Source organism: Aethalodelphis obliquidens, unplaced genomic scaffold (genome assembly GCF_003676395.1).
Source record: "Aethalodelphis obliquidens isolate GAN/ISIS:26980383/991018 unplaced genomic scaffold, ASM367639v1 scaffold20, whole genome shotgun sequence".
In the NCBI taxonomy this organism is placed as follows: domain Eukaryota; kingdom Metazoa; phylum Chordata; class Mammalia; order Artiodactyla; family Delphinidae; genus Aethalodelphis; species Aethalodelphis obliquidens.
Genome location: NW_020837964.1, coordinates 1713345 through 1764660, shown reverse-complemented (window position 1 = coordinate 1764660; position 51316 = coordinate 1713345). Strand labels below are relative to the sequence as shown.

General features: G+C 60.7%; 1 protein-coding gene across 2 annotated transcripts; it reads right to left on the bottom strand.

Annotated features, from left to right (window-relative positions):
- Nucleotides 1–6257: 6257 nt before the first annotated feature.
- SLC7A5 (solute carrier family 7 member 5) lies at nucleotides 6258–39254 on the bottom strand. 2 transcript variants are annotated; one of them, XM_027119019.1, is made up of 10 exons: nucleotides 38637–39254; nucleotides 24692–24817; nucleotides 15048–15153; nucleotides 14544–14588; nucleotides 14032–14155; nucleotides 13499–13602; nucleotides 12976–13072; nucleotides 12225–12374; nucleotides 10464–10641; nucleotides 6258–9372 (listed from the first exon to the last, which is right to left on the bottom strand). In XM_027119019.1, the coding sequence occupies exons 1-10, from the start codon at nucleotides 39166–39168 to the stop codon at nucleotides 9317–9319; spliced, it is 1518 nt and encodes a 505-aa protein (XP_026974820.1). In that variant the 5' UTR covers nucleotides 39169–39254; the 3' UTR covers nucleotides 6258–9316. The 2 variants fall into 2 exon arrangements, with proteins under 2 accessions (XP_026974820.1, XP_026974821.1); XM_027119020.1 differs by lacking the exon at nucleotides 24692–24817.
- Between the last annotated feature and the right edge of the window lie 12062 nt (nucleotides 39255–51316).

Here is a 51316-nt window from a genome sequence, read left to right as displayed (position 1 = left end):
CAGGCAGTTGCCAGATTGGGCTGTGGTGACTGGAGCATTCTGAGCCTGGCCCTGGGCCTTGCACGCACCTTGAAAGTGTGTGCTGGGTGCACACCCAGAAGCGAATTAGTGAGTCATGGATTCTAGTGAAAGCTGCCTTACCGTTTCCAAAAGGGTTGAATTCACTTACACCCGCTCCCAGGGAGATTTATCTGAATGGAATTTGTGCCGCTTGCAGAGTCCTGAAAAATGTGTACAGAGCTGGACTAAACTGGTCCAAATCATTGAGATCAAGACGTTTAGTTCCTTTTGGCAGAATTAATGATTCCCCGCTGCGCCCTGGCCTGCGGGCCTCCGGTGCTCTCTGTCAGGACAGCGGCAGAAACACGCTGTCGCGGGCCAGGTCTCCAGTGGGGTCCCCAGCACCTCACGTTTGACGAGAGATGCAGATTTCCCTTTGGAAGGAGCCAAAGAAAGAAGCAGGCATGGACAGGCGAGCAGAGGCTACTCTTCGTTGCGGGCTTCTCATTGCCGGGGCTTCTCTTGTTGCGGAGCTCCAGAAATGGGCAGAGTCACGGGACACCGTGACTCTCGGGCAGAGACGGGCCGTGACCCGGGGTACCAGCCCCCGCGTCCCCTAGGTTTCCTCCAGTGCACGACGGCACGGGGAGGAACGTACAGGTGGAAGAGACCCCTCCCCCGCCCGGCTCGGCCCCTCTTGGGTGGCCTCCCAGGAGCACCTCTGAGGCAGGCCTACTGGGGTGTTCCGTGTCCCGCTGAGCTGCACGGGGTCATGGCCGAGGCCCCAGCCGACCCCACGGGAGCTCAGGGGCGGGGAGGCCCCGGGCTTGTCCTGAAACCGAGTGGCCCTGAGGGAATCCGGGCATGGAGGCCCTTTTGGCCCCGTTTCTTGTAGGCAAGACTCCAGCCTCCACGACCTTCCCTGAGTTCCAAAGGGCAGATTTGAACAGTTGGCTAATCAAGGGAGGAGAAGCCACGAAACCACCTGAGGCGAGATTACAGGGACCAGAGAAGCCCATCAAGGTGAGACCGACCACCTGAGGGCCTGCGCACCCCTCACCTTGTCGGCACCCCACTCTGAACGCTTCTTAGAAACCTCATCACATCCTCCCAGGTTGGGACGCATAGTTTTCCGAGGCAGGAGCCTGCCGCGTCCCCCTTTGCCTGGCAAAGCGATAAAGCCACCCCCTTCGACTTCACCCAGAGCTCTGCCCCTGAGATTTGGCACCCGTGCACAGGACGCTGAGCTGTCGCTTACAGTCCCAAAGCGGGGACACCCGGGGACGTGTCCAGTCGTCACTGGATGCTGGCCACCCGCAGAGACAGGGTTAGCTCTGGGGGAGGAGGGCCCCTCCGGCCAAGGGCAACTCGGGGAGGCCCAGCTGAGAGTGGTCAGCGGCCACCCTGGCAGGGTGGGCCCCATGCCCACAGCGTCCATCCCAGCTGCCCGACCCAGGCAGGCAGGCAGGCATCTGCCGTCGGGGGCCTCCAGCTGGGCAAGCCGTGAGGAGCGCCATCTGGGGGAGGGGTGCCTCCGGCAGCCTCTCCCCCACTCCTCGGCCTCTTTCTCAGGCCCCGGCCAGAGAAGCAGAGGCTCCAGGCCTCACGCTGCGCTCAGCCACGACCCGAGGAAGAAAACTGCCTCTTCCCGACACTTTCCCCAGAAGGCCCAGCACGTTTCCCTCAGGCCTCGGGCCTCTCTGAGCCACTGGCTGCTCCTGGAACACGTGCTGGACGGGCGTGTGTTTGCCCATAGGCCCACCTGTCCCTGGAGCGGTGGTGGGCTCAGGGTCCCCGGAAGGGAAGGAGGGTCCTGCGCAGACATGGGTGTGCCTTGGGGGCGGGAAGAGTGAGGCCACTTCCCTTAACTCTCCCCACCTCTTACACCCACCTCACAGGTGGGAAAACGGAGGCTTCGGCGGGGGAGGAGTTTGCTCAAACTCTCATAGCTGGAGAGCGTTGGGCCGGGACTCTTCACGGAACACGGCACACTCACATCCGGGAGGACTGAGGGCAGCTCGTCCCCCTTCTCTGGCTTCCATCTGAGTGTCTCTGGGAGTCCCCAGCAGCCCATGTGTTCTCAGAGGTGAGCGAGGGAAAAGCCAAAAGGCAACTCACGACGTTCCAATAAACCTCCCGGGATCTGACAGAGGTCCCAGGATCCCAGTGCCCAGAGAGGGAGGGGGGTGAGGGGCCAAGAGAAGTCAGCAGGTGAGCTGCTCCACGAGGAAGCAGCACAAGCAAAGGCCCTGGGAGTGTCCCAGCCGTTGGGAGGCGGCCCATCACAGTGGGGTGCAGAGGGAGGGCGCGGGTGGGTCAACAAGGGTTGGAAGAGCAGCCGGCGGCAGACGTGCGAGGTCCTATGGAGGTGGGTCTTTGTCTCAAATGCAGCAGGTGTTGCATTATGTCTGTCAGATGGGTGGGGTCCTGGGGTCTGCTGGGCACATCAAAAATGCACAGCAAGATCCAGACAGCCAAGCGTCCAGCGCACATTTAAAAACACGTGTAGAAAAGCGTGTGACGCTTTCATGCGCAGCAGGATCAATTTCCACCCGACTAGATCTAAGTACAGAACAGCGCCAGCATCCCAGAGAGCCCCCTGATTTTTTTAAAAGCTAATTTAAAAGTAATGTTTCTAAAAAAAATAAATAAATACAATTTTTAAAAAAATAAATATATTAAAAAATTAAAGTATTGTTTCTGTGAATGTGTAAATCACCCATGGGATTCAAAATTCAAGAAGTATAAAGGGTGCAAGATGAAAACATGTTTCCTGCCCCTTCGCTGGGTACTCCAATTCCCACCCTGGGGACGGCTGGGGTTACCGACTTCTGCAGAACCCTTCCAGAGACCTTCCATACTCAGAAAAATACACTTGTATATTCTGTTTTCCCCTTTTTTGAAAAAATCGTAGCGTACCACGTCCACCATTCCATACCCTGCTTAGTGGTACACGCTGTTTATGAGGCGAGTCGTCCGTCTTTGTCTTCCTTTTTTGGGGTAACGGCTTTATGGAGACGTAATTCACATACTGAACAATTCACCCGTGTAGAGCGTACCATCCAGTGGGTTATAGTACATCCGCCAGCATCGCACAGCCAGCGCCACAGAACCTTCTCATCACCTCGTCGGTCTTCACGGCTGCCTTGGACTCCAGTGTGGGCTTGAGCCAGTTTCTTTAGCAGCTTCCTATTGTTCTGCTCCTAAGGGATCAGGCGGCTTCAATGCCTGTTTCCTGCTTCCCTGCGGTGGGCACGTCTGACTTCGACCCTGCACACCCATCGCCCTGGGAACCTGCATGCACCGGGCTTATCGGGTGAGGTTCTGTCTCCCCGACGGGACAGGCAGCTCCCATAACCCGGGGGCTCGTGGGGAGCAGAGGAGGGCAAGGCCAGGCTCTCCTGTCCACAGCCCGTGAAGGGTTCGGGCAGCAGCAGGCAGCGGGAGGTGGCCGGGGTGGGGGGCGGCATGCCAGGTACAACAGGAGAAAACATCCCCGACTTCATGTAGACGGGGCTGAACTTCACCGAGCCGCCAGCCTGGAGAAGAGCCCAGCCCAGCGCCCCTGCCCCGAAGACCAGAGGACACTGCCTGGCTCCACAGCCCCTCCTGGAACAGGCCGCCTGGGGGATCTTCTCTCCCCACGCCCCTCCCGGCCACCCTCACCCCACCCCCACCCCGGCCCTTTCCAGCCCCTTCCCCTCCCCCAGCTCCCCCGAGACGACTGCCCGTCCTGTGGTCAGGGCCCATCTGCAGTGACCTTTCCAACATCCCTCCTTACTCAGGCCAGATCTGGCTTCCATGTGACACTTGTTCCCTGGGGGATTCGCAGCCCGAGTCAAGGGACGGAGCCCAGAGATAAAACAGGAGTGGCTTTACTGGAAGAACTGGGGACTCAGCCCCCCGCCCCCGTGGCTTCTTGAGAACCAGGCAGGGCCGTCCCACGAGATCACCTTCAGAGCCTGGAAGACGTCATGGTAGCCAGAGGGACGGGCGGGAAGCGCAGTCATGTCCAGGGGCACCCTCCCACTCCCATGGCCGCCCGGGACACAGCGGCCCTTGGCAGTGGGAAAATGTTCGCTCCCCAGAGGAACCAGCCTCGCTGGCTCTGCAGGAGGGACGATGAGGTGGAACCCTGTCGAGACGAAGAACGGCCCAGCCTGCAGCCTCTGGGGCGGGGAGACCCAGTCGGCCCTGAGGGCTCCTTACCCTGGACTTGCTGCATTCCCAAGTTCAGGGGCCTGGCTGGCCCAGAGAGCGCAGGTGGCCACTACCTGCCCGGGCTTGGAAAGGTTGGGACCACGAGGTGGGCCGGGCCAGACCCACGCCGACTTTGGGCCCCAGAGCCCTCCTTTGGGGAGGGGGCGAGGGTAAGAGCCCGTCTGGGGGCCACATGCCATCCTTCGACCAGCCTGCACAGAGATCAATGAGGGAGAGCGGCTTCTGGAACCTTCTATGCCCCTCTTTGACCCAGAGAGGATGTGTTGTCCGGTGAAACGGGTAGAGACAGGTTCTGTGAAGATTTGATCACCCAGGGTGTTGGTGTGATCTAGGCGTTTAAGTTTAATCACCGTTGAGTTCCTACTTGCAGAATTAAGTCACCCTGTGGCTGGAGAACAAAGATCTGGGTCTTGCCAGACTCTGGGCCCCAAGAAGTAACGCGTGCAGCTCGGGGCCTGTGTGGCGTGGCCGGGCACACGAAGAAATTGAGGAGCAGTGCTGGCAGGAGGGTGAAGGGTCCTGGGGCCGCCCCACGAGTGCAGAGGGCGCCTTTGGGGGTGAGGATGTGCTGCTCTCCTGGTTCTCAGGCCACCCCCTTCACCATCTTGGAGGCCAGGGAAGGGTCACACGTTTACGACGCACGGAAGGGTCCTGTCCAGAGGCAGGAGCGCCAGGGGGTGCTGCTTCCTCTCCAGGGTCCTCGTAACGTCGTGGGGTGTCTGAGCTCTCCCACTGGGCCCGGATGTCACCCCCGCCCCGTCCCACTCTGCCTGGAATCCGGTTCCGCTTGCCTGGGCCCCATCCCCAGTCTGCAGAGATCCCACGCCCCCACGGTGGTTCTGGCTAACCCCACGGGCAGGGCTGGCTCAGCGATGTCAGAGGTCCATGCCTCGCTGCCGAAAGCCTGACCCCGCCGGCTGCTTCCCCAGGCAATTTCCCAAGAATTCGGGGACTACGAGAAGAGGCCTCCCCCAGCAGCCAGCATCCCACCACCTTCTTCCCCACCTTCTCCAAACAGGCTGCTCTCTCCGTGCACAGGGTTGGGCCAAAGTGCCCTGGTCCCCCACCCGGAGACGTTTCTCTTCTCTTGCCCCCTCCTGCCTCAGAGGACCCCGACCAGCTCCGCTCAGACCACACGCGTGGGGCAGTTCATTCAGGTTGGTGTGAGACCTGTCCTTTCGTGTCCAGACCCTTTTCTGTCAGTGACCGTGAAAGGCACTCTCGTTGAGGGCCAAGGAACGATCAGGATGCCAGTGCCCTTTCGTGTGTCCCACCTGCTCCCCTGGAGATGGAAGCAGGACTTTCAACACACTAGTGGATGCATCACGGTCTGTGCATCTCACGGGGCTGCCCCTGGGATTTCGTTCAGCTGGTCTCCCTGGAGTAATAGGTTTTCTCCAGCAAAAAGCGAAGCTACGTGGTGCTCAGGGACCCTGGGCACCCACCCCGCTGGGGGCAGCACCAGGACCTGGCCCGTGGCTGGTACTCCCTTGCCCCAAGCCCAGGGGCTGGAGTGGAAGCCTCCCCCGGGGCACCCAAGGCCCCTGGTCCCAGCAGCCGTGGCTCTCACGGCAGCCGCCGTGGACGAGCCTCCTGCCCTCGCTAAGGTTCAGGCGGCCTCCCCGCCCCGCCACGCACGGCCCCGCGAGGAGTGGAGCTTGCCGGCATCGAGTGAGGGCTGGCAGGGCCCCGAGGCTGTGATGCCTACCCTCAGGGCTGCTGTGGAAGCCTGTCCCTTCCCTCCGACCCGGCGCTGGTCCTGGCCTGGCCGTCGTCCCAAGGCCAGGCCTGTGCTCCTCGGCCCCAACTTCAAGGTCCCTCCTGAGAGCTGGACCCAAACTCCCCCCCCTCATCCCCTCGCCTCCTCCCTGGCCCTGAGCACCCACCTGTGGCCTCGAGGAGGCTGTTGGCAAATGAATGAATGAACGAACCGGGCAAGGAGGTGTATGATCACCCCCACCCCCACCCCGGGGAGGCACCTCCAGGAACCTCCCTACAGCCAGAACCTGGCACTGAATACAAGACAGAAAACCATCAGCAGTGCTTATAATTCTTCTTTAGAAACAAACAACCCCCCACAAAACACAGAACTGCCCATCCCGAACCAGCCAAGCATGTAACAGGGTAGCGGTTGGCAGAAGAGAGAGGCGTGAAGTCACACACGTCACCGCGCGACATCGTGGTGGGCGGCTGGCGTGGCTGGGACCCGTGGAGCAGCTGGGCTGTGTGCCACTCCCGCGGTGAATAAACACGGTGCCAACAGCATCCCTCACACTAGTGAGACGTGAGGACGAAACAAAGCAGAACGGCTGCACGCTTGTTACACCAAAACGTGGCTTAAAAAAAAAAGTGACCCACGAAGGTGAACGCTCAGGACACTTGTCAGTAGTGTGGTCGGGAGTGGAGTCTCTGCCCCAGAACAGACACGCCTGCCTTCTAAGGGGCGGGCGGGGGCCCTGGGCTGCACGGGACCCCACAGCCCCAAGAATCACAGCCTGGGCCCACAACCTGCCTTCCCACATGCTGTGGAGAGCCACGCTTCAGAACGACCTCTGACCTTTCAGTGCACAAAGGGGCCCCGTCACTCCTGCAGGGCTGGCGCCACCCCACTTCCCCAAGATGCACGTGGTGGGAAGGCCACTGCAGTCTGGACAGGGACACCTGGCTCCCTGCACTCTGCCAGGTCACGTCCAGAGCCAGTGGTCTGACCATGATGCGTCCTAAGTGTCGCCCCGACACCCTGGAGGCAAAGAGGCCAAAATCTGCTCAGCGGTTGCTGGACCCCCGCGGAAAGGCAGTGGGCAGTGCACCCCAGGCAGCACCCTGCCCGCCCCCTGTGCGAAGGGCTGTGGTGGGAAAGGCAGTGGGCCGTGCACCCCAGGCAGCACCCTGCCCGCCACCTGTGCAAGGGGCTGCGGTGGCTACGATGGCCAGTCTCCTCCTGAAGGGGCACAATCCCACCAGGCAGGTAGTACAGCAGCTGCGGGCCCCATTTACAGGTGAGAAAACTGAGGCCCCAATACAGAAAGTCTAAAACCAGGTCTCTGACCTCCTGGATGACATTCTGCCTTCAGACGCTGAGCTGAGCCCCTAGATGCGTGGCTTACAGCCCCGGGACAACTGAGTTGGTGAGGAGACTTCCGTGGACGTCAGTCCTCCTCACACGTCAGGAGCTACAGGCGGGCAGGGGTCTCCTGACCAGCACGAACAGGGAGGGGTGGACACGTGGCCACCTCTGTTTCAGCCTCAATGCCCAGCCTGGCCCCCCGCAACAAGCTGCTTGTCAGGTCTCTCTGGGCCCATCGGACCATGCGGGGCCCCGGAGCCCAGGTGGGTGGCAGTGGATGGACTGGCCACTCGGAGCTCACATGGCCCCGGGGAAATGGCTACAGCTGAGCAGTGAGGCTCGATGCCCAAGGGCTAGTCTCATCCTTCCCCTGGTGGGAAGGTCAGGGGTCAGAGACCAAGGCAGAGCCGCCAGCGCCTAAGAGGGGCCTGGAGGGAGCCGATCTGACCTTTGGTGACGCTGCTCCCCAAGCTGGCTCTGTGGACAGTGACAGCACAGGAAAGCCAGCCGGTGGCCAGGCCAGAGGAGCTTCTGGGCCTCGGCTGCCTCCCCTGGGGAAAATGCTATGGGAACCACAAACACGAAAGCCTGCAAGCACAGCCTCTCCGGAGGGGAGGGCGGGTGTTCCATGCTGGTCTCAGCGGGAGCCAGACCCCGAGTCAGGTGGCCTTCAGAGCAGGTGCAGAGTGCCGAGGCCTGGACTCGAGCTCCCCGAGTCTGGGACAGGTGATGGGGGCGGGGACAGCAGCGCCTTGGCCAGGAGCTGAGAGCCAGCCCCCAATAGCTGGCAGGGCTGCCATCCAGCCCTCGAGGCCCGGGAGAGCTGCCTTGCGGGAACACAGAGGAGAAGCCCACGAGGGGTCACGGCGTCTGCTTCCAGATTTCAAGCGTGAAGCTTTCAAAGGACTAGAGCTTGGCTCCAAAACCGATGCAGACCTGACCTGCAACAGCACTGCCCACTCGCCCACCATAGGAGCTGCTGGAAGCTTCTGGCCTTTGCTCAGGCTGGTGTCCAGGGAGAGACTGTACAGTCAGGAGCCCACAGGTGTCCTGAGTGACAGGGTCTAGCCCCCAAGCTGGCCCCGATCCGCACGTCCCGGTGGGAGGTCCGGGGTCTCCCAGCTGCCCCTGACTTCCGCTCGGATGCCCCTGCCCGCGGCAGGCACCAGGGCACCACTGTCGATCAGCCCAAGGCCTTTCCTTCTACAAGCCTTTCATTCAGATGTTCTTTCTTTTCTGGGGTGGGGAAGGGAGCTAGCGCAGGTCTTTAAGGCAACGAGACACAAGCACGTGGGTTAGTTTCACGCAAGTCACTACATCTACGGTAACAGAAACGGCAAAGCCCAAGCGCATGTGTCCAGGCCCCCGTCCAGAGGGTGAGGCCGAGCCCGGAACACTGCCAGGGGTTCTCAGAACCCCTCCGTTCTCGAGACGTGCCGGAATCTGGCGACAGGGTCTGGTCCCTCTGAGGCACATCGTGCTACGGGTGGCATTAGGGGAGAAAAGATGCCCGCCCCCCGCCAACACACGTTTCTTTAAAAAATAATCATCTTGGTGGCGTCGACGCGACCTAAGATTAAGTTAAAACAAAAATGATAAAGGGACTTCCCTGGCGGTCCAGTGGTTAAGACTCGGTGCTCCCAATGGAGGGGGCACAGGTTCGATCCCTGCTCGGGGAACTAAGATCCTACGTGCCGCACGGTGCGGCCGAAAAAAATAAAATAAAGTTAAAAAAAAGTACAAATACACAAAGGTGAGAAGGGAGAAGGCCTGATTCGGCAGGAAGCCCCGCGGCCTCCTCGGTCCAACATTCCCGCCTCCACGCTCGAGAGGTATCCACGGACATCCGTCTTCCGGGACTAAATTCGTACCAGGGTTCACAGTGGCCCGGCCGCCACCCCGGGGGAGGGACGGTGGGGGCCCCCAGCTGAGCTGCCTGGATGATGGAACCGGAGTCGCTTTCTAAGGGGTGGGTGGTTTAAAACAATCTCTGCGTTTTCTTTCCGGCAGCTTCTCAGATCTTGTCGCTTACGTCTCCTGGGGAACCACATGCATGAGCTTCTGGCAAAGGACCGTTGTGGAAACTGCCAGGAGAAGAGCGGAGTTACTTGGGGACCCTCTGGTCCCGGGCCTGGGGGGTCAGGGCAGCGAGGGATGTGGGCTCACCCCGCCCCGTCCTGATGCATCCTGAGGTTGCAGGAGAAGCCAGAAAGCCAGAAATTTATGTGGAACCTCCCAATTTGCGTGTGTGCGCGCACGTGCGCACATCGGGCCTGCAGGCCTCCTGAGGCTTACGTTACTCGGGGAGGTGTGGCCAAGGATCCCGGCAACAGGCGGGTGCTGGCTCCACCCCTCATCCCGGTTCAGACCCCAGGACCATCGAGAGATGTAACTAGGTGGTGGCCCCCCTGCTGGAGGCCTGTGACACCACACCTGGGCCACCGCCTGGCAGACCTCCAGGACCGGCAGCCAGCACGCCCACCGCGGTCCTCAGAGGGGCTGGAACAGGCGGGTGTGCTGGCGCCCAGGTGAACCCATCACCCACAGAGCCTCCACGAGCATCACTCGGGGGAGATTTCAGAACGGAGGAGCCCTGCTCTAGGCCCTTGGTGTGTCCTGACAGCTCTTCAACAGGGACTACAGCCCAGCTGGAGGCAAAGCTCCAGCAACATGATGGGCAGCGTCCTGGGCCCCGGGCAGGTGCCCATGAGAATTCTGGGACAGCTACCCTGGGGATTTTGAAGCCCACGCAGGAGCCGGTCACACTAACAGTGGTCTCGGCACAGGGTCCTGAACCAGGCTTGTAAATGAGCCCTGTGGCCACAGTGCAGACCCTGTTTTCTCCTCCTCAGCCGGCTGGGTTTAAGCTGGCGGCAGACGGGGATTTCGTTACTTGGCAAGAGCGGCCTGGTTTTCTGGAATCCCTTGTTCTGAGATTAGCTGGTGCGCAGCTGAGCGCCTTACCCTGAAACACGTAGGCCAGGTCGCCACCAGACACGCCCAGCTCGGTCTGCGCGGCCAGGGCCTCACGCGTCCTGACCCCGACCCCCCGCGGCCCCCCGGCCCCCCGCGGACCCCCAGCCGTGGGCACTGCCTGCCGCGTCACTCCCGGCCAGGCGGGCGGGGCAGACCGCAGGGCGGGTGGAGGAGGCCCGGCCGGGGGGGAGGTACTCACAGATGCTCTGCAGCAGCCACTTGGGCTTGTTTTTCCACCAGACCCCGAGGAAGTAGATGGGCAGGCCGCTGAGGATGATGGCGAAGCCGATGCCGCACTCCACGGGCGTCTTCCAGAAGGAGACGGCGATCAGGAACAAGCAGGCCAGGATGAAGGACGCCGGGAGAGCCAGGTGGACCTGCGGAGGGGACGCAGCTGACACGGGGAGCGGGGCCTCCCCGCCCGTCCTGCCCAGCCCCGGGAGCACGGCGCCCTCCCTGTGCCCCCGCCAGAGCCGGCCTCGCCCCTGGGCCCCTCCAGCCCCTCCCATGGACCCCCCCCGGACAGCCCTGCGCCCAGCTGATCCTTCCGGATCCAAAAGGGCCCGACCTCCCGGGCTGCCACACTCGCCGTGCAGCGTCTCTAGGGTTTACTAGGGCCTGAGGTTCCCCTGGGTCGTGCTGGCCTCTTGAGAACCTTGTTCTCCGTGTACCCACCTCAGCACCCAGCGCTGGGCAGTAATTACCCAAAGCCCAGCTGGTGCTGGTGGGTGAGCTGGACCAACCAGGCTTCCCAGGTGGGGGAAGGTGGGCCCCCCTGGTTCCCACATCGCAGGGCGGGACCCCGGCCCCGCCCCTCACCACTGTCCCATGGTATTGGGGCAATGCCTCTGGGAAGGCCGTGGCCACCCGCTAATAGGCAAGGGGCGCCCACCTTCTCAGAGAGTCCTTGCGGATGGACTGGACCACAGGCTGCGTGGCTGCCTGGCAGACAGCCCCGCCCACACAGGGCCCGGAAGAGGAGCCACAGAGGCACCCACAGCACAGCCAGGGCCCCAGGGACACTCGTCCCCTGTCTGCACCCACCGTGCCTCCTGCCAGGCGGCCTGTCCACACCCGGAACCCGCCCTCTGTCTACACCTTGGCAAGAGACCCTGGGGTGAGCGAGGGTCCCATCAGGTCGGCCCTCATGCCTGCTCCACCCCCAGCTCCACAAGGACAGGCCTGCTCCCCACAAGCAGGGAGCAAGGTGGTCCAGGGCACTGAGGTCGCCGGGTCCCCTGGCGGAACCTGTCCAAGACAGGAAGTCTGGTCCTGGCTGGCATTGCAGGACTGCTCTGTGGGCGAGGGGCCCTTGGACAGGCGCCAGCTGCTGGCCACACGCCACCAGGACCGGATGAAGGGCAGGAGCTGCCGGTCGGCAGCCGCCACGCCACGGGCTCTGCCCTCTCACTCCGCCATGACTGTCGAGGGCATAGCTGACATGCTCACCAGGCCTCCCCAGCAGGGGTGTGACCCCCTTTTTGGAGAAACAAGGTCACCCTTGGGCAGCTGTGCCCAGTACTGAGTTTATGAGGACACAGAGAGCCGACCTCAGGCTGGGGGCACGGTGGGCAGCCTGGTCCCGAAAAGCCTCCATTCACTCAGGGGCAAAGTCAGAGGACGCGCCCCTCCCCAGACAAGGTGGGGCCCGTCCCCTCCGCCCACGTGCAGTCTGCTCACGGCCACCCCGGCCGCCCGGGGCCGCAAGCTGCTTACTCCTGCTCCTCTCCTTTCGCTAGAAGATAAGCTCTAGGAGGATTAGGTGCTGGGGGTGGGGCGTGACTATCGTGTCCTTTGACGAACCCCAGCACCTAGAATCAAAGAGTCATCAGTAGAACTCAAGGCTTCTCACCAGGGCCCTTGGAGAAGGGTGCCCTGAGCTCCGGCGTGCAGAGGGGACGGAGGCCCGCAGAGCGACGCTGGCTGCCCGGGCACACGTGGGGACCACGCGGACCCTCACCTTGATGGGCCGCTCCAGATCTGGCTTCTGGTAGCGGAGCCAGATCATCCCGATGATGGCCAGGGCCACACAGAGCCAGTTGAAGAAGCTGAAGAAGTTGATGACGGAGAAGATGTCTTTGGAGAAGGCGTACAGCAGGGTCATGACGCACTGCAAGCACGGGGACGGGCCGTGAGCCGCCGCCGCCGCCGGGACACACCTGGCGGGCGGGCTGACCGCACGCACCCACTCCCGTCTTAAAGGAAGATGTGGTCTGTGGGACACGCAGGCCCTCACGGCAGAGGAAAGCGCTGACGGGGAAGGGGCCGAGGCGCCTGGATTTCAAGCGCTGACGGGGAAGGGGCCGAGGCGCCTGGATTTCAAGGAGGGGTCACAGGCCACGCGCTGCCCCGCGGGGGGTGTTTGGCTTCACACGCCTCCAGGTTGTTTCTGCTTCTTGTTTCTCTCTCTCTCTTTTTTAATAACCACCATGTATTAATTTTGGAATGAGAAACAAAAAGCCATCCAGCGCCCTGTGGAGTTCGGGGGAGCGTGTGGCGAAGAGCCTGACGTGGAGACACACTTCGCGCTACAGCCCGTCTCACCTGCACCTTGGCCTCCGGCCCGCAGCCCAGTGACACTAGGCGGAGCCGGGACGGCGTGGCCGCTCCCCAGACTCCCTCTGCAGAGCCCCCAACAATCCCCGAGGGACACACCCACCCTCCACCTCGCCCCGCCAGTGACCCCCGCCCCATGGAGGGCGGGGACTCACCGTGAACACGAGCGAGGGCACGGGCGTCAGCAGCTGTGGGTGGATCATGGAGAGGACGGAGGGCAGGTGGCCCTCCCTGGCTCCCACGAAGAACAGCCTGAGGACAGAGGGGAAGGCGGTCAGCCTCGGCCGAGGGACCCAGGCAGGTGGGGAGCGGAGGGGGCCTGTGCTGAGGACCGGGCTCCCTGCCGTGGGCCTTGGTGTCCCCCACGGAGCCAGCTGGCAAGGGGCCCTGTCACCTCCAGCCCCCCGCAGGGTTCACGTGAACCCACGAGAGAGCCTGGACGGACATAGCAGTTGTGTCACCTCTGGGCAGGAACGTGCGTTATTTCTGTGTCACTTGAATGTTTTGACAGCTATGTTATTACTCAAAGTAACAAAAAACAGAGCTCTCCGAGAGCACGCGAGATAGCCACACGTAGCAGCTCCACACGTAGCAGCTCCCCACGCGCAGCCCCGCCCGCTCCACCGCTCTGCCGCCAGAGCCTGCGTGACCGAGGGCGGCGGCCCTGGCGGGGCTCACCTGGAAGACGTGAAGAGGGACCCGTTGACGGAGCCAAAGCAGGACAGACCCACGAAGACGGGGATGATCCAGGACATGACGCCCAGGTGGTAGTTCCCAAAGTCCTAGACGGACGCTGAGCGTGAGCCCTGCCCCGCGACGCCCCGACTGCCCCACCTGGCCGTCCGCAGGCGCCTCACCGCCCCCCACCCCCGGGCTGGCCCACACACAATCCCCTCCCCGAGGGCTCAGTATTCATTCGGAAGGTGGGACAGGCCTCTGAGGTGGGGCTGGAGGCTCTAAGAGCGACCATCACTGGAACCACCACAGACGTGCCAACTTAAAACTGTCCAGGGTGGTCTGGGCACCAGCGCTGCTGAAACTCCCTGGGGTCCCCACGTACAGCCAGCGCCCTGCACCCGCTGGCAGGCTTGGTAAAGCACCAGCTCAACCCCTCTGAGTAGGAGCACACTTTGCAGACGAGGGGCCCGGCCTGCTTCTCATCGTGGGCTCGGAGGGCCGCGGCCGGCTCTTAGCGGCAGGTGGCATCTTACCACGGCCACAGCCTCCGACGTGAGCATCTGCTCAGGGGACAGCGTGGTGAAGTAGGCCAGGTTCGTCAGCACGTACACCAGGGTGACGATGGGGAGGGAGATGATGATGGCCAGGGGCAGGTTTCTGCAAGGACCGGGCGGGCACATCACCAAAATGAAGCCCACGACGGGGCCGGGCCCGTCCCTCGCTGCAGGGGAAGCGGCACGTGACCAGCAAGTGGCTGGAAGGTGGCGCTTGGGGCAGGGCAGCTGTGCAAACCTGGGCCAGCGACTCAACCCTGCCGGCCTCCACGCCCCCATCTGTGAAATGGGCTTCCTGCCCATTCTGAGGACAAACCTTCTTCTAGATCACACGGCCCCCATGATCCTGACCCCAGGGGCCCTCCCGGAAGGCCATGCACTGCTTTTGTCGGGGGCTGGGCTGAGCCCAAGGATGGGCTCTTGGACAGAACCAGGCTTCTTCCTTCTCTCAGGTGAAAATGATAAAAACACGCGTCTGTTCGCATACATACCTGTAGGGATTAATCATCTCCTCTGTGACAAAATTCAAGTAATTCCTAGAATTTAGAGAGCAGACTTTTATTATACGTTCCTCCCTCAGCCATCGGGAAGAAAGAATGCAGGTTCCACGGGGAGTCCGACCTGGCTGCCCTGGGCCGGTGGAGAGGGGACGCCCACACCCCCAGGGACGCTCCCTCCCTCCTGGTGAGCAGCTGGGGCCATGCGGGCGCCTCCTGAGACGGCGATGGTCCTGCCCCTCCCCAGCGCCATCCACCCTGGGAAGCAGCACCGTCCCTGAGGTGTCAGCAGAGGTTTATCTCGGGGCCCCGTCCTCGGGGGCAGGACACGAGCCGGGAACAGCACTGCTATGAGGGCCCCTCTGTGCTTCCTCGGGAAGCATGGGGTTTCCTGCCCCTGCCCCGTAGAACTGCCCGTGGATGGCCGAGAGGTGTGGATTTCTGGACACTCTGGGGTCTGGCACGTGTGCCCCAGGGCCCGGATGTTCTAGAACCTACCATCCCCCGTAGGCAAAGAGGCCGCTGTACAGCGCCAGCACGATGTTCCCCACGTCCACTTTGGTGCCTTCAAACGAGGACTTGGGGTCCAGATTGGACATGTTACCTGGCAGGGGCCAAACAGACAGATAGGGATTCTGCGTTAGAAATCGTGGCACGGAGGCCAAGCCACAAGTTCCGAAATGTTCCTGGATCAAAATACAGTAATAGACAAAAATGCAACAGATTAAATGCACCTGTGAGCCCCCAGACTCCCAGGGGCCGGGGCAGGCAGGCAGGGTGAACGCGGTTCTGCTAGGTCTGAGGCCCCTGTCCCCGCCCACTCGAGATGGGGAGGGCAGCTCTGCAGACCCCCGGCCGGGCGGACACCCAGCGCCCATCTGTGCTTGTGGGACAGGATGCCTGGGACGGGCGGGCACCGGGGTGGGTCTGCCTTGCCTGGGCTGCAGGGCGCTGGGTGCCTCAGAGGACGCTCCCTGCAGATCTCAAGATGCGGCCCAGTCAGGGCACCTGGGCTGCGTCTCCACTCTCCCCCTCAGTGTTGGGAGCCCAGAGCTGCTAAGCGTAAGCCAGGCTTCTCGTCTGGGCACACGAGCTCCCGAAGACGACCTGGACCCGCCCTGGGACGTGGCTGTACCCGAGGGGCTGCAGCTGGTGAGGGACGGTGGGCTCAGCTCTGTTCCCTAACCCAGATGGATGTACTGGGCTCTTGGACACAGGGGTCGGCTTCTCTGCTGACCATTTCCACCCTGAATGGCCCCAGGCGTCCTGGGCTTGTGGCCGTATCGCTCCAACCTCTGCCCCGCCTTCACCGGCACCTCTGCTGTGGCCCCTCTTGTGACCCGAAAGGACACCTGTCATTGGGCTTAGGGCCCCCCTCACCCAGGACGATCTCAGCTCCATCCTTTCCTCAATTACACCGATAGAGACCCTTTTCCTGAATAAGGCCACATCCACCGATTCCGTTGGACATGTTTTGGGGGCCACCACTCAACCCAGTATGGTAGACGTGAAACGTGGGGGCCTTAGAAGGGTCCCTGGCTACTAGGACAGTGTCTGGCCCTTTCTGAGGCTGTTACACCATCTGTGAAATGGCCCCATAACACCCAGGCCCAGAAAGACTCGCTCCATAAGGAGGGACCAGCCTGCCAGCCAGGTGCCGACAGACACGGGCAGGGGCTCGGCCAGACTCCACGGGGTTTTCGTTCCTGGCTCCCCGGCTCTGGGTGCGGCCGTGACACAGGCCCCATGGCTCTGGATAAGAGGGTCTGTGCCCCGTGCTGCTGAGAAGCACATGGTCCAGGACCCGAGGGACCAGGCTGAGACGTGACCCTGGGGCTGCTACATGGGTCACTGCCGCCCGTGGCTGGAGGATCTGCAGGTCCCTCGGGGGACGGGGGGATGGAGGACGCCATGCCTTCCACAAGGGCGATGGCCTTGGTCACCCCAGGAACACAACACGGTGACGGTATGAGGAGGTCGAAAAGTGGACCCGTGGCAGGGAGGCTCCCATAAAACGCCGTCATTCTACCCAGTCAAAGCCTGCACTTCAAGGCAGCACTCATTTCCTCTGGCAAACGCCGCGGGGGGAGGGGAGGGACCCCAAGTTCCTTTCTGGGTCCAGATGCCCTGGATGCCTGGACTCTGCCCTGCAGGTGTGCTCAGGCGTGAGCTGGGAGAAGGACTCAGGACGCAGGAGGTCCCTTCCGCTCCCCAGATGAGGCCACGGTCTCGTGATGAGAAAAGGCTCCCGGGAGGCTGGCAGCTCACCCAGCCCGCCACCCACATGTGACCTGTGTTACAGGCCCGGGTCCTGAGACCGCCTGGTCACAGGGGGGTCAGCAGGCGGGTGGGCAGGGGCAGTGCACAGAGCCGGCTCAGGACAGGGCACCCCAGCACAGCACCCAGGGCCCGGCTGCTCCCCATGGCATGTTCTGGAATGTGCCTTCCTTTACATCTGTGAGGAGGGGGAGGGGCATCTGTCCCACAAGTTGGGGAAGCTGAGGCTCAGGCCACCTGCCCACGGACCTGGGTCTGGCACCCTGAGCAGGCAGCCGCTCCCAGACGCTGCAGCTGCTCCCGCGACCCCAGGTCTCCAGAAGACCCTGCACCCCTACAGGGTGCTGCTGCCGGTCAGGGTCTTACAACTACTTCTGGAACATTGAAGGCCTTTCACAGCAAGGGCTCCTTACAAGTAAGGCACTTGAGATTTTCTCCTCAATCTGCACCATTTCCCCATCAGGACATACTTCGATCTCCTGCTTGTGCTTCAAGGGGAACTGCTTTTCGCACACGCTGGAAGATAGATCTTGGTGCAGCCATTAAAACTGGCTCCCAGGACTTCCCTGGTGGTGCAGTGGTTAAGAATCTGCCTGCCAGTGCAGGGGACACGGGTTCGAGCCCTGGTTCGGGAAGATCCCAGAAGCCGCGGAGCAACTAAGCCCGTGCACCACAGCTACTGAAGCCTGCACGCCTAGAGCCCATGCTCCACAACAAGAGAAGCCACCGCGATGAGAAACCTGTGCACCTCAACAAAGAGTAGCCCCCCGCTTGCCACAACTAAAAGAAAGCCCGCGTGCAACAACTAGGACCCAATGCAGCCAAAGATAAATAAATAAATAAATTTATTAAAAAAACCTGGCTCCCACCTCGAGCACGATCCTGAATTAGTGACACTGTACACACGTGTGTGCATGTGCATGCACCCCGGATACACGCACGTGCACGTGTGGGCTAGAGACACGGCTATGCAGGAGGACGGCCTGTGCTCTTGCTGAGAATAAAATTCAAGGCTTGAAATACAGGCTGGGGTTACAGAACCGTTTTCAGCCCCGAGGCCTGGGAAGCCTCTGTTTTCATCAAGGGGCGCTGTGCTAACAGCCTGCAGTCCTGACGTAAACGCATCATCGCCCTGAGACGGTGGATGGAATTCCCGCTGCAGAACGGTTATCTCCTGGATTTAGAGTGACTTTGCAGCCTCTGAAACCCCAAGAAAATACTAGCTGCTCTGGCCCAAACGCAGACTGAAGACTCTCACGGGCTCCACTGGGGGCCCCGGTAGGACAGGTGTGGCCGGGCCGTCCTGCTGGGAGCTCTCTTGGTTATCCGGGGCCTCATTCCCTGTCTACAGAGCACCCGAATGCCCTGGAGGAAAGTGGGCATCCAGGTGCACAGAGGCCAGCACACCCCCTGCTTCTCTCCTGGCACGGTGGTGCAGGGGGCAGGGGGTTGAGGGGGAGCTCCGCCAGGAATGTGGCTGCTTTGGGCTCCCATCTGCCACTGCAAGTCCCTCTGTGCTGCCCCCTCCCTGTCACCTCCCTCCTGCCGACAGCCAGCGCCCGATTGGGTGCACACGTGGGCCCCCTCGGCAGAACTCCTGGGTCTGTCCAGCCTCCGTCTGAGCTGGAGGGCCGCCTGGATCAGACCCGCAGCCGGGCTGGGCACCCGACCAAACACTGGCCGAGCTCTGCCCTCCTCTCCACGGGCGCCTTGGAATGGGCGCCGGGCCTGCTGGCTCTGCAAGGCACTTGGCCCCGGGACCCCCAGGACAGCACGGCTCGGGGGCGCCCGCCCGGGGACAGTGGCTCCGCCTGCCCGCGCCGCCCGGGCATCCTGCTGGGGCTGGAGCCCTCACAGCAGGTGGGCTTGCAGAGGTCTGGAGAGCTGGGGGGGCGTGCGCGGCACCTGCCTGGTAGTCTCCAGAGCAGTAAAAGAAGCAAGGGAGGCAGCCACACCCCAGGGAATGATGTGTGTCCGCAGCCGCTCGGTGCCTGGCGGCCACCGCAGGGGACACACGAGAAAACCCCCTGGGAGGGCAGATCAGGGCAGATCCCAGACCCCGCACGGTGGTCTCAGCCACCCACCGGCCCCAGCAACCAGGGGACACGGTGATGGGAGACGCTTGGGATTGTCACGGCTGGGGGCGTCATCCAGCGGGTGGAGTCTGGGTGATGCGAATACCCGGCAACACACGAGACGGCCAACACAGCAGACAGTGCCGGGCGGGATCCCGCTATCGACAGTGCTGGCAGGTGCACGGCTCATGTGCTCGGCCGGCCCCCCCACGGACCCCAAACCGGGATGCCATCCTTGTTAAAAACACAAGAGCTCCAGATGCCAGCCAGACACGGGATGGATGACCTCGTTAACACCCCACCCCCGCCCATGACCGCCGAGCTCCCCACTCCAGCTCTGTCCTCATGGGGCCCCCAGGCCCACAGAAGGCAGGCAGGCAGAAAAGTCATCACGATGGACAGATGGGGGAGCGCAGGCCCTCCCGCAGGGGCTGGGGGTGTGGGTCCCCTGGGCCACCCCGTCTCTGGGGCTTCCCGGCAGGCCTCAAAGCCGCCTCTAACTTGCTCACCCAGAAGGTGATGCCACCTGGGGTGGGTCCCGCCCCCAGGCTCACCCGCGGTGCGGGCAAGCCCCGAGGCCGCTTCGTGGGGTCTGCCCATCTCGGAGGGTCGCGGGAAGGTGGAAGCTAGCGCAGAGCCGCATCCTGGCTTCTCTGGCAGCCTCGGGAACCAGGGTGGCTGGGGTGTGGGTGTTCACAAGGCCCCAGGAGCCGATGTCAGGGAAAGCAGCCCAGGCCCCTGCGTCATGCAGGCAGAGCCATGGCAACCCTCGACCCGGGGGCGCAGGGCACCCCACTCTCAGGAGCTGTGTGCGTGGGGACGGGACCAGGAGCCCCGGGGGGTGTGCCAGCCCCTCTGAATCAGAGGACAAGGGCTCCTCATGGAGTCTGCGTCCCCCCAAGGTCCTGCCGGGCTTACGTCACACTCACCAAGGCTTGGCCTGGGCCCAGGCATGGGAACCCACAGTCTCTCAATGCCCAGCCTGGAGATGGCAGCTGGGGGCAAGCTGGAAAAATGTCAGAGCCTCAGGGTGACCAGGTCGCGCCCTGCCCAGTGCTCTCCCTCCTGCCTCTGCCCACGGGCACTCCTCCCAGGACGCTGATGCTGACTGTGAGAAAGTCATTCCCCGAACCAGGGTGGGCAGGTGTCCACTGTGCAGGAACCTTCCACCTGGTCCCTCCTGAACCCTCTGGGGTTCCACATAATGGTCGTGTATGTGGTGGAACGCACTGCACAGGGTACCCCCAAAGTTCATGTCCACCTGGAACCTCAGAAGGTGACCTGCTCGAAAAGGATCTTTGCAGATGTAATCAACGCAAGGATCTCAAGGTTGAGACCGCGGACGAGGGTGGGCCCTAATTCCCCGAGAGCGTCCTTATTATAAGACACAGAAACACGGGGGCCACGTGAGGACAGAGGCAGAGTGATGCAGCCACGAGCCCGGGAACCACTGGAGCTGGAAGAGGCAAGGACGCTCCTCCCTCCAGGTTCCAGAGGGAGCGCGGCCTGTTTTGGACTGCCAGCCCCAAGACTGTGAGGGGGTAATTGCTGTCGTTTTAAGGCCCTGGTCTGTGTCCTGTGCTGCGGCCGCCCCACAACACTCCCTGTTTCCACTGTGCCTTCACAGGCATGGTCAGGACATGCCACAGCCGTGGCCTTGGATCCCGCCTCACCATCATGGGCCAAGCGAGCAGGTGCTTGGCTGTGGGACTGAGCCCCATCTGAGAGTCAGCTCTGTAGGACCCCTGCCCTTAGTGGGTCTCCTGCTCCACCCAGAGACCAGGCACCCTTGGGAGGCTGCATCCCACAGCTGGCTTGCCGCGGGTCCCTCTTTCCCATCTCCACACCCTGGGCTGAGCGCACGGTGTCTGGTGCCTATTCGCCGCTCTGCCTCGGGGGTGGTGGTGACGGTGCCCATTCACCGTGGCCAGCGTCTGTCTCCGGTGTCATCCGTCTTTTAAACTCCTGGAGGAGCTGCCCCGGGGCCTCAAGATCAGCTTCAAGCCTCAAAGGACCCTCTCTGCACTGCACAGGCTGCAGAGACCCCTGGGCACAAAGTGTGCCCAGCACAGGGCTGTGTGGCTGCCGCCCCCGTCCTGCTGCGGCCCCGTCCGAGCAGCTGACCACCCAGGGCACGGGTGAGCAAGGTCGGCAGGGAGAGAGCCAACTTCCAGGCCTTTGGTCTCATCCCCGAGGGCAGCACAAGCAAAGCATGTGACTTCCCACCTGTGAGGACTCTGGACTCGGAAGCACAGAGCCACGCAGGCGACGGAAAGGCCTCAACTAAGAACAATCAGAGCACCCGGGGCTGCCCTGGCGGCGCAGCGGTGGACAGTCCGCCTGCCGATGCAGGGGACGCGGGTTCCCCGGTCCGGGAAGACCCCACATGCCGCGGAGCGGCCGGGCCCGTGAGCCATGGCCGCTGAGCCTGCGCGTCCAGAGCCTGTGCTCCGCAACGGGAGAGGCCACAACAGTGAGAGGCCCGCGTACCGCGAAAAAAAAAAAAACAAAAAGAGCACCCAGAGGAAAGAGACACCCGCATCCAAGCCCCCCCGCGGTGGCCGAGGGGTGCCCATGTCTGCCGCGCGACCTGCTGCTCTGGGCACTGGGTGAGGAGCAGACTGGCCCGCCCTCCCCCTTGGCCCCGCCCCTGTCTCCTGGGGCACAGGTGACCGTGGGGAGAACTGAACCCCAGCCAAGGCCTGGGGCCGCTGTGGCCACTTCACACATGAGGACACCAAGGCTCTAGCAAGCGAAGGGCCCTGCTGAGACCCAGACCCTCCCAGGACAAGGGTCTCCTCCCTGCCCCCCAGTGCTCTGGCCACCTGGCTGGGCTGCCCAGGGCCTTCCCCACCAGCTCCGGACACCACACCCTGGGACAGGACGCAGGGCGGACCGTGCCTCGAGGGAGCTCTCGTCCCCGCACACAGTGCCCATCGTCACAGGCCTTGTGGGGTCATGACTGGACCCCGACCCTGCTACAAGCCGGGCAGGGTTGCGCCACCACTGCTCTGTGCCCTGGGGGCCCACTAACCTAAGAACTAAAACACACACTGTCAAGTGACTCCCAGCCTCATCCCAGCCCTGGGGGCACGCTGGCCTTCACAGCTCCACCGGGGCCTCCCCACTGCCAGGATCCCCTTCGGCCCAGGTGGACTCCTGCCACGCCTGCCCTAGGTCACTCCATGGCAGTGCCCAGACACACATGATCAGCACAGGGGCCAGGAGCCTCCACGCCCAGGTCTCCCGGACACGGGGGCCTACGTCTCAGCGCCAGGTGACCTCACAGTAACTGCCATGGAGGCCAGGGCCCGGGGCCGGGCCTGTCGGTTCCCCCTCCCGTGAGCTCCCCCAGGGGGCACCCTTAACCTGCAGGGTGACACCAGCTGCTCCAATTGCTCCAGGAGACGCCGGGGGCCCGCCCACCGGAGGACACAGCCGAGCAAAACCACAACGGTCCCACTGTGTGTCCTCCAGGAGGGGCCGGGGCTCAAGGGACGAGCCTTCCCCACTCCCACTCTCCAGTCTCGGAATGGCCTGGCCTCGGGCCGTGGGCCTGCTGGGTGTTGTAGGTAAAGGGCCGACAGAGAGAAGTCAAAGCGGGCACGAAGTGCCCCTCTGCCCACCGCTGTCACTCAGCCCTGGTCCTCGGGGCACCCCCCCCCATACCACGCGCCGGGCCTGCTTCTCTCTGTGGCCGCCCCTGGCCAAGCCTCCGCCACCCACACTTCATGGCCACTGGGCTCTGAAACGCCGGCCTGATTTCAGTGCCCCCTGCTGAGAAGGCTTGGGGGGGGGGGGATCCAGAGCCCTCGCGTGGTGCCAGGCCCCGCATGCGTGCCTCCCCCGGCCTCCGGGCCACCTGAGCCCCTCCTGGGCCCTGCAGAGCCAGCCCCAGTCACACCAACTCTGAGCCTTCATCCAGCCGTCCCTCTGGCCCTCAGAAGGGCCTTCCTGATCGGGGCCGAGCCCTGCCTGCCCGTCTGCGAGTCTCCTGTGCACATGTCTGATGTCCGCACACCAGACACAGCGCGAGCCCTGGACGGCAGGGCCGAGTCCTCAACTGGGTCTCAGCACAGAGCCACACCCGGGGCCTCAGAAAGTTCTGGTGAAGGAGGACAGGAAGGCGGGCAGGACTGCCCACGAGTCTCACTGGCGACGAGGACGAGGCCTGGAACAGAGGCCTGGAACCTGGACCTGCCGGGCTCCACGCCCCAGCCCCTTCTGCAGCCCCCAGGCCCCTCTGGGCACCAGGCAGGCCAGGCGGGGCCAGGCACTGGTAAAGGGCAGAGACGGCGCGTGGGCAGGTCTGTGAGATGGGGGTCATGTCCTCCAGATGCACCGTGGCTCGCGGCCAATCTGGGCACCATTGCGCTGAGCCCCTGCCCGAGGGGTCCTGGCCCTTCCGCCAACATTCAGCATGGGATCCTTGGGGCAGCCGCCCAAGGGGTAAGTCAGGCGACTCTCGTGGGGAAAGGGTTGTTTTCACAAAGTGTCCTCTGCAAGGGAGGGCATCCATCTGGGAGGGAAACCAGCGGACAGGAATTTTGCAGACACTGCACTGCCTCCCAGGTTCAGAAAGGAATGGCTTCGGGGGGGGACGTTTTCGATGGCAGTGGGATTAGAAACACGTTATGTATTCAAGCTGAACAAAGGCGCTTTGCTCTCCCTGCTGAAATTTGTTTTTACAAGACTCCGGCCCCCCTACATTCTTCATCAGCCTGTATCTAATCACACCAGCCAAGCAAAACCTGCACCAGCAAGTCCTCTTCCAATGACATTGACGTGCTCCCCAGCTAGACCGTCTGGTGGGCGCAGGATGGATTTTTCCTCCTACCCACTGGTTTCCACCCATAAGCTCTCAGTGGCAGGGAGTCCCTCAGCTCCCTTAGTGCTCCCGTCAGCACTCCTGGTACCTGGAACCCAGCCCGGCCGGGGTCCTCCAGACAAAGTCTTGTCTTTAGGAAGATGCTGGCACCTGAGCTCCCAGGAAGCCAGGGGACACAGAGGCTGGTCTCCCCGCTCCCCGACACACGGGGCCACGGGGGTGGGGGTGGTGCTGCTCTGTGTCGTCACGGTGACCACAGATCTGTGGCAGCCACGCACAAGGCTAGCGTGGGCCTGCCATCCAGCCATCCTGGAGAAGCCAGTACCTCCGTTCACCAAGAGACACCCTCGAGAATGTTCCCGACAGCATCCCTCTCAGTAGCCAGAAACGGGGAGACTCCACCTGCCCACAGCATAAACTTTGCGGCACATTCACGAGAACGCGGCCCAGCGGGAAGACACACTGCCACCAAACGCCACTGCATCGGCGCCCATCATGGAGGGGTCGGCATGGCGGGCAGCCATCCACAGGGCACGGGGACCCTGCTGGGGGCTGGGGGCACGTTCCCGTGTGGAAGATCCAGCGGCACCGGCAACAGCACCTCTCGGCCATGCTGCTAATGCAGGAGGCGCGTCGCCAAGCTCTCCCCACGAACCACCGCCCACCCCGGTCACCACCAGGCCCACCCTGTGTGGGCAGGACAGCAGCCTCTGCATGGCAGACCTGTTTCTCCTGCTGCTCTGGGACGGACGACCCGCCAGGTGACGTGCAGCCCGCCTAACTCAGTGTCAGTGCTTCTCCCGGGACCGCGTGACGCGCCGACTCCAGTGACACCCGTTAGCTAAGGCGGTGGATTTGGGGCCGGGCGCTCAGAGACGGGGACCCCTCCCCCTCCCCCCACACGCCCCCAGGCTCAGCAGGGCCTCCCGGGACAGCTGGGAGAGCCCAGGGGCTGCACTCACCCTTCCCGATCTGGATGAAGCCGAGTAGGATGATCAAGGCCAGCGCCAGGAGTTTGGCCGCGGCGAAGGCGTCCTGGACGCGGGTGGCGGCCTTCACGCTGTAACAGTTGACGGCCGTGAGCAGTACTGTGGAGACAGGGGCAGCGAGTGAGTCCCGTGGAAACACGGGCAGAGGGGCCGGCGGGGAGAACCCCAGCCCTGAGGTCACAGGCTGAGAGACAGCTGTGAGCCCAGGTGCCCCCCAGGCTGCCAAAAAGGCCTTTTTGTCCTAATGAATGAATTTCAACACGTCACCGCCACCTGAGTCCCTCCTGCAGGAGCCCTCGAGGAGAGCGCTGGGCTCAGAGCAGGCTGAACGCCCACACTGCCATCTCGGGGGCGGGGGGTGCTCAGTCACCTTTCTGCTCCCACCTGACACTTCAGCACAAGTGTCAGGCTCTCCCACAGGCACCCAAACTTCTCAAGGTGGGAACCCTCTCTTCAGAGGGTCCTCGTAGGATCCCACAGGGGCACAAGGGGTGCGGCATCAGCCTGACAAGTCCGGGGGGGGGGGGTCCACGGGGGCTGAAGGAGATGCACAGCCCAGGCTCCCAGTGGTGAGAATAGCAAACGAGCACGAACTCTGCGGCTGGTGTCACAGGAGATACTAAAGACCCAAACTCCATGCCAGTCACCACCACGGGGAGGGAGAGGACACACGGGGGGGCGGGCAGCTAAGCCAGGCTCCCCAAATGCTCCGACACACGCAGGCCCCGCCTGGGACCCCAGGGAGACCCTCCAAGTCCTGAGCAGAGGTGGAGGCAGCGCTCAGTGTTCAGGGACCTCGCCAGCAGCCCCTCTGCAAACTCACCACAAAACAAAATGAGATTAAAACAAAGGCAACAAACCAACACTCAACACCCGTGCCTTCCTACTCGGTGGTTCCTACCTCTCGGCCGAGTCGCACGTGGAAACACGCACGCCGCGAGGCCAGCGCTCCAGTGCCCACGCCACTGCTGACGCCAGCTACCCAGGGAGATGGCCGGGGCGCAAATGGGGCCTTTTATTCTCGGCAGGCTGGCGGTCGAACATTAACCAGCACAGCCTGGACCCAAGGGAAGGGCGTCTGTCCACCATGCCCCGCACACACCGGCTTTTCCCAAGGGCTGCGGTGGGTGAGAAAGTCTGGACCGGGCTTCTGCTCCAGACAGAACCAACCCCGGGCTGGCAGATGCCACGTGGCTTCCTCCCCCAGCTAAATCAATTATGCGTACTTTTACGATGTGAGGGAAAGGCCACAACGAAATAAATCCATGCTGTTTAACTAGATGAGACCTGACAGTTCAGGTGTGAGAAAAACAGGACATGGCCCCCTGAGCTCTGGTTAGGGCCGGGGGCCCACACTGCACCCTGCCCACGCTTAGCTCTTCCAGAAATTAACTGATACCCAAATACCGCCCCCGCCCCATCACTTTCTCTCTGCTGCCCTAAGCCTGGCCGACGCGGCGGCTGACCACGACTGTTCGCTACGCCCTCAGAAAGCTCAGGCTGAAAACTTTCAAAACCAGTTGCTTTTGGCTGCTACCCCTAAACTGAAACCCTCAGATGTTCCCAGACCAGATACGAAGGCTAAGAGCCACCTGGAGGGGCCCTCACTCGTGGGGACCCGGGCCGAGGCTGCACCTGTCAGAGGCTCGCGGCAAAATGAGCTGCCTCAGGGTAGCGGCGCTTACACGAGGCTGTGAGAACGGGGGGACAGGGTATCCACGGCACAGCACTGAAGCCACCTCCGGCAGCAGGAGCTGAGCCCAGGCTCAGATGAGGGGCCGACGTGTGCAAGGGACAAACAGGACCAGTGGCCTCCGCCGTGTGGCTCTGGGGTGGACACACTCTCAGTTCGGGGCCTCGGGACCAATGCAGAGACAGCTGTCCCGTATTAAGTACATCAGCACTGCCATTCCCAGCACAGAAGAGGAAACAGAGGCTCAGAGAGGACCCCTGTAACACGGTGCTAGGGGCAGACCCAGATCTCTGAGACCCGTCTGATCTCCCACCGCCAGGTCGGGGGCGGGGGAGGAGGTTGAACAGCAGAATTACCTTCTCCTGGGCATCCAGGCTGGTGCGACCTGCCACGTGGCTGGGACCCAGGGTGAGGGGGCCTTGGAGGGCAGCCCAGGTTCCTTCCCATCACTGGCCCCAGGGAGCCTGGGCACAGTAAGGCGGGGAGGGGGCTTTTCCAGGACAGTCGCACATTATGGGGAATGTGACAGCCCTGAGGCCTTCCCTTCCGGATGCGCCAACAGGCTGACAGATTGCATCACACTCCTCCATTCATGCCAGGCAGGAAGTGGGGAGAGCCGTGGCCAAGCCACACACGGGGAGGTGGCTCTTCCCGCCGACAGCCCTGCCCAGCTGCCCTCACTGTTACTGCTGCACCACTCACCTGGTTTGACTCACCCCATTTGGGGTGTGCACCCCAAGGGGAGCAGGGGCACCTCTCCCCACCTCACAGACAAGGACCTGGAGGATCCAGGAAGGGGGTGTGGCTGGCCCAGAGCCCCAGCCCCAGGGCCATCCCCCTGCAGTGGTCACTGGGGGCGGGACGGACCGAGGCCCAGGGCCCCTCCTCTACCGACCCAAGGCCCTCCCCTTCAGGAACACAGGGTGCCACCCTGCCTGTGCAGAGCGGAGCCCACCCGGCAGGTGTCCGAGCCCCTGTGGACAGAAGGTATTGTTCCTTGAGCTCAGCTCCGTGTCAGAGAGTAGACAGGCAAGGCCGGGCTGGCCGTCTACAGTAGGGAGGGGAATGGGCTGGATCCCAGAACAAAGTGGACTTTGTAACATTCATTTCCTTTATAGAAAGAAGAACTGAGACATATGATGAAACTTTAATGTCCACTGACTTCAGCTGATGAGTAAACAAACGCTTTATTATCCTCCCCAGTGTCCTTTCTAAAAAACTCTGAAATGAAACAGAATCTGAAGTAAATCAGGGGATTCACTGGGACCCGTGTCTCTCAGCCTTAAGGAAAGCAGTGCTGGGAGGCTGTCTGGGAGGCTGGATTTGCCTCTCGGCAACACTGGTTTAGGCCCCGTCACCTGGACAAGGTGCCTGACTCTTCAGAGCCTCAGCTTCCACACCCGCAGGACGGAGGGGGGTGACAGGGACACGAGAGGCTCCGGGTGTCACACAGGGTCTGCTGCTGCCACTACCGCTACTCCCGGCAGTACCCCCATCTGCGCTGCGTGGCAGGGGGAGGACAGTCTCCCCCAGCGCACCCGCAGGCGGGCTGCTGGGTGAGGCCAGCACACTGGCGGGAGGGCACCCCGGCTGGCAGCCGGCCCCCTCGGGGTTCCCCGTGCCAGCACCCCCAGATAAGCACCCCGCAACAGCTGGGGCCGGGGAGATAGAGCCCAGCGGCCTCCGGAGAGGAGCGGCAGTGGGCTGTGTGCAGAAGGCGGGAGCAGGCGGGGCCTGGCGGCTGGTGCCACAGGCCAAGCGGGAAGCCCGCCCTTCAGGGCTGTGCCTGTCCTGCCCTCATCCCGCTGTGACACAGTCACCTAGCTGGCCTGCAGGGGCACCCCAGCTCAACCTCGCAAATGAGCCGGGGGCCCCGGGGCTGTGCTGGACGGCCCGCCACCCTCTGCAAAGTCACCGTTCCTCTGCCAACGGACCCACGAACTCGCACTCACACCCTGGTCCACTGCCCCCCACCCCAGGGGCTCCACCCGTACCCCATCCTCGTGCCCGAGACAGCAAGAAGTGCTGCCCAGTGGGGGAGGGAGAACCCCTTGGCTGGCCTCCTGGGCTGCTCTCACCCCATGGCCCTGGGGACAGCTGGTCACACTTAGAGCCGGGCCATGAGCGCCAACTCCAGTTGCGGCCTGGCGGACCAGGTGGCTTGAGTTCAGAGTCCTGTCTGCAGACCGCAAGGGCCACACGTGCCCAGGGGGCCACCCAGGCCGAGGACAGGGGCTGGCCCACGGGCTCGGGGATGCACGGCAGCTCCCCCATCTGTTATTTCTCAGGAGCCCCCTTGGGTAGCGCCTCCGGGACCCTCCCAGACCCTGAGCACAGGGTGGCCGGTGGGGAGCTGCCACTGCTCCGCCCACCAGCGTACAAATGGGACGGGTGCCACCAGTCTCTGGGAGGGCGCTTATCTGAGCAGTTCCCAAAGGCCCCTGCCCAGCCTTGCCTGACGTGACCTCTCACCCCGGCCTGACCAGTTATCTCACTCTCCGGCCCCAGGGTCCACCTCCTGATGATAACTCTTCACACACAGGCTGCTGTCAGCTGTCAGCCACTGAGGGCCAGCCTCCCAGCCCCCTGGTACACGCTGCGCAGCCGACGGGCTGTCTCACTCGCAAGGGAGAGCTTGAAAGGCAAGGGGACCTGTTTTCGTTTTAAAACACCAAAACAAAACAAAACAAAATACAAAAAACACACCCAAATCTTAGTTCCCCGAACCCGCACCCCCTGCAGTGGAAGCGTGGAGTCTTAACCACTGGACCACCAGGGAAGTCCCTCTGCTCAGTATTCTGTAACAACCTAAATGAGAAAAGAATTTGAAAAAAAATAGATACGTGTGTACGTATAACTGAGTCACTTTGCTGTACACCTGAAACTAACACAACATTGTTAATCAACTACACTCGAAAATAAAATTAAAGATTTTTTAAGTTAAAAAAAAACACAAAAGAAACCACACACCCAAATCCATTTCCCTCTCTGACAGAGGGTGACACCCTGCTGGGATTTATCAGGCCCAGTGACCAGGGCTGCCCCTGGACTTTGTGTATTGCCAGTAACAAAATCTTCAACAAACCCGGCAACGAGGGCCAAGTGTGAGCACCTGCTGCGTGCTCTCCATCACTCAGCGCCCTCGGGACTCCTGGGGGTCCCCTCACCCTCACCCCCTCTGCTGACTCGAGGACAAACACACCAGACAACGGCATGACCGAGGCCAAGAGAACCATCTGAAAGCAGAGCACCGGGGGACTGGCTGGCCCCCCACTCATCAGAAAACCCATCTACTGTCCCCACGTCTCTGATGGGGCCGCAGCCGTGGACCCTCCCTCGTCCCCGGCCCAGCGTCTGTAGGGACCGTCCCCCTCCAGGATGGAAAGGGGAGTGCAGGTATCACTTGGGTTTCATGCAGGGTCCACGGGTCAGAGCCCCAGAGCCTAGAACCTCACTACCAAGTGAGTCCTACGAAGCCGCCGGTGGCGTCCTCAAATGAGTCTCTGAAGAAGGTGCTTTCTGTACGTGGCTTCAGGACGCCTAAGAAAAAGGGCCAATGCTTGAGGCAAAGCCAGTCTGAGGCCCAGCGGTAACTGCCACCCCACACAGGTGGGAGGGGCCGAGACGCCAGGCAGAGGAGCCCCGCTTTACCCGCAGCGCTGCCGGCAGGCCCCCGGCGGCCCCCCAGACGGGAGCGGAAGTGGCTGGCAGGCGGGGCCTGCTGCAGGAAGCCGGGCCAGCCCGGTCTCTTGGGGCAGCAGCTGTCACGGGGCCGGAGAGCAGCAGGAGCCAACTACCGTGACTGAGGCCGGACGAGCCCTGGGCCCAGGCAGCCGGCCCACCTGCCGTCCGGAGCTCCACCTGCCAAACAGCTGCACCCGCTGGGCACCTAGACCCAGAGCCCCGGCTGCAGGTGGGCCGAGGCTCCTCGACTGTGGCCAGGGAAAGCCTGGGCTTGCGGGACCCAGGCGGCTGGGAGAGTGACCACCGACAAAGCGTCCAGTCGCTCTGGCGTTCTTGTCCTGCCTTTACTCTACTGTCCGAAACCGCCCAGCACACGGGGACCCGGCGTTCACAGTGGGTGCCTGGTGCATCGGGGCCTCCACTCTGGTCCTGGACACCCAGATATCCGCTGGGCTTGGTGAGAGTCCCCTCCACCCCAGGCCCGGCACCCCCCGATGGCCTGTGCCTCCACAACCCAGCACCTTCCCCTCCTGCCCTAACTCTGCTGCCTCCTAATAACAGATAGGTCTCCCCCCCACCCCGGAGCCTATCAGAATCCCTGAGGACCTCGTAAAACAGGTCCCCGCAACCCAGCGCGTCTGACTGGGCAGGCCCGAGAACCTGCATTTCTGACAGTTCAGGGAGAACCAGTGGGTGACTTCACGACGTGTAATTCACCTTTACTGGCTCTAAGAGAGTGCACGCACAGGACCCAACTGTACACCAAACACCTGAGTCAGAAGACCGACCTCGCTTCCAGGCGCGCTCAAATACAGAGCCCGCTCAGGGTGACGGTCCAGCTCCTGACCCACCCACGACCCCACCACCGGCCACTCCAGATCGGAGCCTCCAGAGTCTGGAAAACTGAAAGAAAATGAAGGAATTCTCAGGGGCAGGGGCTGCTCAGGTGGGACCAAGGGCTCCAATTCCAGTGTCTGATCTCCGCGGAGAGAGGCAGTGGCCACAGGAGCCAACGGATGCGACACCTCAGTCCAGTTGGGACGATGCCCCTCCAACACCCCCACCCTTGTCGAGCCACTGATTTCCTGCAAAAAGAACTGCTAACAGGCCGAGTCACATTTTCAAATGCGACCAGCCCTGGAACGTGTTTCACGTTTTCCATTTTTAACTGGGGCTGGGCGACGCCTGGCCACAGAGCTCCCCCTGCTTGGTGGTGGGGGTCTCAGCGCGCATCAGGAACAGGGCTGACACTTCATTTCAAAACACACCAGGACTTCCCTGGAGGCGCAGTGGTTGGGAGTCTGCCTGCCAAGGCAGGGGACACAGGTTTGATCCCTAGTCTGGGAAGATCCCACATGCCGTGGAGCAACTAAGCCCGTGCACCACAACTACTGAGGCTGCACTCTAGAGCCCGCGAGCCACAACTACTGAGCCCACGTGCCGCAACTACTGGGAGCCCACGTGCCACACTTTCTGAAGCCCGCGCACCTAGAGCCCGTGCTCCACAACAAGAGAAGCCACCGCAATGAGAAGCTCGGGCACCGCAACGAAGAGTAGCCCCTGCGCAGCAATGAAGACCCAAACACAGCCAAAAACAAAAATAAATAAATTAAAAATAATAATAATAAACAAAACACACCAGAAAAAGGCAGATTCAGTTCACTCTGAGATCTGCTGACACCCGAGCCCTGAAGTTAGCAGAAACCCCTCAAGTCTCACTTTTTTTGGTTCTTCTGAAGCAGAGCCCTGCAGAATACAGAGGTTCCCAAAGGTCCCGCCGCCTCCACCCCCAGCCCCAAGGACAGCCAGGCCCATAGGAGGGAGCCCCCCTCCAAGTTGGCCCTGATTTCTAACATGCTGTATGACCTTGGGCAGGTTACTCAGCGGGTCTGAGCCTCTGTTTCCTCATCAGCTAAATATGAATACTGCTGCTGGCCCCACGGGTGCGTTTTAACATGCAGACACGCCGACTGGCACGCCTGCTGAGTAAAGACGTGCTGAGGACGGCGGAGGCTGTGTGTGCAGGGGACTCCGTGGTTAGTCTCCATCCCTGGCTCGCACCTCTGTGGTCTGGAATCCCCCCGCCACCTACCCAAACCTGCTGCAGCACCTGAGGGTGAGAGGACACTGCAGCATCCACCCAGCCCCCTCATTTGCTAGTTGGGGTCAGTGGAGCTCAGAGAGGTTGTCCAATGTGCCGGAAGTCACACAGCAGTCACCAGGGGAGTGGGGTAAGGACGCCCAGGCCTCCTAAGTCCCACTCCCATGTTCTGGCCACTTGACTGGGGTCTTCAACCCCAGCTGCCCGTGACAGGTTCCCCCCCCTGGCTCCCCCAGCACACACTGTATGCACTATTACAGACCTGGCTCTGCCTGGGAGGGCCTGGGCGTCAGTCCTCTGACCATGTGGTCCAAGGTGCAGCCAGGGAAGAGACCCACTAACCAGAGCAAGTCCCACAGGGCCCCACCCACCACGAACACACATCTACTGACACCCGTGGAGGGGAGGGGACGGCTGGGTGGGGGGCACAGAAGCAGGCTGTCGCGGTTGGGGGGCAGGGGGGGCCTGGCAGGGCTGACTTCAGAACCCTACGACCCTGGACAACAGCCCGGGCTGAGAGTCCCTCCCCACACAGCGAGAGGGCAATCCCTGGTCACCCGGGATGAGGCCAGACATGGACCCTCGACGACCCTCTGTGCCTCAGCAGGTGAGCTGGCCCCCCAACCCCCCGACCCAGGAATAAGTGCTCATAACCGGACTCTGGTGACCTTCCCTCCCCACCCAGACCCCCGAACCCGGCCCCTCAGCCCGAGCTGTCAGCCCCTCCTGGAACAGGCCGCCTGGGGGCAGCTTCTCTCCCCACGTCCCTCCCAGCCACACGCACCCCACCCCCGCCTCGTCCTTTCCCTCACCTCTGAAGGGGTCTGACACCACGGCTGGTAACGCGTGGGGTGTTGCTGCTGTGTGGGGTGCCCAGCCAGGGCCCCTCCACCTGCCGCTGTGCCAGACACACCTGCTGTCGTGCTGCGTTCCTGGACAGTCCCTCCAACACCAGACCCTCGCCGTGACGGCCGGCCAATCACACGCCCTCTGCAGGCACAACGTGATCACCCCACCGTGCTCCAGGCTCTGAAACACAGGCCCCGCGAGGCCCAGCACCCAGGCCCCGGGTCACGCAGCCGGAGAGCCGGAGCCAGGGCCCTCGCAGGCCTGCCAGCTGACTCAGGCTGACAGGGTGCCCTAGAAGGGGACCAGCTGAGGACACAGCCCTGCAGCCAGCGTCCATGCCGAGGGCTGAATCTTGTACCGGCCTTGGGCAGCTCACGTGGACAGGGACAAAGCGCTAGGGGGCCACGGGGTTACGGGGGGCCACGGGCCCACGTCTCTGGGCAGGGGCCTCGGTTCCGTACTGGCTACACTCGGGGCGACTCACAGACGATCAGGCTGCCAGCCAGCAGCCAAGGTCAGGGTGACGCAGAGGGCAGATTGGGTTCCCTGCAGCAGGCCGGAGGCTTCCCAGAGCAGGCGCATCCCCCGGGGGGGAGGGTGGCGCAGCCCGGAGGACGCCCCTGCCTGAAGGCAGGTCTGGACACACAGGCAAGGGGGGAAACCACCCCTCCCTCCGGCTGCCCGGCCAACCCCCACTCCCAAGCAAGAATGCAGGATCCTGCCAGGACCGAGGAGAGAGCTGGGTGGGGAACTCCTGCCAGGAGGTACAGGGGACCCCAACCATCGAGCCAAGAAGCTGCTGGACTGGGCAGTGGTCCTGCTGGGGGGAGAGGACAGGACAAGGCCCGTTGGTGGGGACAGGCGTACTCTGGGCAGCTCCCCCAGCCAGTAATCCAGACAAGGGCCCGGGAAGGTTACCCTGACTGACTGGGGGTGTGGAATCACGTGCCCCCCGGTCCCCGGCACCTGCTGTGAGTCACCGGAGGGGACAGGAACTGGAGGCCAGCGTGGGCATGGGACAGGGCCCGTGGCCACTGGGTAGATGGAACCCATGGGGCACCTGTCAGCCACCCTGCCCTGGAAGCTCGTTTGCAAAGTTCTGAGAGGAAGACGGAGGTTTTTCTAGATGGCTTCCTATAAGGGGTCCGACTCCCCACAGTGCGGGGGCAGTGCTTCCCGGAGAGCCCAGGACACACACACCCCCCAGATCCACTAGTGTGTGCCCCTGAAGACCTGGCGCCTGGACATGGCGACCGACACTGTCCCGGACGCCTGATACCCCCAGCACGGACACAGCCGTGTCCCCACGCCGGATGACAGAGGCGGCTCCGGAGGGGAAGGGCACCACAGCCCCGGCTCCCGCCCACCGCGCCGCAGTCTCCCTGGCTGTACAGTGGGGGTGATGACACTGATTTCAAAGGCTGGGCCGTTTATGCCGTGACGGGGGCACTGCTCTTGGGGGGTGGGGGGAGGCTCCCAACCCGGACGGGGCCCCGGGGTTCTGGGAAGCTCTCACCGCGAGTCTGGGGTGAACGAGCAGGGTGGACACCTCTGAGCAGGGTCTGCACATTCCATGGGATCATCAAAGGGGTCCGTGACCCAGAGGAAAAGGGTCAGAAACGCCCTCCCTCAGTCATGCGCTCTGTGAAGTACCCGCCACGCCCCGTGACTCGAGCCGGAGCGCTTTCATGTCTGGCCCAGGAAGTCGGATTTCAGGGCTAATTACCATGCTATCGTCTACACTCAGCTCACAGCTCGCGATTCTGGGGTTGCCAGCTCCTTGGAAACACCCAGAAGCCTCTGCTTCACGTGGCGAGGGGTTCAGGCCGGGCGGCTGGCAGGCGTCCAGACACCCTGAGCCGGCCTCGGGCTGTGTGCCGGCCTCGCTGTGACAGGCCTGGTTTGAGGCCCGGGGACACAGCGGTGGACACGCCGGGAAGCCTGGGGGACAGGGTGTGCTGCCACCCCCTCACCCCCTTCGGCTCATGACCCCAACGACCAACTTAGCCTGGAGCCAGCTGGCCACGGCTCACCCCCAGCCACCAAACCCCTGCCTCATCTGCACCCTCCCCTGCGGGGGACAGCTGTGCCCCAGCCCTGGGCGGGGCCACCCCCCCTGCCCCCCCGGCAGGGCCGCGGTGCCGCCTGTGCGATGGGCAGCTAAGCTCGGCTCCTGACAGGGAGACGCTGGCCTCCCTCCTCCTCTCCAACGCTCTCCTTCCTTCTTTCCGCTAATAGAGGGGAGGAGAGCAGTTTGCAGGGCGGCTCAAGAGGTCAAGGGCGAACGCCAGAAGGAGGGCACAGCCGCCATGTGACCGGGGTCCCCGGGTGCCATGCTCGTTAGACACGCAGTGGCCGGGGCTCCTCACAGACACCCCCCACGAACCCCCACGTCAGATGCGGAAACTGAGGCTAGGAGGGCCCGCGAATTCCTCACATCAGAACCCGGGTCTGTCCACGTGCAGAACGCAGGCTCTTTGCCTGACACCCGTGGAAAATATCTCAGGTCACGGGTCCCTAGAGGAACAACAGCTGAGGACCCCCTGCCCCCACTCCACGCAGGTCTGCGGGAGGAAGGGTGACTGGGGCGGGGGCAGCTCACTCTAGGGGAGCCTGGGCACCCCGCTCTGTCCCCTGTGAGAAGGCAGGAAGAAGCGCTTTCCAGGCCACACCGAGGGCCACCAAGCCGGAAGGGGATGCAGAGTCCCACTCTTGGCCACCAGCAGACCTGCCAGGTTCTACAAGATGGATGGGTGACGTGCATGACAACTGAGGGGTCCGGGCGGCCGTCCTCCGCAGTGGGAGAGGGAGAAGGGCGGGCGACCAGGCCTGCAGCCACTTCCCTGACACCTACGTGTCCTGGGCAGGAGTGACCACAACTCAGACAGGCCCCATCCAGCAGAGGGAGATGGGAGCCTGTTCAGACGCCTTCCCTTAGGAGCTTCTCCACGAGATAAAGGACTCAGTTAGGTCGCAGCTGTTTCTGAACCACAATGGCTCCCAGGTACCTGCCCTGGGCAGCTCCTCTCTGTGTATGCCTCGTCCAGCCTCTCCAGATCCCCCTGGACCCATCAGAGAGAGAGGCGGCCAGGAAGGCTAGAGACATCGCAGACGAAAACCCGGCCAGGCGAGAGCCGCACCTCTCCCGAGAGACTTCTGTCGCAAAGATAAACCCAGTGTCCCCTGAATCTCAAACTAACGCTACCAAGTTCTCGCTAAGTGATAGATAACCCGTGCAAACCAAACCCCCGGGGCCATCGGCAAAGAGTTACGGGGCTCGTGTCCCTCTCTCACCTTCATGGCTCGTTAAAAACATGGAAACACCAGGGCCACGCCATGAGAGGGCCCCATTTCGTCAGACCTACCAGAAAAGGGACTCGTCCCCTCCCCCCGTCTATACTGTCAGTGGGATCATTCTAAGCACCAAAGCCAAACTGAGTCACAACAAGCAGAAAGGAGCTGTCCTGGGGCGAGACCAGGGGACAGGAACGGTCCACTAGCAACACCGAGAAGAGCGTGGCTTCTGAACCCAGGATACACTGTGCAGAGAGCAGGCCCGGGGCCGCTCGTGAGGCACCAGCACGGGCTGCTGGGCCAGGGGTGCACGTGCCCCCTGTGGGGAGGGGCTCAGGGAGCACGCAACGCAGAGGGTCCTTTCTCCTCTCGAGGAGAAGTTCTAGAACCCACCCTGTGTGCAAGAATCGAACAACACTCAGAAACTTTGTGGCTTTTTGCCGCCTTCTCAGGCACCCCGCAGAGCAGGCCCCCTCCCTGCATGGCCATAACCTTTCTCTGTGCCCCTGAGAGCAGCCCGGGCCAGCGGCTCCGAGTTCCGCCAGCCTCGGACAGGCCCACGTCCCCCTCTAGACACAGCAGGCTCTAGACTAGCGCTCACTCCTGCAGACAACGTATCCCTTTTTGTTACTGAAAACCTCCTTTCCATCAGAAAAAGCAACAAACACCCAGCTCACACCCAAAGGGGTGCTGTTCACGTGACCCTCCACGCTGGTGACCGGAGTCTTGGTGAGGGTGTACCCGCCACAGCCCCTCCAGAATCCACCCCGAGCCTTTACCTGCTTAAACCTAAAAGTTTAAGAAAGTAAGGCATCCATTTTCCAAGACTAGAAAGTGGGCCCTTTAAAGGCAGTATCACGTCATTACGTCCTGGGCCGAAACATTAAATAAGACCTAGCAATGATGAAAATCGCACAATTAAAATTCTTTAATTGGGGCTTTTCCTTACTCAGCCCAAAGCACCGTCTGAGAAGCCCACCAGAAGCCACAGGTTCCCCGTCCTCAGGCACATCGACTGTTGCTGTGACTATTCCTAGATTTGTACCAAAAGTTTTTATAAGCTGAGATCCTCATCGCTGAGACTCCCCCAAAAGGCAAAACGCTCCCCCCCCCACAGCGTAGTTGCTCTGTCAGGGTGTCAGGTCTCCTGGGGTCACCACTTCCCAGAGCGTGCCTCAGAGTTCTGAAAGCCCCTCAACACTACCACCACCACGCAGTGAGCTTATGCGGGAAGCTGGTCCCCAGGCTCAGAATCCCAACAGCATCGGCATGTCCTGCTGGTCAGAAGCCGCTCCAAGGGATGGCACAGTCCCCTGAGTCTTGGGGCTCGGACAGAAACCACAAACCAGCCCTGTTAGCTCTGCACTTCTGTGCACCGTCAAGGTGCAGACAGAGCCTCAAATTAGGGGGCAGCTCTGAAAGCAGGAAACTTCCGTCTTGCAAGCCTCCTTAGACGTTCGCCAAGGGGTAGGGGGAAAACTGCAGCAGCCACAAAGCAAAGAAAATTGCGTGGCTTTTGGTACAAGTGATTTTTTTTTTTTCCTGAAATCCCACCAGAAAACAGCCCACCAACGTACCAGGACCTCCTCCACCAACATACTGGGGCCTTATCCACCAACATTTGGACTGTACCCAATGGCTGTGTTTCAGCACAGCTTGGGACCCCAAAGCCACCCTGCACACATTTAAGTTTCAGCCAAGCACCTCTCTTTTACAACTCACTAGGCAACCTTCAGGGCACTCAACACTGCTGCCTACGCGAGCAGCTCATTCACTGCCCACACAGAATCTTATTACTATTTGGTTTTGTATGAGTCAGCCTTTCCTGATTAGCTGGTTTGAATGAGGTGTGGGGTGTTTTTTTTGGTATTTTTCTTTTTAAACTACGATTTCTCTCTTGAAAAAGGGAGTTTCCCTTGGGAACTCAAACAGACAGGTAGTTGGCTTTTGAAATTCAAGCACTCCACGTGGGTGCCTTGCAAGAAAGTAAGGATATTGCTTCAGCTCCAAGAGCTCTGGATGGACTAAGTGGAAAGGTTAGTTCCGGCCTGAGGCTCAGGGCAGAGACCCTGCTTGCTGTCTGCCGAATTCCCAAGGCGGTGAGGAAACGAATGAATGAAACGCACGTGGGTTCTGGGGCTAGTGCCCTCAGTCTAAAACTGCGGGGTCGGCCCGGGGCCGCGGAATGTGAGCATGGTCCAGGAGTGCCGGGAGGGGCCCGGGACGCGGGCGCGCGGCGGCCTCGGCTCGGCGCCCCCCACCCACCCGCCCGCCGGGGTCCCGAGGCCGATACTCACGCACGCAGAGGCAGGCCACGAGCTTGGCGGCATCCTCGGGCACCGGGCAGGTGGGGAAGAGCGGCTTGAGCAAGTACGTGGCGAAGACGAGCGCCACGATGTACTGCGAGGAGGGCCGGATGATGAGCAGCTCGATCCAGAGCTTGAGAAAGGCGGGCAGCGAGCCGTAGACCTCGAGCATGTAGGCGTAGTCGCCGCCCGACTTGGTGATGGTGGTGCCGAGCTCTGCGTAGCAAAGCGCGCCCACGATGGAGAACACGCCGCACACGGCCCAAACCACCAGCGCCAGCCCCGGCGAGCCCGCCTCCTTGAGCACGCCGGTGGGCGTCACGAAGATGCCCGAGCCGATGATAGTGCCCACGATGATGGCCACGCCATTGAGCAGCGTGATGTTGCGCTTCAGGGTCACACCCTCGCCCTCCGCGCAATCCGCGCGCTGCGCCGCCAGCATCCGCTCCCGCGCCTGCCGCTCCTCCTCCTCGGCCGCCGCGGGGGCCGCAGCCGCGCGCCGCTTCGGGCCCGAGCCCGCCATGCTGCCGCGCCGGCCGCGCAGGACAGGGCCGGACAGGGCCGGACACGGGGCGCTCGCCACCCAACAGAGAGAACCCGCTTTGCCGGCGTGGCCACTACGTTAACCGGCTCCGCGCAGCGCCTTTTATACGCCGCCGCCGGCCCCGCCCTCCAAGCCCCGCCCTCTGCCCGCGCCGCCCGCCCTGCCCTGCACGCTGCGGTTTACTCGCCTGGCTGGGGTTCGGTGTCCGCCTCTGTTGAGAGGCACCGGCCGGCCCCGCCCCGCGCACGTGGAGCTCGCGGTGTCCCGCGGAGCATGGCGGGCGGTCCGGGCCCCACGTGGTTCCGGGGATCCCAGCTCCGCCCCGCGCACGTGGAACGCTGGGCTCCTTGCCTTCCTAGCTAGCTCCCTCGTCGCCCCTGCCCCCCTCCCGCGGTGGCCCCTCCCACGCACTGGGGACCCCGCTGCTCGTGTGGGAGCGGGCGGTGCAGCAGGGCCGACCTGGGGTCACAGCACAGGATGGATGGGATTTGGGGCGCCTTTGGGGCTCAAAGAAGGCACGGTTGCTCCGCTGGCGGGCGCCCAGCCCCGAGGTGGTAGGCGCCCTCGTGGTCTGCTCACCCTGGGGACTTGAGAAGTATTAAGATGATCAGAACCACCTCTCCTCGGGGGGAGCTTGAGGGCCTGAGGTCCCGAATCCCAGGCTTCATGAGTGCGATCTCAGAGAAGAGGGAAGCGCTGAGGCCACATCTGAACTCATTCCTGGGCTCAGAAATTCTCATTTTATCCCAAGGGGAACCTCCTTGCCAAAGAGCAGCGTTCAGGGGCTCACAGATTTGAGAGGTAGCGACACAGACTCTGGGAAACCAGGAATCTGCAAAAGCTCAATTAAATTGACAAAATGGGGGCTCCCAGAAGGAGCACCGTGAGAACTCCCTCCCCCAAATCTACCTGGAAAATCCAAAGGCACGCTGCAGGGTGAAGGGGCTTTAGACTTAAAGAACTCCAGAGGCTCCTGGATAGGAGGGGCGGCCAGGTAACTAGGGGTCGGAATGGGGAATGCAGGATGACCAGTCACCCCAGGCCTGGAAGCAGGAAAGAATCAGAAATGCTACCTGATGGGCTTCCCTGGCGGCGCAGTGGTTGAGAGTCCACCTGCCGATGCAGGGGACACGGGTTCGTGCCCTGGTCCGGGAGGATCCCACATGCCGCGGAGCGGCTGGGCCCGTGAGCCATGGCCGCTGAGCCTGCGCGTCCGGAGCCTCTGCTTCGCAGCGGGAGAGGCCGCAGCAGTGAGAGGCCCGCGTACCGCAAAAAAAAAAACAACAAAAGGGAATACTACCTGATTAAACTGACATGTACACAGGGAAAGAATTTAGAATCCCATCGCAGGTGAGTTTAGCCAAGGCATGTCATTTGGACCTTCCACGTCCCCCCCAATCAACCCCCCCGTAAGAGGCCAGCCCTTCATCTGCAGTGTTCCAACCAAATGAAATCTTGGCGGCGGGAAGGTCACACAACACAAGTATTAACTTTCAAAATGTCTAAGTTGGTGGCTTAGGGGGAATCAGAAATCTCTCCGCTCTTTTTTCTTCCCACTGTCCTTTCCAAGGGTGCTGCTTGCAGAGACCAGATGACCAAGGGCTGAGCAAACTTCCTGAGCCTTTATCAGGTGCTGTGCTGAGCCCTCGGCGTGCAAAGCCTTATCTAATAGAGGGGGTGCCGTTGCACGAGGAAACTGAGGCTTAGCAGAGCAATGGAACTTGTCTGACCAGTCCCCTGCACCTGCATGGTGTACTTCCGGTCGTCCTGCCACCCCTCTTCTTGTGCTTTATTTCCCACTAAATACATCTTAGGATGTATTTTGCTTTCAGGAGGATGGCGGTGATCTGGCGATGCTCTAAGGAGAGTCCCAAGCACCTCCACGCTGGATTCCCACAGCTGCCACCTGCAGGTGCCGGCCACTGCACCGGGCTCCAGGCAAGTGACAGTGAGTACCTCCTCCAGACACAGAGAAGCAATCCGTAATTGCACGCGAGAGTGTAAACTTAACAACCGTGATAAGTGAGCCAAGGGCCCTAAGGGGCCAGAGAGCCGGCCGGGAGGAACACTCCAGTCCAGCTTTCCCAGAGTGAGAATTAACAAGGGAGGCGGAAGGAGCAGGACGTGCACGTGGACTGTTGGTGCCTCCCATGGGGGCTCCTGGGAAGCTGCAGGAGACTCAACAGCTGGAAGGTGACAACACCGCAGGAGTGTCTCCACTGTCCCACAGCAGACACACCACCACTGTCAGTTTCTGCTTGGTTTTCATATGATACCGTACTAGATTTCCAAGGGAAAACTTGCTTTGAAATATATATATATATACATATATATATATGCATACTTATACACGTGTGTATATGTACACGTATGTGTCTATCTCAGGATTCCCTGATGCAAGTTAAACGGGCGGTAAAACGCCTTACTGGAAATCTCTCTAAAATCTTAGCTAAGAGCACCATCTAGTGGTGGAATGACAAAGGAGCTTTTTGTCCGAGGCAGGTTCAATCCGCTCACTCTGCCTTACTCTTTCCAGAGCTAAAAGTGGTTTCATTTACGACCCCTTTGGGGAAGCCTCTTTCTCCTGTTTGGAGGCTCAGCGGCTCTGGTTCCAATCTCGAGAGAGAGAAGCCCGTCACAGGAAGATAGGCTGGAAGTTGGGCCAATGTAGGAGCTGCCTTGAAGCTTTTTCTGCACGTTCTCCGAACTCTGTTCTGTTACCTCCAAACCTTCAGTGATTTTTTCGGATTCTTGATGGAAAAACGTGGGCTGCAGAAAACGGGTAGGGGGTTGGGGAAATGGGTGAAGGTGGACAAAAGGTACAAACTCCCAGATATAAGGTGAGTAAGACCTGGGGGGTCCAATGTGCAGCATGGGTACCATCATTAATAACACTGTACTGTATATTTTGCTAGGAGATTAGATCTTAAAAGTTCTTATGACAAGAAAAAAATTGTAGGTATGTGAGGTCATGGATGAGAACCGAACTTTTTGTGGCAATCATATTGCAATATAAACAAATATCAAATCATTATGTCATACATCTGAAATTAACGCAAGGTTATATGTCAGTAAAACTGGGGGAAAGGAGATGGGAGGGGGATTTCATGGCAGCAGTATAAACCATGGGCTTGAGAGTCAGGCTGCCTGAGTTCCCACCTGGGCCCCGCTGCATACCAGCTGAAGGAACTTGGGCAAACCCTACCCCGCTCTGGGCCTCAGTTTCACTTTCTATAAAATGGGAATAATAGTACCTACTGCAAATGAACTGATATATGTAAAGCACTCAGATCAGTGTCTACTCCCCCAAAAAACAACTTGATAAACAGCAGCCCCGAGTAGTAGTAATACTGTCTATAACATGGCTGGAAAATGGAAGAAATTTACACCCAAGTGGTAACAGCAGGCAGTGCAGAACTGCACTGGCTCTCATGCACGCAGAGGGGCTGGTGGCCCAGGCTCCAGAAGGAAGCTCTGCTGGGGTCAACCCAAGCCTTGACTTCCACATCTGCAAGACGGGGGGAAGCAATAGTACTTCTTTCTTACATTGTTTGAGGTTTAAGTGAGACAAGGCATGTACAACCTCTCAGGCAGCGCCAGAGTAGAGAGTGAGCACCCTGCCCCCTTTGACTAGGTCGACCTGTGTCATCCTTCTGTCTCATTGGTGAAGAGGCAGAAAGTTGGGAAGTGGGTAAACAAGACAGTTCTTTGCATGTCGTTGCAATCTCGGCCTTCTTACCGCTCAAGGTTTGTGGTTTTGAACCCTCCGAAGAATGCAAGGGTGACGGCCTGGACTATGTATAGTCCTATGACGTCCTGGCTCTCCTTGTTTTCTTTTTTTTTGCGGTACGCGGGCCTCTCACCGTCATGGCCTCTTCCGTCGTGGAGCACAGGCTCCGGACGCGCAGGCTCAGCGGCCATGGCTCACGGGCCCGGCCGCTCCGCGGCATGTGGGATCTTCCCGGACCGGGGCACGAACCCGTGTCCCCTGCATCGGCAGGCGGACTCTCAACCACTGCGCCACCAGGGAAGCCCCTGGCTCTCCTTTTGAACTCATTCTTTTTCCTGGAAAAAAAATGTACCCGATAAAACCTTCACTGGTGTGGAAGCTTCCCCCCTTCAGGTGGCTGAGCTGCCGTGTTTGTTCTCGGTCGTATGGAACAAACGTTTGTGTTCTTTTCACGTAGCAAGTGTCTTTTCTTCTTCTTGAAATTTGTTTTTAAAAGCCATGCTTTCATGGTGCTCAGCTGTTATTTTTCTTCCTGTCTGCGTGCTTGAAAAGGTGGGACCGCCCTTAGCAATCTCCGAAGTTAAGTTCTGTTTTCCGAGCAGGTGTGTGCATCGCCATCACATTGACTGTTGAGCCCGGACCAGGACTCGAAGATGTTTTATGTCATTTAATTATTGCATCAGCCATGGCTAGACCCCGATCGGGGCTGGAGGAATAAGACAGGCAGTGAGTTCAGTGAGTGGTCAGCCCGGGCTCAGACGCACGGTGGGCCTTTAATCGCAGCTGCGACGCTATGGCCTCTCTCTCAGCCAACCAGGCCACCTGCCCTCCAGGACCAGACTGACGAGCATGTGCATTCTTCTGGCCAAAGTGGCTTTATTTTAGCTCTTTGTGGCTCCGGGCAGTTTCACTTCCCTCACTGGAAACCCCCCATCCTTGCGGAGGGCAGGACACGTGACTTCCCTGCACAGGCTTTTCGGCTCCCTTCAGATGCTCAGCGAGGTCGCCCGATTTTCTGAAGTTCCTATGGTGGACATGGTGATTGACTCTGTAACTCTGGGTAGAACGAACCCCTGGGGATTTCTGAGACATGGTAGAAGCAAAACTAGAGATCTTAGGGCTAGATTGTCCACGGGCGGCTCCATTAAGTTAAAACAAGAAAAATAAGAGTTTGCCTGGGTTTCGGGCTCCGGGCTTGTGACAGGCCGCTGTGAGGGTTTCGCCTTCCGCGGGCTTGGCTTTCTCCATGTGCTCAGAAAGCGGGCCCTGCTCCTTGACGACCCCGGAGGAGCGATACCGTAGTAGGAAATGGGGCTTGAGAGTTCAGGCCTGCCTGTCAGCAGATAAACACATGTGCCCCGTGCACGCAAGGGACTGTCATTCAGCCATAGAAAGGGGGTGCCGACACACACCACGACGTGGATGAACAGTGAAAACCCTGTGCTCCGTGAAAGGGCTGGATGCATGGTGGCGTTTGGTTCCATTTATACGAAACATCCAGGAAAGGTGAATCTGGAGAGACAGAAAGTACGGTAGTGGTTGCTGGGGCTGGGGGAGGGGGATGGGGAGAGGGTGGCAGCAGGGACCAGGTTTGGGGTGATGAAATGTCTTGGAACTAGACAATGGTGAGGGTTGCACAGCAATGTGAATGCCCTATATGCCACCGAATTGTCCACTTTGGAATGGTTAATGGTTAATTTTATGTTGTGTGAATTTTTACCTAAAAAAAGCATGCAGGCCTACAGTCAGAGGCCCTGGGTTCAAATCCCGCCTCTGCCTCTGTGGCTAATGGGGCTCCGGGGAGGGACACCACTCAGCTTCTAGAGACTCCGTGGTAGGAGCAGGGTGAAGCCCCCATTCCTGACAGAGCTGCAGCCGGTGGGCTGGGGTGAGGGTGCAGCCAGAAACTGGGCCAGTGGACTGGCTGGCTGGGTACCCAGGTCCCACCCTCGACATTCCCAGCAGAGGCTGAGCTGGACCACGTGTCAGAGGAGATATGGAGAGAACGGTGGTTCCAGCAGCCCACCCCTGACCATCCCGTGACGAGTGGCAGTCCCTTGTCAGGGCCTGGTCACTCGTCCAGGCCCTACCCCCATAGGATGGGTCTGGGACTCGGGGTCCTCCTGGGCTTTACTCCAGACACCTGGGTTGACCAGCCAGAGGACTGGTTGCTGGACTTTGGTCCGAGTCCGATTTCTTCACACGGATAAAATGCAATCAGCACTTCTGTTCTCATCGTGCACCTCCCTGCATGGGCTCGTTTGGGAAGCACTACTGCCCTATCCCACTGTTACTGGTTAAAGTGTGTCCCCCCCAGAACAGGATGCTGCAGTCCTAACCCCAGAGCCTCAGAATGTGACCTCCTTTGGAAATAAAAGGAGTTAAGATGAGGTCATCGTGGAGTGGGGGGGCCCCTAACCCAGGATGGCTGGTGCCCCCATAACGGCCATAGGAAGACAGACACCCAGGCCTGGTGGAAGGCAGAGGTTGGGCGGATGCGGCCAAAAGCCAAGGCCACCGATGACACCAGAGCTGGAAGAGGCAGGAAGGACCCTCCCCTGCAGGCTGCAGGGGGAGCTCGGCCCTGACGCCGGACTTCAGGCCTCCAGACCCTGGGAGGATAGACTTCAGATGTTTAAAGGCCCCAGTTTGTGGAACGCTGTCTTGGTGGCCCCAACCCGCTCTGTGAGATGTTACAAAAGGTGGAAATCTTTCCACGTGTGGGCCCCCCCTTGGACCTCACTGTTCCGTTACTCTGTGCCAGGTGCGGGGAGGTCCCGCCTGGCCAGTACGCAGCATGCCCCCGAGCTCTCCCTTAACACCTGCATCCCTGCGCCGCCAGCTCCGTGGAGAACGCGGCCTTTCCCGAGTGAGGTGAGGGGCGCGCAGGGCCAGCAGCAGCCGGGGAAACTGCCCTGGAGGACCAGCTTGTGGCTGGGAGGAGGGAGAGCAGATGGGACGCTGTCCTGCCGGGAGCCCCACGGGGGTCCCGCAGACGCTGATGTGAGCCTGCAGGTCCTCAGGACCCAGGGTGCCCTCCCGCCTCAGAATGGCCACCTCTGGGAGGGACATGTGGAGGGAAGGGTGGGGGCATGAGGTGGCACGGACTGGGTGAGGGGCTCCGGCATGATCTTTTCTGACCCCGTCCCCAATTCCATCCCGAGTGGACACAGTGACGGGAAGGTCTCAGCTGTCTCTGCCCCCCAGGCCCACGTGGCTGGACAGCTCCCTCAGGCCCCGGGATGAGACCCTGCTCCCTGCGCCCAACCGCCGAGCAGTCCATTTGGGGGGCATTACACGTGTCACCCCAAAGCAGCCTGGGCTCCCATGCAGCCCATGGGGCTGCCCTGCTGGCCAAGGGTCCGAGAATCTTCCCCCACTCAGCATACACCTCTGCTTTACCACATTTTGCCCCTTTAGTTTCCAGGAATGAGTGGGAAATGGAAAAACAGAAAGGCTAAGGCTAAAAATGTAGCTCTCACGACTTAAAACGACCAAAGAAAGTCAGAGCTGCAGGTCGTGGGAGGTCTTTCTCTATGTGTTCCTGAGAGCTTCTCTGCCCCCAGCCTTCCCGGTCAGCCGAGGGCAGCTCTGTCCTCCAAGCGGTTTGCACCAAACCCTTTGGCTTTATCCCGACACCCCACTTTCTCTCGCACCCCCAGCCAGTATGGCTGGAAAGCACAGTGCAACTGTGTCCCACATCCAACACTTCTCACCACCGTTGCCGCTGGGTTCCGCCTAGGGTTTGCCCGTCACCCCGCATCTCCCCAACTTGAGAATCTGAGTGAGACGTACCCCTGCCCTGCAGCTGTCCTCACACCCCTCGGAGCAAAGCTCCCACCTACATGTGAGCCCCAAGCCCACTCTGGCTGTGGCTCCTCTGATCAGGTCTCTGACCTCTTCTCCTGCCACTTTGCCCCTCGAGCACTTCATCCCAACCACGCAGGTCTCTCTGCCACTCCTGAACCTTCCAGAAGCATCCCCACTGTCTGCACGGCCCACCTCCTCACCTCCTGCAAGTCTTTGCTCAGAGGTCGACTCCTCACTGAGGCCCACCCTGACCGGTCACTTGGCTCTCTGCCCACACTTTGCTGTTTCCTGGAGCCCCGCTCACCTGTAGCTTATCTCCCACTTGCTCGCTACACCTGCCGTCTCTGGACCATCTCCCCTGCTGACGTAGACACCACGGGGCCCAGGACCTGAGCTGCTTTGCTGTTTCGGTCACTGATTTTCCCCAGTTGTCTTGCACACTAACCGGTACACGCTGGCAGGAGGTGTTCGATAAACAGTGATGTCAAATTGCAGTGAAGCTGTGTGTTTCGTTATGAAACAAACCAAAGACTGTGGCAAGTGGAGCCTGAGTGTCATGCCTGCTTTTGACGTCCACACCTTTGATTTGTGTTTATGTGTTCAGGGACCTAGCACACCCGTAGGGTGGCCCCCTCTGAATTTCCAGAATTCAGTAAAAAGGATCAGAAGATTTCACTTTGCTTAAAAATATTTTCCCTATTTCAATGCCAGTAAAGAAACAAAACAAAACAAACACAAAACCTCGCAAACTGACACAGGAAATTCTGACAGAGAATAATCTCGACATTGAAAAAATATACAGCTTTTATCTTCAATGCAGCGGTTAGTGAACGTATCTTAGGGATGGCGGAATCAGAGGATCTTTCTTTCCTGTTGACAGACATTTTAACATTTCCACAGACATGGGAGCCAGGCATTCCCACTGCTGAGCCTCCAAGGTGTGACCCAACCTGCGTGTTAGGAAACTTGGGGACGAGCTGCCTCTCATGTTGGACTTGGCCCTGACAGAGAGGAGGGCTGAGCCTGCATCCCACATGCCACGCTAAGCAGCGCCGGGGTCGAAGCAGCTCTTATAATTCTGTCGAGTCTGGAGGGACCTGTGCTCTTTGCCGCCAGTTTTCAGAGCTGCTCACCTGGGCTACTTTGTCCTTCCTCCCAGCTCCTGGCACAGAGGCTGATGGGAAAACACCACGTACACCAGGGTAGGGATGGGAGGTCAGAGCTGCAGAGGCAGATTTCAGGAGCTGAGAGTTCAATTGTGTATTTCAGAAATGTCTGGGAGAGGACTTTGCTGGTGGTCCAGTGGTTAAGAGTCTGCCTTCCAATGCAAGGGAAGCGGGATTGATCCCTGGTCAGGAAATTAAGATCCCACATGATGCGGAGCAACTAAGCCTGCGCGCTGCAGCTACTGAGCCCGCACGCCTCAGCTAGAGAGAAGCCCACGCACCGCAACAAAGCCTGCGGGCCACAGTGAAAGTATTTTATTTTGTTTTATTATTTTTTTAATTAATTAATTTATTTATTATTTTTGGCTGCCTTGGGTCTTCGTTGCTGCGCGCGGGCTTTCTCTAGTTGAGGTGAGCGGGGGCTACTCTTCATTGCGGTGCGTGGGCTTCTCGTTGAGGTGGCTTCTCTTGCTGTGGAGCACGGGCTCTGGGTGCGTGGGCTTCAGTAGCTGTGGCTCGTTGGCTCTACAGCGCAGGCTCAGTAGTTGTGGTGCACGGGCTTAGCTGCTCCTCGGCATGTGGGATCTTCCTGGACCAGGGCTCAAACCCGTGTCCCCTGCATTGGCAGGCGGATTCTTAACCACTGCGCCACTAGGGAAGTCCCGAGCCACAGTGAAAGATCCCACATGCCGCAACCAAGACCCAACGCAGCCAAGTAAGTAAGTAAGTAAATAAATAAATAAATAAATGTCTGGGAGGCTATTGTTAACTCTTTATTAACCACCTCCTGTCGCGAGGGCCGTACACTGTGGCTGCTCCTTGCTTCTCCACGGTGAATTGTGCCCGCCCCACACCTGCCCCACGCAGAGCCACACCTGCTGCACTTTGCTTCTTTCTCTGGACTTCTCAAACTATAGGCATCAGGTTCTCTGATCGGAGGTGAATTTCGGATTATGTTACGTGAAGCATCTAATACCTTAGCTTTCTTCCATCTACTCAGCTAACACGTCATGAGCGCTAACTTTGGAAGAACAAAACGTCTGAGGACCCGTGGCCTGTGGGTGACCTGTAAGCGCCTGAGAACATGGGATACGTCTGAAAACACACACGGGCAGGATGGGCACAGCACAGAGGGCTGGGTGGTAGGAGGAAGGTATCACAGGAGTGGAGGCTTTGGGCTGAGCCTGGATGATGGAAAGTTTAGGAGCAGAGCTGGAGGCGGAAGGGCATTCCCAGGAGGGGCCAGCATGTCAAGGGTACGGAGGCAGCACACACAGCAGACAGGGGACGGCCAGTAGCACCCGGCTTCAAGAGCTGGAACACCGCGGGCAGCTTCCACCGAAAGGATATTTATTCAGTGCTGTGAGCCAGCAAATAGGTGAGGACACCACCCCTGGGGGGAAACCAGTGGTGAACGAGGTAACAGCACGATGTCAGCAGTGGGTGCCCAGACCCAGACCCGGTGGGGTCAGAGGCTGTGCCCCCGGCAGAGGCTGTCGGGGGGCGGGGAGGATGGGTGGTGCCCGTGCCGATAGACAGGGCACAGCAACCCAAGCCGGGGTGGGGACCTGAGTGCAGAGTTCCACGAGAAGAGAGCTTGGGGGTCCAGATCACACAGGAAGAAGCCGGTGCTTAATTCCAAGTTTAGTGGAAGGCTCGGTCTTGCACAGGGAAGCAGAATGGTCAGGTTGACATTCCCCGCCCAAATCTCTGCACGGCTAAGAGAAGAATGCATTAGGTGGGGACGGGGACAGGCTGGAAGGAAGTGGTGAAACCACAGGGCTGGCGATACCATTCTGGCTGGAGCTGGGGGCGAGCTGGGGGCAGTGAGAACGCGGAGAATGGAAGGTGGACGTGTGGCACGGAGGGGTACCACCAACGGGACGCACTGAGCCCTCGCACGCGGGAGTAAGGGGCACAGAGCACCGGGGGACTCCCTGAGGCTGGCCTTAGCTCTGAGGCCTCTGGGCAGGAGGGACAAGCCCTGTAGAACGAGGAACCCTGCTATTGCTGGGGTACAGCTGTGCACCAGGCGCAGTCTGGGGGCTCCCAGGGAGCGGGTGTCCCGGGAGAGGAGGAGGGAACAGATGTCAGGCAGGTGGGAGAGTGGGGTGTCCAGGCCTCCAGGGATGGCCGTGGGGAATGCCGGCGTGGGAAGGGGCCGGATTCCTGGTTGGCACAGAACAGACAACGGAGAGTGTGTGGGCAGGCGCCCACATCTGTACTTTTGCAAGACGAGAAAATAACATAAAAGCAAAGGGAGGAAGCTTTGAAGTTTAAAGGCTGGCCAGGAATTGCACAGCGCACTCCTCAACTGCAGTCACAGGGACAGGTCCCGCAGACCCAACGGCCCTCAGGATGGGGAGAGGCAGAGCCTGTGTTTGTTTTCTGTACCGTGGCTTTGAGGGCTGAGATCAACGTCTTTCCTCTCCGTGTGTTTATGGTTTCTCTGCCCAGGCTCCGCGTGGTGCCCGGGAGAATCTCGGTGTCCCAGGGCCAACGCCAGATATTAAAAATAACGTACAAAGCAGAACATTACCACGAGACAGAGACTTCTGTGCACACAGAGGAAGGCCCTCCATCACCATGAGAGAGGAGATGGAATCACCTGCTTACTCTTGGGGCTCTTTTTGGGACAGGATGTCACCGTGGGGCGGGTGGGGTCTGGCTGAGTGCCCTGCGGTCCTTTCCCCTCCTGCAAGGCCCCTCTGGACACGGGCCTTTCTCTGTCCCGAAGTCCCTGTGGAAATGGACGGCCTGTGCACCGTTGACACATGGCTGCTCTCTCCCTCTCCCCCAAGTCCCAACCCGGAGACGCCCCTCCAATCATCAATACTGTCCTTCCTTCCATAGCTGGGAACACCACCCTCAGAAGCTGCAGGACATCTGAGCAGGTGCCTTTGGGGCAGAGTTTCCATCAAAGTAAAACTGCAGGTCCTTATACTGTAAGATTTCTCACTCAAGTGTAAATTTCAGGACTTTGGGTTTTCGCCCTGAGGTACAACGTGTCTTCAACTGCACACATCACAGAGGAAGGAGCAAAGGCTGCACGGCCCCAGAGGATGGCCTGCAATCCAGGTGGGCTTCCTGCTTGCTCTGCCTTTCCTGCTCCCCACCTCTCCAGCGAGCTCGGTTTCCCCCATTAAAACCTGGGGGTGACCCCACAGAGCTTTCACAGAGCTTGTTACAACAAACGTAAATGGGGTGTCTGGGGCCTCATCCCCACCCACACAATCCAGTCGCCGGGGAGCTTTTTAAAAACACTATTCCGGGCTTCCCTGGTGGCGCAGTGGTTGAGAGTCCGCCTGCCGATGCAGGGGACGTGGGTTCGTGCCCCGGTCCGAGAAGATCCCACATGTCGCGGAGCGACTGGGCCCGTGAGCCATGGCCGCTGAGCCTGCACGTCCGGAGCCTGTGCTCC

Excerpts from the sequence above, each read along its gene's own strand:
- SLC7A5 (XM_027119019.1), bottom strand. The coding sequence starts at position 39,168 with ATGGCGGGCTCGGGCCCGAAGCGGCGCGCGGCTGCGGCCCCCGCGGCG. Across the intron at positions 12,375-12,975 it reads TGCCCTCGCTCGTGTTCACG|TGCGTCATGACCCTGCTGTA; the intron begins GTGAGTCCCCGC and ends CCGTGCTTGCAG. Across the intron at positions 10,642-12,224 it reads ATCTGGAGCGGCCCATCAAG|GTCCACCTGGCTCTCCCGGC; the intron begins GTGAGGGTCCGC and ends TCCCCTCCGCAG.